Source organism: Mauremys reevesii, linkage group 1 (genome assembly GCF_016161935.1).
Source record: "Mauremys reevesii isolate NIE-2019 linkage group 1, ASM1616193v1, whole genome shotgun sequence".
NCBI classification, from domain to species: Eukaryota; Metazoa; Chordata; order Testudines; family Geoemydidae; genus Mauremys; species Mauremys reevesii.
In genome coordinates, this window is record NC_052623.1 from 51,530,638 (window position 1) to 51,592,029 (window position 61,392).

The 61,392-nt window shown below is 46.3% G+C and overlaps 2 long non-coding RNA genes across 3 annotated transcripts; both read right to left on the reverse strand.

Annotated features, from left to right (window-relative positions):
• Positions 1 to 1,225: 1,225 nt before the first annotated feature.
• On the reverse strand, positions 1,226 to 13,198 carry LOC120395529. Of its 2 annotated transcripts, none has more exons than XR_005592680.1 (3): positions 13,009 to 13,198; positions 3,349 to 3,544; positions 1,226 to 1,499 (listed from the first exon to the last, which is right to left on the reverse strand). It is a non-coding gene; the product is annotated as an uncharacterized LOC120395529 (long non-coding RNA). The 2 variants fall into 2 exon arrangements; XR_005592679.1 differs by lacking the exon at positions 13,009 to 13,198 and adding an exon at positions 8,826 to 8,980.
• Positions 13,199 to 26,491: 13,293 nt separating this feature from the next.
• LOC120395528 lies at positions 26,492 to 30,084 on the reverse strand. The gene is made up of 3 exons (XR_005592678.1): positions 30,012 to 30,084; positions 26,763 to 26,877; positions 26,492 to 26,624 (listed from the first exon to the last, which is right to left on the reverse strand). It is a non-coding gene; the product is annotated as an uncharacterized LOC120395528 (long non-coding RNA).
• Positions 30,085 to 61,392: the final 31,308 nt, after the last annotated feature.

Here is a 61,392-nt window from a genome sequence, read left to right on the forward strand (position 1 = left end):
ACATCTGAAGTAAGGTTCCCCTCCAAATCATGGGATTTACTTAAAAATCATGAGATGTATGAAATAATACAGTTGGATTCTTTTCACTTGCCTTTTGAACCTTTGGGGCTTCTGCTTTCAAGTTTTCTTCCACAACCATGAGGCCTACAACTTACATTAAAAAAATCGAATACCTGTAATTCTAGTATAGTCACATGACTCCAGGAGCTCGTGCTTAAAGACGAATACCAAATATTGCAACTTGAGTTGAGGTCACAAAAGTTGGCAACACTGGATCATATCTACAGATAAAAAGTGCTGGAATAGTGATAATCAACTACTTTAGTTTATTATCCTTGCATGGGACCATAGTGGTGAACACAAGACCTGTTTATCTTGATAGGGAAGATGGCTCTGGGGCCAGAGCCTGAATGGCAAATGTTTTTTTAAAAAACATGTTTTTTAAACTTGTGATCTCTCGTCAGCTCTCTCTCAGTTCCAGTCCATTCTGGAGCCAATAATGGTTCAGTGTCTCCTCCCTGTTGTCTCAAACTTCACCCTCACTTCAAAGTACAGAAAAAATAGAAAATCCATTATATATAAAAATAAAATGTGCTTTGTATGCCAAATGTCAGACTGAGAGGATTCCTACCCCGCAGGCTCATATGAGTTTGCTAAGCTGACTGAAAACTCATTTCCTGTTTATTACATTGATTTCATCTGCTAGCTAACTTGTGAGTTTTCCTGCTCTTAAAATGTTTCCTCTTTTCTATTTATACAGAGAATATTCCCTTTATGTCTCTCAAGGAAAAGTAATATCCTTACTGAAAGATAAGGCAATGCTCCTTCCAGCACTCACAAAGGCACTGAGTATAGATCCATGGAGATTCTGCACAATTGGTTTTAGGCACATGTGGGTTGCAAATTATCTCTGGCCAGTTTTAACCAAAGTGAGGCTCACATTAGCACACCCAGAGCCCGACCCAACAATTACCTCTCTTTCCTTGCTGTTTTGCAAATGAAGTCACTGTTTAGCCATAACAGCCAAAGCACAATAAAAATATGAGAAATTTACCCAAACATCCAAATTCATCAAGGCTCACCAGGGGTGGGATGTTGCCAGGTGCAATCTGCAATTGTTCTTGCTGCTTTCTCTGACCTGAAAACATTTTTCACATTAGACAGTTGCAGACAAAGGAATGAAAAACAGGTCTTTTTCCTTCTTCTCCTTTATTTTTGAACACGGAGCCAATATTTCCTGATTCAGATAACCCATACATGCCCTGAACGATTTTACTGGACGAGAGCAGGACAAATGCTTTCAAGAAAGGGCCCCTTCTGTACTGCTTATCAGCTGTTAGCACCGCAGGCATCACTGCATCCATGTCAAGGTGCTTCTCTTCCCACGTGGCATTCATAGCAACATATTGGGAACAGACAGCTGGGGAGCAAAGCCCCCTCCTCTTAGTGTGCATCTTCAACAGCCAAAATACGCCACAGTCCTGCTTGCCCAACTTTTCCTCAAAAAGAAAGAAAAGGGTTAATTTGCAATGGAAAGTTTTCTTCACCATAACAGCTTTCCAACTTCCAGCTAATACTAGCTGATACCAGGTGATTAAGGCCTCTATGGTGGCTTTGCAGGCACAGCCACAGTAAAAAGAATGAGCCTGGGTCCCCTCTCGCTGACACCATTGACCTCAGCTGAGTTAATCCTGATAAACACTGGGGTAAAAAGCAACAAAAGCTGCGTCTGACGAAGTGGGTATTCACCCACGAAAGCTCATGCTCCAATACGTCTGCTAGTCTATAAGGTGCTACAAGACTCTGTCACTTTTTACAGATCCAGACTAACATGGCTACCCCTCTGATACAATGTGCACCAGTGGCAGGAGGTTATCTGTGTGTGGAGTACGTCAAGGGGAACTGGGGTCAAGCATATGCACAGGGAACTCTTCCTTCTCCTTTTGGGGGGTTGAACCTGTATCCTGCCCGCATCTACCTCCAGACTGCTAACAGGTATGGAAAGAAGTGGGGTCACTACCACTCTCCTTGCATGCCACAGCCTTATCCCAATATCACAGGTGGAAATCCAGAGTAAAGCTACTGATTTCACTGTTGTAACCCCAGAATTTACACCAGAATCACTGAGGGTGCACAGGCATGTGAAATGTGGCTCACCCTGTGCTGGTGCACAAGGACAGGGTAAGCCTTCGAGTTCCCTCAGCCCCAGACAGAGACAGCCAGAATCAGGCTTCTCACAAGGGAAATCAAAAGGCGGGGCTGGCAGCTGACAGTGCAGGCCCCATGCTGCTCTGAAGGGAGGCACCAATATACTCTCTCTCTCTCTGGGACTCCACAGTCTAGATTCAACATGAGAAATTCTCTGCTATTCTGACACACAGCATTTTTGCTACACCTGATTAAAAGTCTGAATAGTTTATATATATATGGCCACATTTTCAAAAGCAGCCTCCTTTTGGGGTACGGCAAATGTAATTCAGTGTCAATTAGTGGGTCTAATTCCCTTTGGGTCCTTTGAAAAGTACAGCCTGCATGTTTTGCCTCAAACATTAAGCATTTTAGATAAAGCTCACCAAGCTTATTCCATGTTGTTCCGAATTAACGTGCCTCAAAGCAGGGCCTCTGCCATACCCCCGGGGAGGCTTGTTTTAAAAAAATTGTTTTTCTCCCAATCTCTCTCTCTCTATATATATATATCTTCAGCCCCCTCAAATGCACCTTTTATCAGGTCTAGCTAAAAATGATGTGCCTTAGAACAGCAAAGAATTCACTGTGTTGAATCTAGACAGGAAAGGTATCAGTGGGAGGTGGGTGCTAACATCCACTGACTCCTTTGAAAATACCAAAAAGTCAAGAGAGGCTTGGTGTGGGACCACTCCTGGCAGTGCTTAATTTGTAATGAAAGAGGTGCTGGGGCGCAAGCAATTTTTTTTACATTCATAACTGACACAGTAAGCTCAGAGGTGCTCGAGCTCAGTCCCAGCACAAATTAAGCAATGACCCCTCGCATGGACCAACTCACGAGAGAGGTCCGGAGGCTACCAGTTGTTCTATCAGAGGAGGGGATAGGGCTTCTCCCCTGGCCTCAGGGTCCTGTCAAGGGGGTTAGCCTTAGGAGCCTGGAGATCTCTGGGGATCTTCTGGAGGCACAGGGCCATCTATGTGCAGACCGTGAGCTCTTCACAGCTCTGGGCCCATCTCGCCTCTACTGACACCCAGGCAGCGAGTTTCCCTGAGATGCACTGCTGAGGTGTACCTCACAGGTAGCTCCCCCCTGGAGATTTTTCCCAATGCAGAGAGAGCTTCACAAAAAAATTAGGACCAGCTTCACCTGCCTGTTGGCCCTACCTCATCTCTGTCTTCTCCTCCTCTCTTTCCATGCACAGATTCCAGGACTTTCAGAGGCAGATCTGCAGATTCTGGGATGGAAGGATGGTGGTCTGGAAGTTGCTAACCAACCCTCACCTTTCTATTCAGCAGAAAGGAAATCACAGTGCAGAGAATTCACTCTGTTGATGGGTCCTGGAGGAAATGATCCTCAAAGCTAATAGCAGAAATCAATAACAGCGGAAAAATGAGTAACAAACATTAATCTATGATACATGTAACTAAGAGGCATTACTTAGAAAAACTTAACAGAACTGATTGATAAATGTGTGATTACATTGCTTACACTACTGGAAGGTGCTCAGATACTATGTTGATGAATGTGGTACAAAAACCTATACAGAATAGGTTAGAATAGAAACAATCACTCATATTAAACATTCCTGGCCCATGAATAGCCAAGGAAGAATTTGTACATTTCTATCAGCGTCTGTTCCATCAGCCATCAATGCTAAACAGGTGGATATTAAGGATAAACATAGACATGGCTAAATTACACTAGCTGATGTGGCTGCAGTAGAGGCAAGGAGAACAGAAGAAGGAAATGACCCACATTAGAACCTGCCAGTGAACAAAGTAATCAAACTGGATGATTTTCTGGCTGACTTTTTAAGTCATTGCGTAGGAAGGAGGTGATGGTATAATTCTGACAAAAGTATGTATGAGGTTTCAATGCAGGTGTTTCCCCCCCCCCCCCCCCCCGAATATAAGTTAATATAAAATGTTGGAGATAGGCCAGGATCAACTTCTGGATCCAAATACTACTACATTTTGGCAGTTTGTCTCCGGATTTGGACTCTCAGCCAAACATCCCAGATGATCCTAGAATGAGCCAAACCTTACTCTTTAATCCAAATACCAATAATAGGTACTGAAGGATAAAGGTGAGAAGGGAGGAGTTTAAATACCTTCCTTCATTCTTCACCTTTGAGCTGACAACACACAGACGTCAATATAGAAAATGTCATCCCTCCCCCTCAAAAATTACAGAAGATTTTGAGGAAAGGTCCATCTCACTGGCTAGCTGAATGCAGGGCCGCCCGGGGGGGTGGGGGTGGCGCAAGTGGGGCAATTTGCCCCGGGTCCCACAGGGGCCCCCACGAGAGTTTTTGGGGCCCCTGGAGCAGGGTCCTTCACTCGCTCTGGGGGTCCCAGAAAACTCTTGTGGGGCCCAGGTCCCCGGAGCTTCTTCCACTCTGGGTCTTCAGTGGCAATTTGGCAGCGGGGGGCCCCAGAACCCCTGAATCGTCTGGGCGGCCCTGGCGGAATGGGTAGAATAAATGCAGAAGGAACGATTGAGGAATGCTGAGATTCTTGGTCTGGCTCTTTTCTCTTAGGTCAACAGGTTTTTCAACAGTTTAAATACAAATTTGAAAAAGGATATGGGGCAAAAAGTGAGATGAGAAACTAGGTGAGAGCTGCCATTCGAGGGTATGTTTTGTTGGAAGGCTATTGCACAGCATTGCTGAGAGTATTCCCATACTGATATACACTCCCAAAGGATACCCATTGGGTGGGTTACACAAGCATGTATAATAGAGGTGTTAAACTGGCCAGTTTGTTGATGTACTTCCCTACAGCCGGCTGTCCAGATCTAAGGAAATATCCCTTTGCTGGCATGGAAGAATAAATCTGGAATGTGAGATTCAAGAATGCTTCTTGAAAGAGTAACAGCTAGCAAAAGACAAAAAGAAATAAGAAGTTCTTTAAATACATTAGGAGCAAAAGCAGGGGTGGCTCTAGCTTTTTTGCTGCCCCAAGCATGGCAGTCAGGCAGCCTTCGGTGGCTTGCCTGTGGGAGGTCCCCGGTCCCGCGGATTCCGCATACCCACCACCGAACTGCCGCCGAATTCGTGGGACCGGCGGACCTCCCACAGGTGCGCCACTGAAGGCTGCCTGACTGCCACCCTCACAGTGACCGGCAGGGCGCCCCCCCGCGGCTTGCCGCCCCAGGCACGTGCTGGTGCCTGGAGCTGCCCCTGAGCAAAAGAAAGACAAAGGAAAGTGTAGATCCTGTACTTTCAGGGGAAAGGAGAGCTAATGGCATCAAGATGGCCGAGGTGTTTAATGCCTATTTTGCTTCAACCTTCACTTAAATGGTTAATAGTGACCAGATACTCAACACAATATTAACAAGAGGGAAGGAACAAAAGCCAAAATAGAGAAAGAACAAGTTAAAGACTATTTAGCTAAGTTAGATGCATTCAAGTTGGCAGGGCTTGATGAAATTCATCCTAGGTTACTTAAGGAACTAGCTGAAGCAATCGTGGAACTGTTAGCATTATCTTTGAGAACTCATGGAGGATGGGTAAGGTCCCAGAGGAACAGAGATGGGCAAAAGGACACAGAGAATTATAGATCAAGGAGACTAATTTTGAACCTGGACAGACATTGGAACAAATAATTAAACTATCAATTTGTATTCACTTAGAGGATTATAGTGTTATAAAGAATAGCCAGCATGGATTTGTCAAAGACAAATAATACCAAACTAACCTAATTTATTTCTTTGACAGGGTTACTAGCCTTAGTAGATAGGGGAGAAGCAGTAGACATGATATATCTTGATTTTAGTAAGGTTTTTGACACCGTTCCACATGACATTCTCAAAGGAAACTAGGGAACTGTTGTCTAGCTGAAATTACTGTAATGTGGGTACACAACTGGTTGAAAGACCATACACAAAGAGTAGTTATCAAAGATTTCCTGTCAAAATGGGTGGGACATATCAAGGGCAGAGGGTCCCTCAGGGGTCAGTCCTGGGTTCAGGACTAGTCAATATTTTCATTAATAACTTGGACAATGGAGTGGAGAGTATGTTTATAAAATTTGCAGATGATACCATGCTGGGAAGTGTTGCAAGCACTTTGGAAGACAGGATTAGAATTCAAAATGACCTTGTTAAATTGGAGAATTGATCTGAAATCAATAAGATGAAATTCAATAAAGATAAGCACAGAGTTCTACACTTCTGAAGGAAAAATCAAATACACAACTACAAAATGGGGAATAACTGGCTGGGTGGTAGCACTGCTGCAAAGGATCACAAGTTGAATATGTTAACAATCTGATGCAGTTGCAAAAAGGGCTAATATCTTTCTGGGGTGCATTAGCAGAAGTGTTGAATGTACAATACAGGAGGTAATTGTCCTGCTCTACTCGCCACTTAGCTGGACTACAGTGTTCAGTTCTGGGTTCCACTTTTTAGAAAATATGTGGATAAATTGGAGTAAGTCCAGAGGAGAGCAACAAAAATGATAAAAGATTTAGAAAAGCTGAACTATGAGGAAAGGTTAAAAAAAACTGAGCATGACAACAGAAGACTGAGGGGGTACCTGACAAGCGCCTTCAAACATGCTAAGGGCTGTTATAAAGAGAACTGTGATCAATTGTTCTCCATGTCCATTGAAGGTAGGACAAGAAGTAATGGGCTGAATCTGCAGCAAGGGAGATTTAGTTCCGATATTAGGAAAACCTTTCTAATTATAATGGTAGTTAAGTTCTGGAATATGCTTCCAAGGGAAGTTGTGGAATCCCCACCATTGGAGCTTTTTACAAACAGGTTGGACAAACACCTTTCAGGGATGGTCTAGATTTACTTGGTGTTGTCTCTGTGCAGGGGGCTGGCCTTGATTATCTATGGAGGTCCCTTCTAGCCTTCCATTTCTACGATACTATGATTCTTACCCTCATACAGCATTATAGTGCTTTGAGTCCTGGACTGATTTATCTGTGCAAGAAAATCAGTCCAGAACTCAGCAGGCATTGCTAAAATGACTCCACTATTTGATAAGGATGAATTGAAGACAATGCAACTTCAATATATAGCAAGGATTCTTTTTACCAATGCTTATAATTACATCATTTTGCACATTAAAAAAAATATAATGCTCATTTGAGCAGTCTTCCTTTAGGATTATTATAGGAAATATTACTCCCAGAAGGCTCCAGTAAGTGGCTTATCTCCCATATTTATAAAACTTGAGAAAGCGTTGCCTAGTAAAGAGCCTACGCTATTTCACGCAGTCAGGGAAGGGATTTATTGGGTAAAGATACAGGACTGTCTGAGAAAGAAAATGGCAGTATATGCACGTGTTTTTCATTTTTTATATGGTCAAAGAAGCTCAGCTAAAATTGTCACTAAGAATATATGCAATACCTGAGTATTTTTAGCGTATCTCAGGTCACATTTCCTGTATGCATTAATCTGCGGTTGGACTATCTGCTCATACAAACACTCTCGTCAATGGTTCAGATCAATATACAAGAGGGATCACATTTGGGCATCTCAGATTGAAATAGAAGTGTTGCCTTTGTAGTTAAATATTCTACTTATGGCTCATGATAAGGCTCTAGTGGCAACATAAGTCTCGGCAAAACACCACTGAAATGAATAGAGTTATATCAGGGATGAATTTGGTCCTAAGTAAACATTTCATATTTGTAAGGGGAAATGTAAAGGCTCACTGGTGGGAGAGAGGCTTCCCTTACTTCCAAGGTACTGTGGATTGATTGAGTTTAGTACGTTATGTAGAGATGGGCCACATTTTTTGGTCAAACAGCAAGTTGCCAAAATATGCACTTCAGGGCAATTGAAACTATTTGCAAATTCAGGTCATATTCAAACAATAGTTTTGGCTAAATAAAAAAAAATCAGGAAAAAAATGTCAAAAACGTTGAAACAGTTCATTATGACGTTTTCAAAATGAGGTGTTTCAATATTTCATTTTGAAATGAACTGTGTCATTTCAAATCGACATTTCTAAAACAAAATGTAGATTCAAAACAATGTTCAAAATTTTTAGTTCAACCCAAATGAAATGTTTTTCACGTTGTCATCCATTCAGTTTGAAACTAAGCAATTTCCCCCCCAGATTTTTTGGTTCAGCTAATTAATCAAAAACATCATTTATTTACTCAGCTCTAATATTTTTGATGGATTAGCTAACATTTTCATTAAAAGGCAAGTGCCAGAATTATGTTACACTTAGATTCTGTGTCATATCTCATTACAGAAACTGTGCATCATTACATCGAACCTCAACTCTAAGGGACATCAAATGCTGAAGTGACTTAGAATAAAGACTGATGGAATTTTTACAATGTGGTCCATACAATGGCTTTGTATATGTTATGAGGGTTACTGTTGATTATAAAATTATAGTAATATTTGGACACCATGCATGGCAGAGACACAGACATTGTTTGGAATGGTAAGAATAGATATGCCAGTATAGATACAATTCAGATGTATTTGCTGCTGGCAATGACAATTCCTACCTCCTAGAAAGGTTTGAGTGGAAGAAGATTTTTTTTTTTTTTAAATAGCAGAAATGTGTTACCTTGGTGTTATGGCAGAGTTAGTATATGTCATAGGTCACAGGAAGAATAAGATAGAAAAGGAGACTCTCTGGCTGATAATTTTCAAGAACAGGCACCTGAGTTGTTCATACAGATGCAGAGCTAATTCTTATTCTTGCCAGTTCCCTGTTCATGGATAGCAACTTTTATAGCCTTCTTCCAAAACTCATGACCGTATGCCTGGCTGTCATGCAGATCGGTCTTTCTGAGTCTAAGGTCTGCAGATATCTAGTCCAAGTACCGAGTCTTTGGCTTCCCCTTGGTTGTCTTTCTCCGCAATCTCTAGGAAAAGGGAAACTCCAATTTCAAACCAAAGGCATCAGGCTTGGACATCCGACCTTCAAAGCTCATGCAATAGACACACTCATGTGAACTGATGTCCATGTCAAGTGTAACTCACAGGGCTAAAATGTTCCCGAGACACAACGTACCACAGCTTTGCATGACTGTTGTAACTTGGCATGGGCTACTAAAGTTAATTGTTAGCGGAAAATATGCAATTTCCAGTAGTTTGCATGTGCACCATAGGTACTATTTTGAAAAATTAGCTCTATATTATGGGACACCTAATCACATTGGTGAGCAGTTACTAATCATGTCAATAGTCCCACTAGCCTGAATGAATCCATTCTTCTTCTATGCTTTGGCCCCAAATCATTACATGTGCAAATAAACCAAAAGAAAACTTTCAAGCAGAAGACCCTGCAAGAACCAGAGTCACTCCACTGTCCCAGTGTGAACTATGTGAATGGTATATAGCTTTTTATGAAGGGTGATGAACTAAAGCACCATCTGGCTAGGTTTCTGAGACAGTACTGAGCAAAACATTCAGAAATCACAGGTGACTTGTGTATTGTGGTCCTGGTTACTCTTAAAAATCAGGGCATTTATTATTCTTGACTTTACAGTAGACCCAAAGGCCCCACTCACCACTGGCCCCCATTGCGCTGTGCAAATATGTTTTGCACTGAACATCAGTAGTCAGATACATGACTTTACTTTATTAATCATACCTACACCGCATGAACATTCACACAGCAATGACTGAGGCACCAGCATGGTACTTATGCAACGTGCTTAACTTTTAACATGTAGTCCACTGACTTCAGGTTAGACATGTGCTTAAGTACCTTGCTAAATCAAGCCTAAATTCCAAAAATCTCGTTCCAGGCTTAGTGTGGAAAAGATTCCCTGGGAATTGTCTCTTCTATGCTTGTTACAAACTCCTAGGCCATGTCCATACTACAGCTTATGTTGGCATAACTTATGTTGCGCAGGGGTGTGAATAAATCACACACAGACTCCGAGTGACATAAGTTACACCTAAAATGCTGGCATGGACAGCGTTATATCAGGTTCTCCCACCAGCATAGCTACTGCCCCTCGCAGGGGTTGGCGTAGTTGGCTTAGAGTGGCTACATTAGAGAACTTACAGTAATGCATCTGCACTGGTGCAGCTGCACAGGTATAAGCTCTCTAGTGCAGCAGTGCCCTTAGACAGGAATATGGGCAGAATATCAGCTTGGATAACAAAGAGGAACTATCAGATACCTTGTAATAGGAGCAGATCTAAACAAGTTAACCATTTTTGTAGTGCACACCCTCATATATACTCAGGCATGTCTGCTTAGAATAATCAAGGCATAAGGACATACAAGATACATTTATGCAGGTAAAAACAAGATGAGGCTACAAGAGACATTGAAAATGTTTAGTATTTGAAGCACAGAAATCAAGTGAGGCACTAATAAAAAGTAAACTTTAGTTTCACCTGGTTAAAAGGCCTCCAGGAGGATGGCTGAGATGAACTGCCAAAGAGAAACACATTGGGAAGTACAATGACAGCCAGAAACAATTATTGAGATAGGGTCAACAGATAAAGGGAAAGGTGCTAACAACTTTTAAATGTTACAGCCACATAAATCTCAACGTGCAGGTCAATAAAAAAGACAAAGAGAAAAGAAAAACAGGGAAGAAAAAGCTGTTCTCCAATAGAATATTTCCCGAAGCCCCAACTAAGATATTCAGCCCACTCAGTATCTTTGACTAATTGCATTGTTATTATATCTTATTTATATTACAGTAGTGCCTGGAGGCCTCTGCTGAGATTGTAGCCATGTTATGCTAAGTGCTGTACAAAGTCCCTGCCCAAAAATCTTACAACCTAAATAAATGAGGTGCACAAAAGGATTATTATTCCCATTTTATTGATAGGAACTGTGGCCCAAGTCACACAGAAAGTCTGTAATAGTGCCAGGAACCAACCTATATCTCCTGAGCTCTAGTCTAATGTCCTAATCATAAGACTATCCTTGTGCATCTTCTGTTTCACTACTGATATGAGCCTTGTTGCCCTCTCTGTTCTCGTCTCTTCTCTCACCTCAGTATCTGTATCTTCTCCTATGCAGCCTCATACATGGAAAGCTCTTTTTTTAAAGCTATTTTCAAGCATCCACTTTCACCATGTTCAAATCCTCCTTAAACCTGTGCTTCCTTGTTTGCGAGGAGGGAGGGGGAGGAAAGGTAAACATAAAAATGTATTTTTAAGAGCTCCCCCTAAGTTAAAAGTCCCACCAAGATGTGTGCACACCTTCCTGGGTAACTGCATCAAATCACTACTGACACTCTTGTCCAATCTCTTCCCTTCTTCCTTGTCCATTTGTGACCCTCACCTAGGACCTGATCCCAAACCAAATGTAGCTAACGGAAAGTCTCTCTGAAGGCCTCCATGAGCTTTGGATCAGGCCCCTGTTTTATGTCCCATTTGGACTGTGCACTCATTAGAGCAGAGACTGCATCTTTGCTCCATTTTCAGAGGCACTTGCACATTGTTGGGTGTTTGAAAAAAATACTAATAATGGTATCATAAAACTGGATGGTCAAAGCAACCGAAATGATGGCCCTGGGCAAGGGAGATTATTGGGTGACCTCTGTACTTCCAGCGTTAACCAGATAAAGCAGAAAAGGAGAGGCTGGCTGGTTATCAGCAGTACAAAGGAGCTTAGTCACGTCCATAATTTCACTAGCCCTAGGACCTCTCTCCTGTTGCATTGACCATCCATTTTTCTGACACCAGAAATGCAAGGGGATGGAACAGCCATCAATAATGAATTGGAAGAAAATAAAGGCAGTGTAATCACTCAGTAGTGCAAAGAAACAGACAAGCATCCGATTAAAAAAAAGCAAAGAGCCGGACAATTAATCAGAGTAACTGCAGTTGCAAATAGTTTGTCAGGCCCAGAAATCAGCTGGAATTCAATAAATAGTCAAGAGAAACACTGCAGCCTTTAAATGTAGTTATCGTCAGAAAAGTGACCTTCGTATTCGACACTTCTGCTCCCTGTGGCTTTGCTTCATCTCTGCTGCCCCAGTGCACTGTAGTAGGGGAAAGCCTCATGTATCACCAACAAAATTATCAGCTAAATTCTAGTAGCACAATCATTATCAACAGTAATGATACGAGAGAGAAAGAAAACTACTTGATGTGGAGATCTCATTTTGAGTTTACAATTATGGCCATTAGAAAAAAACCCATCGTTTGTTTTGAAACATGGACACTAAGCACATTTCATATATCGTATTATTATTTGTTGTGTTATCTTAGCACCTAGTTGTCCCAACCAAATTCATGGTCCTGGTTTTCCTAATCAGAGACAGACCCTGCCCAAATAGCTTACAGTCTAAATGTATAGACAGTTAATAGAAAAGAATGAATATGGGACTTTATTAATTATTATTATCTACTTGTATTCTGGTAGTGTTGGAAATCCTGCAGTGTCATTTCTAAAGTACCATAAACCTTTCTGATTATAATCGTACTTCAAGCAATGAGAAGCATTTTGTTTTGAAATCATTTTATACAACATTGACATATAACATAGCACCCTTAGCACAGCAATGGCCTGGTTTCCAGAAATGCTGAGCACCCGCAGGTCACATTGACTTTAACTGGAGTTGTGGGTGCTCAGTGCCCCTGAAAGTCAGGTCATAAAGGCTCATGATCAGTATAATTCAGATGTTTTACATCTGGCTAAATAACATTTTAAAAGCAAGTCTAGCACTGAGGTAGTGCCAAAGCACCATTGAACGATCAGAATGATCTGAGTACTACACCCAGAGCACTTTTGATACGTATGGATCCTGACATTTTGACTCCTGCCTTTATATTTCCCCAATTGAGATTATACTAATTCCTGATTTGTCAAGGGTGACCTTTCTTTGTCTGGACCTTTCTAAAACACCCCACAGCAAAAATCTTACCTTGAAAAAATCATCTGACCACTTGACCTGAGTCTCAAAGTCTTTACATGAGATGCCTCTAGGGTTTCAGATGTATATTTCAAAGCTGTGACATTGGCTTAGATAGTAAATCCACTCAGGTATACGCCATAATTCCTGAACCCCTTCAGTGCTGATTGGCTGTTTACTCTGACTTTCTCTTACCCTTCTCCAGCTGTTGCAGAGGGTGACTTTGAACAACACCAAAGTGACTTAGGAACATAAGTCCCAGTGGAAGTCATCATTTTAGCTTTAAAAAAAGAAAAGAAGATGAGTCCAGACGTACCATATTTAAGTCTGAGGAAGGATATCCTTTATTTTACAATAAATATCTATTCAAACCATTTCATAATACTTAACTAATAGTTTTAAGCTATTGAAAGCCCCATACTCCATTGCACTGGCTGTATACAGAACCAAATTTGTAAAAATACATAGTGGAGCTGAACAGGGTAAAAATGATGAGACTGCAGTGAACCCCACATCCCACTCCACAAAAATCATGGGTTTTGTTGCTGAAGATATGGTCTTAATGGTTAGGGGGCCAAGTATGTTTACATAACTTTTGTTTCTAGGTCTTCCAGATATGGAAGGAATATATATCTTGATATGCCAGTCATTTGACTGGATGTTCCTTAGAAAACTTGCGGGAACAAGAGCATTCTCTGGAAACAGCGAGGGAATTAACAATCAGTTAACACTGCATTGGCCAGCTCACTTTCCCTTCAGTTCTTGTCTCTTAGAAGTTTGTACAATTTTTTCAGTGATTGCATTTGGCTAGTCCTGCATAACAGTAAATTATTAATGTGCATCTCACCCAGTGCTATTGTTTGGTCTGAAGCCTTTTCCTTTTTTCTTCATTACCTTTGAAACTTGACCACAATTTATATGAAAGACGTGCTCTTTCTACTTTACAACACCACTTTGGGGCTGATCCTGCACCCACTGAACTCACTGGCCAAATTCCCATTCTCTTAAACGTGAGCAGGATAAGGCCCTCAAAGATGAAGGCAAAGATATTCCAAAATGGGTGTCTAACATTAGTTAGATTCCTAAATAATTTGCCTAATTTTGGGAGGTGCTGAGTATCTGTAATTCTCAGGTCACCATGCAGTGACTCCTGAGGAAAGTGCACGTGCTAAGCAACTCTGAAAATCAGGCCCATTTCTTAGGCACCTACGTTTTTAGGTGACTAGCTATAGGCACCCAGCTTTTAAAAGTTTGGCCTAATGGTTCAATCTCACCAGGTGCTGGGCACCTCTTAGAGTCACTGGCAGCAGAGAGCACTCACCCCTTGCCCGGAGGCAGGCAGCATCTCACAGGATTAGGCCCTGTTTCACGAGTTTAACGTTCTGTTTTTACAACATCGTGGAAGGTGGTTCAGGACCCATAATTGCAGATACATAAGAATAGACCCTGTGGTGATGATGGCTTTTAAACTCAGACTGACATTTGGCAGGATGTTTTTTATCTGACTAATCTTCAAAATCTGTGACGTACACAAACTAGCTGATGTCAAGGAACAAAACATGGGAACAGTAAAGCATCAGTATTGTCACTTCGACAAACAAAATGTATTGGGTGACTACCTTCCTACGAGCAATGTAATTTAGGAGCAATTATAATATTCTAGGTTAGTCTTGCTGGAGTTACATACCTATGCGCATTTTGGCAGTCACTCACATCACACCCACAGCATGCATGGCATATATGATGCTATAATTGCACACTCTGTTGCATATCACTGCTTGCATACATTATCCATCTTCCAGAAATGAATGTGACACAAAACACAGGTGCAATGATGCGTCTGAATGTTATTAAAGAGGGAATACAAGTCTGGCTGTACAATTTGTTAGAAAAAGGGCATTCATTCCTTGCAGTCCAAGCTCATTTCCCACACTGTTTCTCAGAATCGGCAAAACAAAAATGAATCACAAATACCTTGTGTCACCTTTTTGGTTTAGAAAATTTACTTTTAGTTGTAAAGAACTATCAGATAATGCAGTACTTGATTTGGACAGAATCCAAGATCTTATACTTGCTATGAATATATGCTAGGATTGGGGAGGGATAGCCCAGTGCTTTGTGCATTGGCCTGCTAAACTCAGGGTTATAAGTTCAATCCTTCAGGGGGCCACTTAGGGATCTGGGGCAAAATCAGTACTTGGCCCTGCTAGTGAAGGCAGAAGGCTGGACTCAATGACCTTTTGGGGTCCCTTCCAGTTCTATGAGATAGGTATATCTCCATATATTATATTATGCTACTAGACTTGGGTTTGTACCGGCTGCCATTGCAGTCAAATGAGAGTTTTCCCATTGACTTTATTGGGAGCTGGATTGGGCCCTGAACCTATAGCAATTATACTTGCTCTGGGCTTTATCTACAGTATCTTGACTATATTTAGGCCCCTGTTGTGCAACCCATTCTCGTGATGCTGAGCACATACTCACACTTCGAGGCTGACGTGGGTATTCACAAGAGTAAGTACTCACCAGAGTGGGCGGGGGTTGCATTTCCTTTTGATATGTCAGTTCATTGAGACAAAGACGATCTGGAGAAGGTGGAAAGGTTCCCACTTTGGACATATATATTGATTCTTAATTATGTTGTATTGCAGGGGTAGCCAGAGATCAGCCAGAGAAGGCCCCGTTGTGCTGGGATTACCAGAAGAGTAGGTTCCTTTTTCTGGTCTACTGAACTACTATTTCCAGCTCATTTTATTCATGCCCTGATCACTGTGAAGGAGTAAGGAATGGGCATGTTATAAACACCATTACTTGCACTGTTATAATCTATTCATCAATAGCAGCAGACCAGAACAGGGTTGTGATCACTTCACTCCCACCTGCCCTTAGCATGCTGAAGCCTTGTCTGTGCCTGCCAGGGTCAGCTCCCCGACACTCCCCACCCCAGTCAGCACAAACACTCCCCTCCCAGCCCAGTGAGCTCTGCTGTCCCTGGTGTAGGCTAGCGGTAGGCACACTGCAGCCCCTGAGTTTGGTAGACCACAGCTTACTGGTTACATCTTAGAGGATGTCTACACAGCAAAGAAAAACCTGTGGCTGGCCATGCCAGCTGACTTGGGCTTGCAGGGCTCAGGCTGAGGGACTGTTTCATTGCTGTGCAGACTTCCGGGCTTGAGCTGGAGCTGGGCTCCAGGACCCTGCAAGGTGGGAGGATCCCAGAACAGCTCCACAGCCTGAGCCCCACGAGCCCGACTTGGCTGGGCCTGGGCCAGCTGCAGGTGTCTAGTTGCTGTGTAGACATACCCTTGGACCCCAGCTTTGCTTGACACACAGCACTTAATGTGACGCTGGCAGACCAGTTGCCAACTCAAGCCAAGATCCCCTTGTCTCCAATAAACACTGACAGATACGTAGCTGGAACCAGTCTGGGTCATGTGTGTGTCAGCATTGTTAAAATAGGTATTAGAGATATAAAATGTGCTTAGCTTTTAGACTTTATGAAATACTTGTGAGGTGCTGCGTGAGTTAAACTCACTCATAACATCTGTATCCCACATCCTAAGGTAATATTTGTAAATTTGCATTGTAAGCCTCTGTGACTGTGTAAATCACACAGTATGTAACTCCTGTGAAATGCTCCCACAGAAGGTGTTATGTCTAACAAGGAAGGCCTATCAAGGACTGATGGACTAGAGTGGAACATTAAAAGGGACCAAAGACTTCGGTGTTTACTCTTCCACCCAGGAAGATGAGACTTGCAAGTGAAGACTTTGTTGTTTACTAGAGTGAAACATTAAAAGGGACAAAAGACTTTGTTGTTTACTCTCCTGAATTCATCCTATCAGCTGAGTTTGCAACTCCAAGCAGAAGGGAGGAAGCAAATAAAAACCTCTACCAAGGAGGAATTGGATCTTTATGCTGCTTGGATTCTGCAGAGCAAGGATTACTAGGCATAAGTAAAAGATCCCCAGTGCTTAGTCTGGGTAAGCCCTAAATGCCAATATAGAGTTTGCTTATTATTGACACATTTACTGTTTTTTGAAACTTAAGATTGGAATTCATTTGTGCATATATGTATATGTTTTCCTGCTTTAACCTTGTAAACAACTCTCATTTCCTTTTCTTATATAATAAATCTTTAGATAGTTTACTATAGGATTGGCTAGAAGCGTTGTCTTTGGTGTGAGATCTAAAGTGAAATTGACCTGTGGTAATTGACTGGACCTTCAGGACTGGGAGCAACTGGAATAGTGCTGTGATCTTTGGTGTAAGGGACCATCTATCACAAAGAGAGGCTTACTTGGGTCACAAGACAGATCAGAGCAGTGGTGAGCTCCAGCTGGTTCGCAAGAACCGGTTGTTAAATTTAGAAGCCTTTTTAGAACCAGTTGTTCCAGGACAACCGGTTCTAAAGAAGCTTTTAAATTTAACAAAGGCTCAGGCAGCTGTCCACCCGGCCCCCGGCCCCAGCTCACCTCCCCCTCTCCCCTGAACGCTCCGCCCTCCTTCTCCTCCCCCTCCCCTGCTTCCCGCGAATCAAATGTTCGCGGGAAGCCTGAAACAAGCAGCAGGCAGGCAGGTAAGCCGGGCAGGGGGCTCCAGGGAGGTATGGCGCACGCGGCCCAGTCTGGCTCCCCCGGCCCCGGCCGAGCGCCCCTGGCTTGGGCTGGTCCCAGCCGAGCGGCACCGGCCCGGCCCGGCTTGGAAAGTCGGGCCCCGCAGCACCGGTTGCCGCGGCACTGGCCGAGCGGCTCCGGCCCGGCTCAGCTCGGGGAGTCGGCACCGCCCGCCCGGCCCGCCCGGGAGTCAGGCCCTGTGGCACTGGTCCTGGTGCCGGCCGAGTGGCTCCGGCCCGGCCCGGCTCGGGGAGTCGGGCCCTGGGGCGCCGGTCGCGGTCCCGGCCGAGTGGACCGGTCCAGCCCCAGGCAGTGTGGTAAGGGGGCAAGGAGCAGGGAGGGAGTGTTTGGTGGGTTGTCGGGGGGTGGATAGGGGTCGGGGCGGTCAGAGGGCAGGGAACAGGGGGATTGAATGGGGGCAAGGGTCCCGGGGGCAGTCAGGAAGGAGCAGGGGTTGGATGAGGTGGTGGTGGACAGTCAGGGACAGAGAGAAGGGGTGGTTGGATGGGGCAGGGTTCCTGGGGGGCCATCAAGAATGAGAGGAGGAGTTGGATGGGGCAGCAGGGGGCAGTCAGGGGACAGGGAAGGGGAGGGGATGGGTCAGGGGTCCTCGGGCGGGGTGTCAAGGAACATGAGGGGTTGGATGGAGCACGACCCCCGGGGGGGGCACGACCCCGTGAGGTGAGGAGGAGGAAACCTGTTGTTAATATTTTGGCAGCTCATCACTGGATCAGAGTAGCCAAGGGGACTGCCTGTGACTCCATGTTAAGGCTGTTACAGTGCCTGAGGAGTTCACACATGATGCTGCTGGTGAAATCTAAGTATAGAACTGACAACCAGTTTGGGGTTTGGGCCCTGCTTCTTCACAGTCTGCCCTGAGGTTGATACTCACACTCTCGAGTCACTAAAAAGCAGCTTGACACTTAGATTTGTTTCCAGAGAAAGCAAATAGAAGTGTGTCTAATAAAGAACAGAGAGTTAAATAACAGCAAGCAGCAGCATTGGAAACAAAGGCTTCCATAGAAAATAAAACACTAATGCACATTCTAGGGCGGGGGTCTCAAACACGCGGCCCACAGGCCACGAGGTTATTTTCTGCGGCCCGCGAGCTCCTCGCGGCCCCCCCGCCTTCCTCCAGCATTTACCTAGAGCGGCTCTGGCCCAATGCACACCGGGGGCAGGGTAGGCTCCCTGCCTGCATGGAAGAGGTGGGGCGGGGCGGGGCTTCATGGAAGGGGTGGAGTGGGGGCGGGGCCGAGGGCGGCGGGGGCGGAGGTGTCAGTAATGCGGCCCTCGGGCCAATGTACTAGTCCTCATATGGCCCACGTGGTCATTTGAGTTTGAGACTCCTGTTCTAGGGCCTAACAAGATGTTCTCTTATCTAATAAGAGATTCCTTACTCCTTACCCCAAAGTCCTGCTCACGGTGTTTTTCAACCAGGATGGCTGAAACTCTCTTTCATGAGACCAAACCCACTGGCAACTTCTCTCCTGAGATGGAGGATGCCCAGGCATCTTTCTGCACGCCCAGATATATCAGACCAGTCCTTTGGTCTTCACCTGTAAAACAAGGTTCGTTTTCTTCTCCCCTTCGCATCCCCCCACCCTCTGTTTATCTCTTGTTAATTTTTCCTTCTGAAGTCCCTGCAATTGCTTCACTAGCATTTTACTCAGCATGCTAATAGACTTCTGTTGTAAGACACACAATACACAATGGTCAGCTAGGCAGATAAGCGGCTGGTGGAGGCATGCTCAAGGCATGCTACCTCTGGGGGACCTGCCTTTAACTACAAGGCCTTAAGAACATAATTTCCAACACATATACCAATCTCCTTATGTATTATCCACAGATACATTTCACAATGGCTATGCTGACCTGTATGGCTCAGGCTTTCAACAGAAACCTTACATGATATTCTTTGGTGAACTAGTATATAAATACCAGACCCAGGGGATCCCTGTGCCCTCTGCCAGCCGCTATCCAATGGTCCTTGGGTCACAATCTTGTCAGCCAAGCTGTTCTAATTGGCAAAGGCAGGCAGTGACTAAGGCCATATGTTCTGTTGGGTCGGAAACTGGAGGATGGACAAAGTTTATGTTCTTTGGGATGAAATCAGAGTCACCTATAGCACATGAGCAGCATTACTTAATGCTTGCCTTTTGGGGGCAGACATATTAGAATGCTCTCGGGATGTAGAAAACTGATCGGTGATCAGAGACGTCTTGCATTACAAGATCATATATTTTAAAACAGGAAGGATGGTGTCTAGTTCCTGACTAACTAAGGATATGTTTCTACTGCAATCACAGGGTGTGATGTCTGCAACTCATGTATAAACAACCGAGCTTTGCTCAGGTTCCAGAGCAGTGAAGCTGCAGCAGTGCACAGTTCAGCATGGGGTGTACAAGATAATTATTCATGGGGCTAGCCTGCGCTGAAGCCCATGCTCCCACAGCTCCTCTGTGCCGGGACCCAAGTAGCTAGATGAAAGTTAGCTCAGGTGTGTCAACTCAAGCTGTAATCACACCTAGTGACTGCAGTGTAGACATATTTGAAGATCTAATCCTGCTCCCATTGAACTCAGTAGAGGCCAGATCAGGCCTCATTGGGCAAAACCCTCATACAGACCTGATTTTCTGCCACTCTTACTCTCTTTGAGTAGTACCTTATTCCGTGAGTAATCCCAATGAAATCAGCGTGTCTAGTTGTGGTGTAAGGCACTAATGGATATATCAGAATCAGGCCCTCTGAGGGCCAAGGATTTTAGTGCAGAATCAACAAAACTAGCTTGAACCCAGCAATCTGCCTTGCTTGATGGAAAAGATGACTGACAGTTACCAAAGTCGGATTTATGTATCACAGATTTCCATGGCAACTTGACACAGTAAAATAAGGACTTTTGTAAATATGCATCCCACAAGCCCTCATATCAGCTCTGAGTTCAAACTAACAACCTACAAGAAGGGTTCCCATTGCAAGCATTGCTCTGCAGCTAACAGATATTCAGACATACAGAGAACAAGGAGCCTGAATTTACCTTTCTTCCTTTTGTTGCAGGCTCATTAGGAGGCCACGGCACAAAATGCGCATGTTATGTTATTTTACTCCAGGCCAATCAGGCGTGAGTCATAGTATGGATTGCACACCGCCCTGCAGTAAGATAGTCATATCCACCAATTAAATAAATTAGCATACGTTGTCAAAAGGCTTTAAAGGTGATTAGCAAATAGCGCTGAGAAATCTGCACCAGCTTCAGAATTCTGTGCTGAATCCCCTGAGCAGCCAGGATGAGAAGTGGATTGCAAGAGTCTGCAAAGTCTGAAATAATAATGTTTTCAAAGTAACTTTGCAAAACCAAACAGTCGCTAAAACATGACATTTACCTAACCTTCCCTGCTCCCTTGTCAACCTGCTTTCCTGCCTTTTGACAACGTATGCTAATTTTGTGCTCCTGGATAACCACCAGCGGCTTGTCCTCTGGACTGTCATATGGAGTGGGCCTATATCATCTGCAACTTCAGAGAATCCGAGAGACAAAAGAAGCATGTTCGCTAACTCTGAAATGTCTAGTTACCTTTTTAGCCATAGTATTTGGCACATCCACCAAATAAGTCTAAAGACCAGGGGCCTGATTGCCTCTTGTTTATGCAAGCATAAATCTGGCACAATTCCAAGCACACTCAGTGGATTTACATCAGTAATGCACTGATGTAAATTAGAGGAGAATCAGGCCTTTTTCTGAGCTGATCACAGGACCACCTTGAACTCTACAGGTAGTGTTGCCAGGCGTCCCATTTTCGATTGGGCAAAGGGACCCTGGTGGGTCTGGTCAGCATTGCTGACCAGGCTGTTAAAAGTCCGGTTGGTGGTGCATCGGGGCTAAGGCAGGCTCCCCGCCTGCCCTGGCTCCACACTGCTCCTGGAAGTGGCCAGCACATCTGGCCCCTAGGTGCAGGGGTGATCAGGGAAGATCCACATGCTGCACCCAGCCCCAGCGCTGGCTCTGCAGCTCCCATTGGCCAGGAACTGGGACCAATGGAAGCTATGGGGGCTGCCCCTGCGCCTATCGGCTGGACATGCCATCTGCTTCCGGGAGCAGCATGGAGCCAGGGCGGGCAGGGAGCCTGCCTTAGCCCTACACCACCGACCAGGAGCTGCCTCAGGTAAGTGCCACCCAGCCAGAGCCCACACCCTAAATCCCCTGCCCCAGGTCAGAACCCCCTCCCACATCATAACCCCTCCCAGAGCCTGCACCGTGCACCCCCTCCTGCACCCCCACCCCCTACCCCAGCCCTGAGCCCCCTTTCAGAACCTGCACCCCACACCCCCTCCCACACCCAAACTCCCTTCTGGAGCACATACCCCCTCCCACACGCCAACCCCCTACCCCAGCCCTAAGCCCCCTCCTGCACCACAAACCTCTCATCCTGGCCCCATCCCAGAGCCCAACCCCCCAGCTAGAGCCTGCACCCCCTCCTGCACCCCAACCCCCGGCCCCAGCCCAGTGAAAGTGAGTGGGGATGGGAGAGAGCGAGCAACCGAGGGGGGAGGCTGGAGTGAGTGGGGGGCAGGGTCTCAGAGAGGGGGCAGGGCAGAGCAGGGGATGTTCTGTTTTGTGCAATTAGAAAGTTGGCCACCCTACTTACAGGCTGTACATAGAACTGAAGCATATTTTGTAAGCCAGGTTTAATTTTCTTGCTGAGAGTGAATAAATAAAAAGCAAAATGAAAATGCAACAGAGAGCAATTTCCTTCAGGGTATTAACTCAGGAAGCCTGATTCTGGCCAAGACGTTCTAACACAGATCTGTCTGTCCTATGCAAGCACTAACTGGAACTAAAGGCAAGTGCGGCTAGTGAAGCTGGAGATTTCATGAACATCTTGCATTATTTTTGTGGGTTTGAAGTGCTGCAAAAATAGGAGCTGCTCCTGCCTCCTATGGGTACCGCTGTGCCTCAAATGGGAAAGGCACTACGTGCATTCAAATTGTAGTCTAGAAATAAGGGTATGTTTTGCAAAATGTATATTCCAGACTCCTGGCGTTCTCTAGTATTTGAGGGCCAATTATCATAAGAATCCTAAGAGAGTTCAAGACAACATTTCAGTGGCAATAACCAAACAACCCTGTCTCTGAAAACAGCACAGAAGCCTGGATAAAGCAATGCACTTCAGCCAATGTCTTCAACGAGCATATTCATATGCTTAAAGTTAAGCATGTGCTTAAGTGCAATCCTGAGTCCCTCTCCCCACTGCAGAGAACACTGGCTGTTCATTTGTTGGCCAGGAATCACTTGCTGAAAGAGTTCCGTTAGGGCCCAAGCTTAGGAGGGACTGCTGGAGACCTTCCACTGCCGGCTGAATTCCCTGGGAACAGAGGGCACTCCTGGCTCGCCATCTCATCGATGGAGCCATTAGCTCTGCTGGAGGTATAGCATACTGGAAGTGTGGGCAAAATTATATGCAACAAAGACTACCCGAGGTAGAAAAAAGTAAGGGTCTGAGCACTTGATGTTGGGTGTGTGCTTTTCCCCACTTCAGTACTCAGGGCCTTTGACTTCAGTGGGAGTTAAGGATGCTCAACGCTTTACAAGACATGCTCAGCCACTCATAGCATTGGGTCTGTAAGGATGTAGATAATTATGGAGGTACTGGTCATAGCTCCATGGTTAAGGTATGGACAGTATTTGCTCATATTTTGCAAAACATGCTTTGTCCAATGAGTTTCACTCATGGTATTTTCCACTGCTTATTGACTTCTTGATTAATCCTTTTAGATTTCTACCTTGCAACTCCACCATTTTAGGGCATCCCAGGTTTGCTCAGGAGAAGTGTCAAATATTTCAAGCAGTCAGGATATTATTTTCCCCCTCAGATGGTTGCTTAGAACCTCTGTTATTCGTCACACAACAGTGTTTTAAAAGAAAAGTCAAATAAAGAGTAAGCATGTTGGTTCTGAAATAATTCTGATGGCAGTTTTAAAAAGAGAGTAGCAGTTCTGAGAGCACTGCTGAAATGAGTCACAGCTGGCCAAATGCTGTAGTCCACTGGGAGTTTTGCTTGGGAATGATACAAAGAAGAGCTGCAAAAATTTATCTGAATACTGTCTATCGTACACACAACCCTTGTTTTTCCCTTCATGAATTTTTGAGCTTCACTCCCTACAACTGAAATTGATGTTTCTAGTTTAATTCTTGTCCTACATGACATCTCCAATTTTAGTGTACAAGAGATGAAAGGCATGTTTAATTGATTTAGGATGATAATTCCTGTTTCATTATGTCAGGAAGGCCATTTTATTTGTTATTGCCATAGGATTTGAAATAACTGCTTTGGCTTTACTTTCAAGCTCTAACTTTTGACATCCCCCTGCCACCCACCCACCCACCCACATGATTTTTTCCCCATGCTACTTTTGCAATCCAGGCCAAGGCACTTTCACAAAAAACTGTTTTTTTCTTAATGCCTATTTTGAAATCTTACCCATTGCCAGTAGTCACATACAGTCGCACACTTGTTTCCATGCCAGTGAAACATATTAAAGAATGGGTTCCATCTTGCAAAGCAATGGGGAATAGTGAGTGTGATAAAACAATACACAACCAACATGATATAACAACTAGGGTGATTCACGCTCAAATACATCCCTTTCTCTGTTTTCAGAGCTTTTTTAAAGGTAAGACTCTCTGGCTCTGTTAATACCTATCTTGATCATTCTCCCTTTAGGAATCAATCTGCACTACAGGCTCAATAATTCTCACCAAAAAGAGGCGGGTCTCTGACAGGAAATACATCACAACACAGTGGTATGCTATAGTGAGGTCTCATGTTAGTAAGACTGCTTGACTCTCGCAATGTATAATACTATACATTGCCAACTGCAATGGAGTAACCTTATTCTGCAAATAGTCCCAATGAAGGCAACTCATGATTTAAAGTAGTGCTCTGTGTGAGGAAAGGGGAGTGGGTGTAGACTCTGGCCCTAAATGAATGAAATCCTTGTTGTGTGAAAGCATTTCTAATTTTTGTGCTTGTTCACTTATTCTAACTCAAGTTTCTAACTGTTTTACCTGAACTGAGGATTTTTATTTGTATTCACTATAACAATTATCGTCACATATTCTGCTGATTCTTGAACCACTGATCTCACTTATGCGGGTTACCTTAAACCAAAGACCTTGTTACACTTGACATAATAGGCTTCCTGAATCTTGAGCAATAACAAAGTCAACAGGAAGACTGGAAGTCTATTAAGAATAATGACACCTGAGAGTCCACAGGATGTGAAACAGCTGGTCCAAAGACAAGGGTGTTAACTTGGTCAGGAAGTTGACTACCTTGTTGTTGAACAAACCAATACACTAGCTCAGGATGTAGAAGGTGGATAACCTGGAATTGTAACAATGAATCTTCCATGGATATTTTGAAACTAATCTTCTAGGAATTGAATATCTGCAATATAGGAGAGGGTTCATTCTCTAGGGAGTGATCTTCAAGGGGGATAAGTGGTTGAAAACAAAGGAAGAGAACCACCATTTTGACAAGACAGAGACTAGCTGTGTTTATGATGCCTAACTATCCAGTCCTGATGGTGGCTACAGCCTCTCAGTGCTACTGTAATTCAAATAAAACATGAACAACAAGAAGCTTGTTTGGACTGGTCAGACTCTGATTTTGAATTCTAAGGGGTAATTTCTAGATATAGGCTAACATTTTCAAAAGAGCCTAAGTCCCACTGACATTCCCAGATACATACACATGACTCCCTACTCTAGTACTCTCAGGGGCTGGCCATAAAAATGCCCCCTCCCACTCCTGCTCACAAAGTAGTCAGATAATAGGCGATGATAGACTTTAAGAAAGGGAACCTACAGAACACTGCAATTGCCAAGAGAAAGACCTCCGCTGTGTCACCCATGGACACTTGTGAGCTCCTTAAAAAGAATACCCCCAAAATGGAGGAAAGGAAACCACAGATACGGCTGGTTGCCAGAAAAACACATGCCTGGAAAAACAAGTAAGACAACTTAGATTGCTGAAATATTTGTAACAGGAAGGTGCTGCTCAGAGGCTTTCTATGCTTAGGTAGGGCTGTGCCATTCAACAGCATGAGAGCACAGAATGAATCACAGCATAACCTGGCAGGCTTTAAAATAAAATGCCCAATTCCCATTTACACCACAATCCAATTGTCACTGCTCGGTCAGTGGATGTAAGTTGTATTAGAAGTAGAGCTGGTCAACATTTCTTAGACAAAAAACTCATTAAAAGAAGGCTTTTTTCAAAAATGAAAAATGTTGCGAAAAGCTGTTGCCGTTTAAAAATTGTGTGACATCTTTCACATTTCTCCGTAAAAATGTGATCAAAACTTGACTCAAATTGGGGGCAAAAGAAACAAGGTGTGTTCTCGCTGCCTGGGTTAAACACAGCAGTTCCCTTGGTACAGCTGAATTGACGCTGATTGTAAATGCCAGAGGGCATTTAGAATCCTGTCTTTTATACTTCCCAGCCTTTCTAAACCCAAGGAAACGATGGTGAATTATTTCCCCCATCACCACCACCTCAAAAAAATCTTCTTCTCTTACATTGAAAGGACGGCTCTCTCTCCACAGACTGTCTCTCCTAGTGAAGATGAACCAGAGCAGGTGAATAAAACAGCTGCAGTGCTATCGTAAAAAGTGTCATGGGCCGCATTCTCAGCTGGGGTAAACTGATATCACTACATTGACTTCCCACTCAGCTCAGAAAAATAGCCTCTCAGATACCGATGTCAATGAAGCTGCATAATTTGCACCAGCTGAGGAATTTGGCCCATTATCTTTAAAAATGTTGTTCTCCAAGAGGTTTATTTTCTTCTGAATTGAGCAGGAAGTTAAGGATCTTCCCAGGAATATGGGGAGAAATGAAGTTTTGGGGGAAACTGCTGGTGGAGTTTTAAGGAGGCTCTTCTCCAGCCTTTGGTGTTCTTCATCATTGCTCAGGGATACCCGGGCCCTTTCCAGCACTTCAAAATTTGCTAGAAGCAATAAGAGGAAAAGCATCTCTGTGTAAGTCCCAGCTGCATCTCATTACAAGGTTCAATATTTAATGCATGTAGGCCATGTGCCGCCATCCCACAAAAACCTGTTGTGATCTCACTGTTTAATTTCCATACCTTAATGTGAAATCATGAGATAATTGAAAACTTCCTGGGTTGGATCCTCAGCTGGTCCACATCAGCATAGCTCCGCAATGGCACTGTCCCAGTGAACACTGGCTAAGGATCTGACCTATGTATTGTAAAGAAAAAACCCATGTCATGGAAGCCTTCGTGGGCTGATTCTGCTCCTGTGGTGGTTTCTGGGAGCGAGATTAGGCCCACAATAGTTTTATTGTGCATGGATCTAATTCTTTATCATTGGTTAAAAAGCTGGGGCTGCAACACAGTTTTGTGGGGTTGACAGTTCTGCCTGTTCATGCCTGGGGCCCACTCTGCTCCCTTTCAGTCACGAGCACAGTGTCAGGGGAGCAAAAACTCCTGTAACTCTCCAACGGAGGACACCCCAGCACTGGGAAGTCCCAAGCAGGTGGAGAGCTGGCAGAGCTCTCTCCCAGTGCAGGGGATGTGACAGGGCAGAGGAGGAACAGGCAGGAGGAGCAGTTGCAGGGTGAAGCCGGAAATCCCCAGATTGCCTGTGGTCACGGCAGGCCAGAAGTCAATAAACAGTGCAGGACTGCAGCAGAGAATCAGGAAACAAGAACTTACAGCCCTGCTTTCTGATGTGCCCAGCCTAAGTCAGACTGAGCAAAGAGCCTGGAACACTTTCTTTAATAATCTCTCCACAGAGGGAGGGAGGGGTAGAGGTTTTCTTAATCTTTAAAATGAGGCAGAGGGGAGCCCATATCTGTTTCACTTTTAGTAGGGAACAGCTGCCAGAGCCACAGGGAGCTGCATCAGAGGAGCCATGTGTACAAGAGTGAATTGTGATCACAGGAAAATTCTCCACGTTTCAAAAGAAAAAGAAAAACCAAGCCCAGTACCCTTTGTACTTAGGGGAAGATGTGTTTAAAAAAAAAAAAAAGACAGTCCCACTCACACTCTTTTTACTATTTTTATCTCTGTCAAATTAAGAAAAAAAAAACCCCGAACAAAAGGAACACAACCCACAGCCATCTGAAGTGATCTGCCAGGGAAAAAGAGGTGTACGGGTCTATAGACAATACACAGTATATATATATAACCCAGGGGATTTGCAATATCGAAACTGCCTCAACAAACCGCAAGAACATTCCAGAAGCACCGGGGCATAGGGCTGCAGAGCTGTCACTTAAGGGCAAAGGGACGGCCGTGGGGAGTTGTGCTCCACAAGGGGAATGATGCTAAGATGCCAGAACCCATGTAAGGGATAAGCAGCTCTTGGGCTGAACATCTCAGCTCCATGAGGATCCTCCCACGCTAATGGGAGAATGCGCAGACACAGCGTTTCTCCCACTAAGCTGTCCTGTCGGAGTTTTCTCTTGTGGATGGCTGTTGCAACACTGAAAGCAGAGGAATGGTTATATAGCTGCTTTGCTGCTGCTCTCCAGTCTGGAGGAATGTTCTTTCCCTTCAACTTCCGTGGAGTTGTCCCTGCCACACCCCTATACCTGGGTTTGGCACAGGGGACAGGATTTGCCCTTTAGAGCAGAATTTGGTTCCTAGTAGTTGGGTCCCAGTATCAACAGCCTGGGGTTTGTTCCATGATTAAATCTGGCTCTGTAAGGGCCTGATCCAAAGCCTATTGAAGTCAGTGGAAAGACCTCAGTGGGCTTGGATCAGGCTGCAAGTGCACAGGAGATGACCAAGGTCACCATGGAAGGGGCAGTTTTCCTTCCTTCCACGGAGTAGGTGTTGACAGTCAAGTACTGGAGGTGTGGCCTTTCAGATCCTTATCTTCTCCTGGCAGTTTTTTGGAGAGAGTGATAGGCTCCTGGCAAGACACCTGCACACCTGGTCGTATGGCAAAGGATACTAAATTACAGAGCAGAGCTGGAATGCTATCGCCGCATGTGCTGGCATTTGTCCTGGGCCAGCTTGCAGCATGGTCACAGCATGAAATCTTCTCAGTCATGCTCCAAGAGTGGCTTGGGAACAGAGAGAGCACAAAGAAGTGGATGATGGAAAGAAAGTGTCTGCAATGAGGTCTAAGATTGTGCAGTCCAATTGTGCAGGTGTGCGGCTCCCCGGAAACTGAGCCCTGGCAGAGTAGAGTACAGAAACCTGCCTAGAGAGGCTACCTAACAAATGACCCTTGTACTCTGGGATGATGATGGGAGACTAATTTCCTCATTGCAACTGCGACATCAGGCACTGCCCAGTGGAGACTGGCACAGTGGGTTATCCTTGTGCAGAGCAGGTACAATCCATACAGTGGGGTGAATGTCTACACACTGTTGGTACCAATTTAGTAGAAACCAAGGGTGAGATTCTGGGCTGGGCCTCAATGTCTATATGTGCACTGGAGCTGGAGGGGTGATTTTGAGCTGAAGGAGACACACCTGTGCTAGCTCTGATTGAGCCAGCCCGCTAAAGATAAAAGTGTAGCCACCGCAGTGCAAGCGGCAGGACAGGCTCGCCACCCTGTCCAATGCCCTAGCTCTGTTCTTGGGCAGCTAGCCCCTCCCTCTGCTTGCACAGCCACAGCTACACTTCTATTTTCCCCATGCTGACTCAATCAGAGCTAGCACAGGGAGGTCTCCTCAAGCTGGAAATTACAGCTCCAGTGCAGACATACTGTAAGAGTGCAGCACACAACTCACAGCCCAGAGGCAGAGATGAGTCACGGAGGCTGCAAGTCACCTTTGCACCCTCCTGAATGTGGGCTGCTCCAGGGACCGGTGAGGTTCCCAGTGTAACTTACAGAGCTCTGGGAGCCTAACTTACAACAGCCTCATCTGACTGCCCTATGGGCAGAAGGGCTGCCTGGAGTCCCCCCAGTGCTGTGTGCTGTGGTTCTGCCCCCAACATGACTCTCCTACCTCCATGCTCATCCTGGGCATGGCCCCTCTGCCAGGGCTGGCAAGGGGTCCTTGGATGTCAGCCTTATGATTGTCTTAGTAGTAAGCTAGTAATTGGAGATATACCAATCTCCTAGAACTGGAAGGGACCTTGAAGGTCATTGAGTCCAGCCCCCTGCCTTCACTAGCTGGACCAATTTTTGCCCCAGATCCCTAAGTGGCCTCCTCAAGGATTGAACTCTCAACCCTGGGTTTAGCAGGCCAATGCTCAAACCACTGAGCTATCCCTCCCCCCCCAGTCTTCCTTGCTGCTCTGCCAGGGAAACCTTGCCTTCAGAAAGAGTAGAGACCCTTTGCCAGTGTGAACAGGCCAGCACATTGGGGATATCAAAGGAGCACTAGAGAGTCCACAAAGTGACTAGCTTACCAACATTCTCTGGTGTAGAAAAGTCCCTTGAATCATCTGTTTGGTAAATACATTTTAACATTTCCTAGGCATAGTTGGTCATTAGGCAGTTTAATGAAGAGCGAAACCAGGGGTGAAAATAACTTAAAGGACTTGCTGGTACTCCAGAGTCCTGCAGAGGGGGAGGGGCCTCAACCAGAAGAGGTGTGGCCTCTATCGGAAGAGGTGGGGCCTTTAAATCCCAGGGCTTTTAAATCAGGATTTAAAGGGCTCAGGGATTCAGCTGAAGCTAGGGGCTGGGCCCTTTAAATCACCCCCAGAGCTACCAGCTGCAGAGGCGGCTGGGAGCCATGGGGTTTGGGCAGGGGTGAAAGTAATTTACATTTCTTACCCAGATGGTCCAATCACAAGCAACCCACCTCTCCTACGTACTTCATGGATCCCTCCCATTGCATGACATAGATAGAGAAAATAAAGCTACTATTACTACTACCAGTACTGTCTGTAATAAAACTTTACTATTGGAATAAGCCTGAAAAAGTGAAAACTCACTGCCACATTTTTCTCCGTGTCTTCCCTCCTCCTCCAGCCAGGCTGCGGACGCTAGGCTCCGTGCTTTCTCCTTGCCTGGCACTCAGCAGCAGCTGCAGGGGCTTCCCTCTAGCTTGCAGCAGGGAGCAGGGAGACTGGCTGAGGGAGGGAGAAGCCTGCTTCCTGCATAAGAACAGTTTAAACTCAGCTGTTCCCTACGCGGTTCAGTAACATTTCAAAGAGGATCTGCAAGCAGTTTGGACATCACAACCATGATCCTCTGCTGGGGAGGGAATGGGATAGATTTGAACTTAGAAATGGTTCCTGATTTTGATTGTGATTGTGTTTTTTGTGTATAGGAGATCCCCTCATCCTGGGGGCAGAAAAGAACTGGCTCTGCCATGGTCACACACACCCTCCTCCCCTCAACAACAACTGGGAGTGAAATTAACAAGGATGCCAGAAACGGCTTCTAACCTTGGGGGCTGAACTGCACAGGGAACAGCTCAGTTTAAACTGTTCTTATGCAGGCAGCAGCAGCAGGCATCTCAGCCAGTGTCCCTACTGCAAGCTAGAGCCTAGAGGAGAACCCCTGCTGGGGGGTGGGGTGAGGAGGAATGCAGAGCCTTGTGTGCAGCCTGGCTGGAGGAGGGGGAGGGAGGAGACGAGAAACCAATGTGACAGTGAGTTTTCCCCTTCCACCTGCTTTTATTAGCTCTGGATTTAAGCTGTGCAGCCAAATGCTTGTATTTGTTGTGTATATTAGTATTGGAGACAAGATCCCCTCATCCAGGGGGCAGACAAGGACTGCCCCTGCCATGGTCAAACACACCCTCCCCACTCCCCCCAGCTACAGTGAGTGAAATTAACAAGGATGCCAGAAACCACTCCTAACCCCGAGGGCTGAACCACTCAGGGAACAGCTGAGTTTAAATTATTCTTATACAGTGGGCAGGCTTCTCCCTCCCTCAGGCAGTCTCCTTTTCTTACCGGTCCTCCGTACCGGCCTGTACCGGCTTACTTTCACCTCTGAGTGAAACTATGAACATTATGTCCCGTCCCGTCTCCCTCGGCCTTTTACACAACATGCTCTTATTGTACTATGCTTAGAGATGCCAATGTATTTCCATTGTCTAGCTCAGCGGTAGGCAACCTATGGCACAGGTGCTGAAAGCGGCACGCGAGCTGATTTTCAGTGGCACTCACACTGCCCGGGTCCTGGCCACCGGTCCGGGGGGCTCTGGATTTTAATTTAATTTTAAATAAAGCTTCCTAAACATTTTAAAAACCTTATTTACTTTACATACAATGACATTTTAGTTATATATTATAGACTTATAGAAAGAGACCTTCTAAAAACATTAAAATGTATTACTAGCATGCAAAACCTTAAATCAGAGTGAATAAATGAAGACTTGGCACACCACTTCTGAAAGCTGGCTGACCCCTGGTCTAGCCACATACTAGGCTAGGGCGTAGTACTGGAGTAATTACAGGTCTGTCGCATCTTACGCGCATTTAACATGCGCGATTTCAGCTTTACGCGGTCGGCAAAAACAAAAACAAAACAAAAAAGAGAAAAATAATAATTTCAACACTATACCTGTAGTGCAGGCAATTCCGCCAGCCATTACACTCAACGTAATTTTGACTATACGCGATTTTCGCTTTACGTGCTGACTGCAGAACATAATCCCAGCGTAAGATGCGACAGACCTGTATTTCATGTAAGAGAACAGCAGGAATAACACTACCTGGCATCTCTCTGTAGAAAACAGTGCAAAGGAAGCTTGCAATCTGTTTTTAAGTTCAAAGTTTCTTTAAAGCTGGGATATTAAAAGGCTTACTCGGGGCATTTATTTTAAAATGTAAAGAAAATGGACTAACGGGAATGATTCATCTCTCAGATCAATGGAAAATGGAAGCATTTCAGCCTCCTAGACCAGGGGTTCCCAAACTTTTTTCCCTGATACCCACCTGTGCCGCTGCAATAGGCACTATTAACATGCATCTGTCAGGGAGAGGGGCCCCACGGAGCGTGTGTGGCCCATTGCCTCAGCAGAGAGCAGGACCAGCGAGAAGGAGAAGGGACCAGGCAGGTGCCACAGCCAGCCCGCTGCCGACACCCCCCACCTCAGAAGCCCGCTGAGTGCCTTAAGCAGATCACCTGGCAGCTCTGCCCCAATCACCCACCCAGCACCCTGGCACGCCTCACAGGCACTTCCTGCCTGGGAACAAGGGAAAGGTTTGGGGACTGCGAGTGCAGGGCAGAGGCAAATGCTTAGGCTAGGCCAGGGATCATGATGGTCCCGATTACCCACCACCGAGCCCCAATCCCTGGGGACTGGCACAAAGAGGTTAAGTAACTTGCCCAAGATCACACAGGAAGTCTGTGGCAGAGCAAGGAATTTAATCCAAATTTCACAGGCCCAATTTCAGAGCCTTACCCACGAGACCATGCTTCATCCACCAGCATTTCCCATAGAGATCAATGGGCAATCCACTAAATATACTTTATTAGACCAATGCTTCTTCAAAGGGGACCTTTAATCCCGAACCTTTCACCTCGTTGATACCATGCCAGCAGCTAGCAGGAACAAGAAGGCAGTTCTCTCTCTAAGGTAGTTTTTACAACACAACATTCCTCTTGGTCACAGAGCTAAGGGAAATACAAGGAACAAATGATAACATCAGCTGAGATAAGAGGAAAGAGAAAAACTATATCTGGAACAGCCTTCAAGTGAAGCGTGTATATGACCTGGCAAAGTCCACATTCAAATGCCCTGAGGGCTTCGATCAAACTATATTTTGGTTTTTGGATGCAAATAAAACCTGGGTACCTTTAAATATCCTTTTGCCACCAGGTGACAAGCAAGCATTCGAGAATGACCTGACTGTTTACATTTGCGTCCCTTTAATTTCACATGAGTGGTTTAAATTTCCTATCACTAGTGCAGCTGCACTGGAGGGGACCCCGCTTATCACCACTTGGCTTTTATGGCATGTTTCCTCAGGGTACATTTTGGTGCTGGGTGCTGGAGCAATGTTCTAATAGCTTGGCATTCTGCAGTTGCCCATAGCAACTAAGCTGTACTGGAGAGTTGTGTTTTGTAAATATGCATGGGTCTGAAATTATTACTATTTCCACTGAGAAGAGCACAATCTGATTTGTACAAAGCCCTGACCAGGTTCCCTGTAAACCTCCACAGCCATCTAGAGCAAGAGTCATTTTATCCTCAGCCCTCCCCCAGACCAGTACGAGTAAATATTACCCAAAACAACCGGGGTTTAAGAGACTGAGGGCATGTCTACATGTCAGCCGCTGCAGCAGCACAGTTATGGCACTGCAGCAGTGCCCGGCATAGTGCCGTGGTGTAGACGCATCTTACATTGATGGAAGGGATTTTTTCCAGCAATGTAGTTAATCTACCTCTCCGAGAAGTGGTAGGTAGCTAGGTTTCCACAATTCTTTCATCGGCCTAGCTGCGTCTACACCAGGGGTTAGGTGGACCTAGCTACAGCACTCAGAGTATGAAGTTTTTCACAGTGTAGACTAGGCCCAAAAAGACTCTGGCACCCTGATAACTAGGCCAGGAGCCAGGGAGTTACTGAATAGCTGAGGTGATAGAGAAAGGGAGTTAAATGTAATTAGTTAGTTAGTTAGTTAGTTAGTTAGTTAGTTAGTTAGTTAGTTAGTTAGTTAGGTGAACCTACTACTTTTCTCCTAAAGGTTTATAACCGTGCCTGGTAGCAGTGCCCACAAGATGTCAGAGAGAAATGATATGCTATCACCAGAAAGATGACTGTCAACATTAAAAATAATGGGGCCACTTCAACCTTTCTGGCCATTCAGGCTTTGCCTGAGGAATCATTCAGAGAAAATCTAGGCTGCTGTCAGATCCATTGGCCGAGTTCATTTTTAATCACCTTAGTCAATTGTACATGCACAGTCCTAGTTGCAAAGTGTATGATCAAATCCTCGCCTGGTTTATTTAATGTCCACTGTGGCAGGGTTTCTGCTAACCTTGTGCCCCTGCCATCAGGAATGGGCAACAGAGGATGACTCACTTGATGATAACCTGTTCTCTTCATTCCCTCTGGGACACCTGGCATTGGCCACTTTCGGAAGACAGGATACTGGGCTAGATGGACCTTTGGTCTGACCCAGTATGGCTGTTCTTATGTTCTTATGCTGAGCCAAGCAGTGTCACATCTGTATAAAATATACTCAGGGTATTTCACTTACTGGGCTGTATTTTCCCCATCATTGCCTAGCCATAGACACAAATCCTGGTGTGTCTTCATCAACAGCCAGGTAGGGAAAGGTGGGACCACAGTTTAGTCTGGTCATTTACTGCTCTGTTTAAAGTTAGCCTCCCATGAATCCACTCTGCTGCAGAAGGCCAATGTAAGTCATACGCAACAGTTAAATCCCTCTTAAGACAGACTTAAAAGGTACGTGGCCCTCGAGCTCTGGCCCTCTGTAAACTGAGCAGAACTCAATTGCTTGCATGTCCAAGGGAGAGTAAACACCAAAGGGGTGTGAAGATGGATGAGGCATGAGGCTGTTCATTTTTAAATCCAGCCATATATATTTGCAAGAATCGCCCTCTTTTATTTCTATACCTTTGGGATTTAATCTAGTCTTTTATTGCATTTGTTCTCACAGGCCTGTGGGGGACTCTCCGATCAGCAGATTTTTCATTATATTGCTCAAGATATGAAGGGACACAGGACGTCTGGGTCTTGCTCAGCCTTAAGGAGGCAAAGCAAAATTGGGTTCCAATTAGAGACGGGTGGAATTTTTTGGCTGAAGCTTTTTTGGTAATAAAGGCAGATTTGGTAACACTGAAATGTTTCACAAATTTGTATCAGTTCCACTGAATTGTTTGTCAAAAAAAAAAAAAAGACAGGAGGTGGGAGGAAAAAGTCTGAAAAAGTCAAATGTCTTCACAAAATCAAAATAAAACATTTCATTTGGCCCCAAGCCATTTCCCCCCCAGAACCGCCAGCAACGTGAACAATCAGTAATTCACACAGCTCGCACACCAAACTGAGTTCTAGCCCTCCCAGACAGAATTCAGACATTTGGGGGTTTCCTTCTCTAGGGCTTACAGGGTAGATATTCTGCCCCATTCTCAGGGTATGCCTGCACTGGAGCTGAAGGTGTCATTTCCAGCTTCAGTAGACATACCTATGCTAGCTCCGATCGAGCTGGCATGCTAAAGATAGAAGTGTAGCCATGGTGGCATGAGCAGAGGGACGGGCTAGCTGCCCAGTACAATTGGGTCCAAGACCCTAAGTACATACTTGGGTGGCAAGCCCCTCCCCCTGCTCCATCTACATTTCTATTTTTAGTGCACGTCCAGCTCCAGTGTAGACGAACCCTCAGTCCTTTGCACTGCCCAGGAAGCACAAAGGGAGTAGAGACTAGTTGCAAGTCCCCTGCTAAAGATTCTCCTCGTGGCTGTAGCAGGTGAAGCATGGAGGATAGCTTTTTTGCACACATATACCGCCTTGAACCTGCATAAGCGGCAATCAGAACTGTGACCTATTTGCCATTCACCATTCATCATTGCCCTCTTTAAAAAGTTGTAAGCATCCAATCAGGGAGCAGAAACAAATACCCTGAGGTGAGTGACCACTCACCTGTCACAAATATGGAGCTTGCAAACAACCCATGGGTTGAAATACGCTCATGCAAACTATTCAGTGAATGCATGTGAATGACAAAATACACTGATAGGGAAAAAAGGGGCTACATTCTTCTGATCATCTATTCATAATTAATCTCTCCACTCGCTGCCCTCACCGCCCGTTTTAGGGCCAAGAATCAGTCAGTTTGCAGCCAAATCCATGCTGCTGCAAGGGAAGCTGTCAACTGAGTAAATGATTTAACAAAACAATAACACCCCAAAGGAAGTCAGATTTGGGCTTTACTGGTTTGGCTGCTCTCACTAGCATGCCAGACTCCCCAGTTTTAGTTAACTCAGGACAAATGGAAGCCAGTGCAGAGCCATATGTCTTACTAGTGGCAGCAGATTCACCGTCTGCCACCTTGCTGTACAAGTTGTCAGGGATTTGGAGGCTTAACTCTAGAAAATGAATTTTTATTTCCCAGCTTCAGGTTCCTGGGGAGATTAGCCCTCCGTTCTGGTGCGGTCAGTCGTTCCCTGACATCACTGTAAAGAACAGACGATAACCCCTATCTTTCCATTTTACCTGTTGATAAGGCTTTGGCCAACTAGATACAATCTGACAGGGCCACCCAGAGGATTCAGGAGGCCTGGGGCAAAGCGGGGGAGCAGCAGCGCTTGTACTCACCCGGCCGTCCAGGTCTTGGCCGGCATTTCGGCGGCGGGGGGCACTTCAGTTGCTCCGCGTCTTCGGCAGCACCAAAGAGCCCCCCGCCGTCAAAGACCCGGACCACCTCCGGGCCAGGGCTCACGGGACCCCTGCGTGGCCCTGGGCCTGGGGCAAATTTTGCCCCCCCCCCTCCCCGGGGCAGCCCTGCAATCCAAATACTGACAAAATAATGGGTTGTGTAGCACTGAGCCCTGACTGAGTTAGCATGGTTTGCTTAATTAGCTCTTTAAAAGGGGGGCTTTTTTCTCTCTTGCCCCTCCCTTTTCATTCTGCAATAGTTCCATTTATAGTAGATATGACTCAGGTGAACAAGCAATACGCTACAATGCCTTTCATATACCAGCCATCTTGGCAAGTCAACCTTTCATCTTTGAATTTTCCAGAAATCCATCTAGCACTAGAAGTTGCTTATAAAAAGTTACTGATGCTGACCACGGAATGACGCGATAGCTCTATTGAAAAACCTAAGCCTCCATGCAAGGACTTCAGTGAAACAGAAAGGACAATCCTGTATCTTCCACAGCTCTGAGACTGCAGTTGGATGGAGAGGCAGCCTTGGTAATGCTAGCTGATCAGAGAAAGAATTGCAACTGAACTCAACCAAATTAAAGATTGTAATTTCCTTTCCAATCAATCTGGGGAGGAGGCAATGATAGATAGCCCTATGAAATACTAAGTACTGTACGGTGTCTCAGGGAAGTATTCCTTGTCTAGGGATTGCAGCATGAATCATTATTAATCCAACATCCTGTACAAATGTATGGGGACTGCATCTCTTATAAAGAGAGGAATACTAGAATGGGGAGTTCTTATATTAAACATATAACTAAGACATTCTGGTAAAATATTACATAAAGTGCAAAGGGTATACAAACACGGTTACATGTTTCATGCACGATTAGCTGTGAGGCAATGGAAAACGGAGTGAGGGGTTCAAAGTCATTGACATATGGGACTTTGTCCACACCCTACCTGTACATTCAAGAAATACACATGCTTTATGCTGGATAGGTGGTTGTTTAGTAACAGGTTGTTAAATAAATATAATATTGGCACCAGTTGTATATTATTATTTACAGTAACATAGTCCCTGGGAAACCTACGTCTGGGCCAGGCACTGCACAAAGCCAGAACAAAGCCAGCTTGCACTTGTCAAGGCTAGAGAGAAGTATGTTGTGGTAACTGGACATGAGATGAAGACAGCCAAGATGGGAGTTTTAGCTGAGTGGATGGATAAGAAAGGATGTAACTTAGAGATGTTATGCAGAAAGAATGAGTGACATTTAGGGCTTGTCTTCGCATACAGTGCTACAGCAGCCCAGCTGCACCAGTGCTGCCATGATGCTGTAGAACTTTAGTGAAGAGCTTCTCCTGTTGGCGTAGTTAATCCAGCTCCATGAGAGGTGATAGCTATGTTGACAGGACAGCTTCTCTTGTCAACATAGCCCGGTCTACACAGGGGGTTAAGTCGGTATAATTACATCGCTCGCGGGTATGGATTTTTTACATCCCAAGCGACATAAATTATAGCGATATAGGGCTGTAGTGTAAACGTGGCCTTAGATACAGCAAGGACCTAGAGGGAGGTCCTAGTTGAAGATGATGCCCAGGTTATGGGCTTGAGTGACAAGCAGGATGATGGTGCTGTCCTTATTGATCGAGAAAGGAGGTAGTGAAGAGGATTATTTGGGGAGGAGAAAGATTAGGAGCTCTGTTTTAGCCATGATGAGCTTGAGCTGATGACCAGACATCCACGAGGAGATGTCCAAAAGACAGGCTGAGATTTTAGTTTGGAATGAAGAAGACAGGTCTGAAGTAGAGAGGTAAATCTGTGAGTGGTCAGCATAGAGATGGTAGTTGAAGTTGTGTCTGTGGATGAGATTACCTAGCAATAAGGTGTAGAGAGAGAAGAGAAGGGGATCAAAAACAGAGCCCTGTGGAACCCCCACAGAAAGTTGGAGGGTGGATGAGGAGGATCCCCCAAAGGACACAGTGAAGGACTGCATAAAGAGGTAGGAGGAGAACCAGGAGAGGACAGAGTCACAAAAGCCAAGAGAGGACAAGTAGATACAGAAGGTGCCATGGTCTGAAATACCTTTTTATGAAAAACTTACAACATATTTCTCTTGCTTTGTGTATCTAAAAATACAATGCATCAGATAATCTACTATTTCATTGTTCTGCTGTCTTCATGCAGACGGTATGTTGTCTGACCTCTAGTGGCAGCAGAAATGAATTTTATTGCTATTTCTAACGTATTAAACATGCTTATAAAGCAGTGGTCACCAACCGGTCAATTGCGATCTCCGGCGGCACAGCAGGGCTGCCACTAAGACAGGCTTCCTGCCCGGAAGCTTCCGGAAATGGCCAGTGTGGCCCCAGGGCATGGGGCCAGGGTAGGCAGGGAGCCTGCCTTAGCGGCAGCCACGCTACACTACCAACCTGGAACCGCCGGAGATAAGTGCTGCCCAGTGGGAGGCTGCACCCCAACCCCCAGCCTTGAGCCTCTTCCTGGAGCCAGCACCCCAAACTCCCTCCTGCACCCCAACACTCTGACCCCCCTCCCAGAGCCAGCCCCCCATACCCTCTCCTGCATCCCAACCTCCTGCCCCAGCCCTGACCTCCCTTCCCAGAGCCAGCACCCTGCACCCCCTCCTGCACCCCAACATTCTGCCACAGCCCAGATCCCCCTCCTGCACCCAAACTCCCTTCCAGAGCTTGCACCCTTCACCTCCTCCTGTACTTCAACCCCCTGCCCCAGGCTCAGCCCAGCGCCCCCTCCCACACTGCGAACCCCTCGGCCCCAGCCCAGAGACTGCATCCCCTCCCAAACACCAAACCCTACTCCAGCCCGGCGAAATTGAGTGAGGGTGGGGGAGAGCGAGTGACAGAGAGATGGGGGGATGGAGTAAGTGGGATGGGCTTTGCAGAAGGGGCAGGATAGATCCTGGGTTTCCCTTAACTTCAGAAAGTGATCCTGGGCATACAAAGGTTGGATACCACTGTTCTAGAGGGTAAGGTCACCGTGTCACACACTGCCGGTTCAGTCAGTGGCAGAGGAAAGGGGTGTAAATAAATAGCGTAAGTGAGAATCAGGCCCCTGATATTTAAAGAATGCAGAATGTAGCTTTACATTTGACTATAGTTGTAAGAAAAACAGAACTCCACTCCCAGAATGACATTAACCGTGGCAGGAAAGATTTGTAAGAACAGCATTTCTACACCGGAATATCACAAATCAGTTTCTGGAATACCTGGCCTTTGATATTCTCTAGGACTTGTTGGAACAAAGTATCACCCCAGAGCCAAGAAGGCAGACCCCCGCACACAGATGGTGTCCCAGTGACACCAGCTTAGCCTCTGCTTGTTGGTTTCCAGGTCTAGACTGAAGTGCTGATTTTGACCTATGAATGCTGTGGGATCTGCCTACCCAGAGACTGCCTTCCCCTCCCCCTATCCCCATGCCAAGCTGCCACCCTTGTGATCAGCAAAAGCACTCAACTTGGAGCTCTCTCTCAAAGAGAGGGGGCTGCTGTCAGAATGTTCTTGGTGAAGGAGCCTTGACTCTCGGATACAAAATCTACCTTGATCTTCTAGGACCTGGCGCCATGAACCTTTGGGACACCCTGCAAAGCACATCCTTCCTCTTGGGTATGTCTATGCTGCAATCAGAGGTGTAGTTGCAGCATGTGTGGAGCTAGCTTTAAACTAGCCAATGCGGGTACCAATGGCAATGAAACTGCAGCCTCACAGGTTTCAGCGTAGGCTGTACAAGTTCATCCGGGACCTTGGCTACTTCCTTGTATGGCGAGCCCATGGTTAAATCACTGCTATTTGTACCCACACTAGCTAGATTAAAGCTTGCTCGGGTATGTCTACGCAAGCTGCAATCACACCTCCAACTGCACCGTAGACCTATCCTTAGAGTGGGAGGTGGATTGGAGGGGTTGCTAGGAGATATTATTAGATGCCTTTTGCTGGAAGAAGGGGAGATTTTTCAGATGCTGTCTGTAGGTGGTATTAACCATTACACGTATGCTAAGTGTAACATTCACCACATTAGTAGGCATTATGTCCATGGTATAAATGTACATTATATATATATGGTGTTGGAAAGTTATGTTAACTAAATATATTATGCTCTTCCCACAATTCTGTCCACCCATGTCAAGCATCCCACAGCACTTTGCAAAGCTGAAACCAGCTTTGGCATAAAAAAATAGACACTTGTCAAAGCAAAGCTGCATGAATACTTTGTACCAAGCACAGCGAGGGAATCACTGTCATGGCTCATCAACCCTTGAACGTAGGTTCCAAATGAGATATAGGAAAGTATAGGGAAGTACCAAGGACAAAGTTGGCACAAACTAGTGTGTTAAACTTAATCTTCGGGTGGCATATAGGGGCATATCTTTGTAGCACATCTTCTGTGTAAGGGGAGCATAGAATCACAGCATTATAGAAATGTAGGGCTGGCAGGGACCTCCAGAAATCACTGAGTCCAGGCCCTTGTGCTGAAGCAGGACCCAGTCAACCTAGACTACCACTGAGAAGGTGGTTTTCTAATCAGTTCTGATGGGGATTCCACAACCTCCCTTGGAAGCCTATTGCAGAGCTTAACTACCCTTATAATTAGAAAGATTTCCCTAATATCTTACCTAAATCTCCTTTTCTGCAGATTAAGCCAATTATTTCTTGCCCTACCTTCAGTGGACATGGAGAACAATTGATCACCATCCTCTTTATAACAGCCCTGAACATATTTGAAGACTCTCATCAGGTCCTCTTCCCCTATCTTCTTTTCTCAAGACTAAACATGCCAGTTTTTTTTAACCTTCCCTTGTAGATCAGGTTTTCTAACCCTTTTATCGTTTTGGTTGCTCTCCTCTAGACACTCTCCAATTTGTTCACCTCTTTCCTATAGTAGGATGCCCAGCATTGGACACAATACTCCAGCTGAGACCTCACCAGTGTCAAGAGGAGCAGGACAATTACTTCCCATGTCTTACATCCGACACTCCTGTTAACACACCCCAGAATGATATTAGCCCTTTCCGCAGCTGTATCACAGTGTTGACTTATATTCAGTTTCCGATCCAGTATAACCCTCTGATCCTTTGCAGCAATGCTACCATCTAAGCAGTTATTCCCCACTTTGTAGCTGTACATTTGATTGTCCCTTCCTAAGTGTAGTACTTTGCACTTGTCTTTATTGAATTTCATCTGCATGATAAGATTGCCCTCCGGGAGGAGGGTATGTATATCTCCTTTTCATATGGTATTGTTTTTTCTTTGAGCAACAAATTTGGCTAAGCATAATTAGTTCTAAATAACAAACCGGATGTGTAGTCAACAATTGGCTGCACCTTTTAAAGAATGGTGTATATTTATATTTACAGGGAAAGAGCAGTCCCTTATGTGGATTGGTTAGTTGTTAAGTAGGTCATGGGAGGAGCAAGGCCAGGAAACAGCCACCTTTTATTCTGTTAGCAAACACCCGCCATCTAAAAATACTTATTTAAATTGCATTTATACAGCGAGCTGAGTTCAAAGGAGTGTTGTTCTCTAAAAAAGTTGCTCACATTTATCATCTGTTAGGGAGGCGGTGACACTCTGGTTGAGACTGACGTGGTTGCGGGCCACTGGGATTCTTGGGGTTTGTTTTCCAGCTCCGCTACTGCCTCCCTGTGTGTTCTTAGGTAAGTCACATAACTTCCATCTATACACTTAAGACACAGGGGAGGAAGTGACTCACCAGTGCACGAACTAGGAGAGTCCCTCTGGCCTGCACAGGAAGGAATTAAAACACAGCCTCCAACAGCAGCAATAACCGCATGCTGGCTCTCAGAACAACTTGGTGAACCACAGTCTGATCTCACGCCCTGTGAGTAAATCCAGAGTAACTCCACTGAGTTCTGCTGAGGAACTGTGGATTTACACCAGCATCTGACAACAGAATCCAAGGCAGAGACTCGAGGGTCTTGCTTTGAGTACGGAATCTCATCTTGTTGCCATTGTGCCTCCTGCTGCAGAGAGTTGTCTACAATTTTTAAAATAGAGAACCCATAGGTCTCTCGGGACCTAAGCTAGGCTATGATTAATAATAGTCCTTGCTGACCCAGAGTCAGAGCTGGCTCCAGCGTTTTTGCTGCCCCAAGCGGTGAAAAAAAAAAAAGCCGTGATTGGTGGCACTTCAGCAGCAGCTCTACTGCCGCTGCTTCATTCTTCAGCAGCAAGTCCTAAGGGACCCGCCGCCGAATTGCCAAGAGCCGGACGTGCTGCCCCTTTCCGTTGGCTGCCCCAAGCACCTGCCTGCTGCGCTGGTGCCTGGAGCCGGCCCTGCCCAGACTGTACCATTCTGTAGCCCTGGGCAAGCAGAAGCAGTAACAGCTGTAGCTTCCATCACTACATTAGCGACAAGCCACAGAGACTGGAGGGGTCCTGAGCCTAGTTTAAGTGGCCCTGTGTTCTTTGTCACTGGGCTTGCTGCTGCGCTGAGATGCCTGAAGTCTGTAGGAAATACATACATTTCTCTGACCCTAAACGACGGTATGATCATAAACTGTCCCACTAGCCCCGTGTGTCACTACAAAAGCAAACTGTAGCCCAGGCTGGCAGCAGGGAGCTGAACTCTGTGTCTGTCAGCAAGCTCTGGGTGGTGCGGGAACCTTGCTGCTGTTTGCCAGCTGTCCCTGTCAGCCCCAGGCTGCTGAGTAACTGCAGGAAGGGTTATTTTTAAACTATGAATGTTTAAAAAAGACGACAACGACAGATTTGGTCTCTCTCAGACCCTAAACTATCATCATCACAGTCCTGCTCTGACTGGAGAGTCCATCCGATGTCAGGACCTGGAGTGTTAATTCAAAATTAAGTCAGCCCCAGCTGCTAACATTGTGCAGCAGCAAGCAGCTTTGCTTGGAGCTCGAGCTGCCAGCAATCACCACCACACGGACTGCAGTGCAGAGTACACGGGAGAATAGAGCCCTACTGGGTCCTGCTGTTTGCAGCTTGTGTTCCTTCCTAAACCTCGCTAATATTACACTCCTGCCATAACACCAGCACTGCAGACAGCTGCAGAGCCAGGGAACTGCTGGCTCCCCACTCCTGATGCTCTTCTCCCCTCCCTTCCCCTTCCTCCCATGGACAGGATTGCAAAACCAGGGAGTTTCAGGTTGTTATTAAATTTAAAAGGGGTGGGGTTAGAAGCATTTGACTGTGGTGAGCTATCACAGCTGCTTCTAAGGGACATAAGCGCAGCAGCAAACTGCTTCCACTCTCAACCAGTACTCAGACTGCAGGAAGGGAATGCCCCCCAAATCCTCCCCCCCCCCTTTTTTTTTTGTTGGTCAAAATTTTGTTTGCATCGAAATTTTCGAGCCTGCTCTGCTCAGAATAGAATAAGCAGAAGTGACAATGGAGTGATTGATTCCCATAGGTCACATGACTGGGAGTCTACATCTAGTCCCTGATTGGCTCGAATGCTCTCATGGGACCTCCCACTTATGCATGTGCAGGCTCCCAAATGAGACCCAATTTTTTCCATTTGACATTCATGTTTCTGAGTAAGGGCTGCTAGTCAGCCCAGATAGCACTCCGCAGTGGGTCTTCCTTCCACCCACCACACTCATGCAGACCTTAGAAAGCTTTGCTTACACACAACCTAATTTGACTAGTCAAAACAAAGTTTTAAGGAGGCAAAAGTATGAACCACTTTATCATGAGAGCACTGGACAGTACATTTAGGACATGTTGTTACACCTCAGTCTTATGAACATTTAGGGCTGATTCCTGAATCCTTCCTCACTCCTAGATTTACAGTGGGAGTTTTGCCTGAATAAGGATGTCAGTACTTGGCCCTTACAAAAAAACCGGATGTCCTACCTCCTGCTTCTTGTAGCTGTGATATCACCATGACTAAGTTGTTGTGCATGGGGACTCCTGCCACTAAAGTGGAAGGTATAATTATGCAGTATGTAATTCTCTTACTAAATTGTTTAATTACTAACGTGTGTCATGAAATCACAGCTCTGGTAGAGATGAAGACACGAGCCGGTCTGGGATGAAGGCAGCTGTTCACTGCATCAGCTTATTGACCCCTACTTTGGACTGTCTGTTGACACTCAACTTCCCAAGTCACGTGGTGCTGATTCATCTGGATTCTATTTTCCATCTTAGCAAAGTTTTGATAATACATCCTACCTCAAAGATTTCATCTAAGTGTTGGGTTCCCCCATAAAAGGGCCCAGCCATGATATAAGATTTGATGTTAAACTGGATTTAGATGATGCTATATAAACAAGAACAAAAAATAGCCACAGGACTAAATGAAGTTGCTGTTCAGCACTGTAAACTGCTAATGTCATCTTTCAGAATGTATTCTCTCTCCATATGTAATCAAAACATCTAGCCTACATATATGCACACAGTCTTAATTCGGACCCCTTGTGCATATGCATTATGATACAGTCTTTAATTACATGACCACACATTAGTTTGAGACAGGATTCATGCCTCATTCAGTGCACAGAATGGACCATGCTCTGGGGATGAATTAGGGTTGTGTAGTGAAGGAGGCTGTTGTCTGTAAGATGCCTGAAGAATTTGGAAACGTGTTCAGTGAATGAGGCAGGGGCTTGATAGTGAGAGGAGAAAGGATCCTCTCATGGCTAAGGTAGTTGAATGCTGTCTGAAAGAACTGCCAGCAACGACAGAGTCCCTATGTAATGCTGGGCAAGTCACAACTCAAAATGTTCACGCTAATTATGTGTACCTCATTTTCTGGGAGCCCAGCACTCGCAACTGAACTGAAGTCAATGGGAGCTGGGCTTTGAACAGATAACGAGCTATGTAATACCAAAGTACTCTGAAAAATCAGGCCTCATGTGTCTCAAATTAGGCACCCCAAATTAATGGTCACTGTGCCTCAATTCCCCATCCATAAGAGGGGGATAATAATATCACCTAGCCTTAGAGGAAGTTTGTGAAGACAAATTCAAAAGGATTTGTGAAGCACTCAGTTATTATGGGGAAAACACCACAGGAATGCCCATAAGCAAATTAATAATTATGTACTCAGCTCAGGGGCTGGTTGCTATGCATTCAGCAAGGCCTGGAGGCAACACATTGAAGGTGGAGAATAAAAGGAAATATTGAATAACTACTTATTCACTGACTAAGGCAGGGGTTCTGTGGATGTGATATGATCACACAGTTAAAAACTGTATCATACATAATGCATTGAGGCAAGTGGACTGAACAAAGACTGCACAGGCAACCTTAATTCTGGTGTTTCCTAATTTTGGACTGTTTGACTTTGCCACTTTAATGGTATCTTGGTTCAGGGTTTTGTGGGGTTGTTGTTGGTGGGTTTTTTGGTTTTTTTTTGTCTTTTTTATATTTGTTGGAATACCAAATAGTCACTATCCACATTCAATGAACAAAAAATAATGAAAAATATAGATTTTCTGCGGTAATTCCCCCAGACCAGACCAAGGGGAACAGGATTCCTAGACCTTCCCTGTACAGTAGTTGATGAAACCTGGAAACAGATAGTTCTATGGTTTTGAGCCCAGCATTGCTAAAATTGCATCTCTCCGTGGTTACTTAGCTCGCTGGGGCTACTGAGGTATGTCTTGGCTCTTATCTTGTCCTCCTACTCCTCTTCCCCTCACTTGTCTCTTTATTCATGCACTGCATATTGCCTAATTCAGTGGCTCTGAGCTCTGGCATCGGGGCGGCTGGCCCACCCCATGTGCTGGAGTTTGGGGTTGCCAGACGGTCTCATGAGCTCTGGGGTCCGGGGCAGCTGCACAGTGGGGGTCTGGAGTCGGGGCAGCCACACGGTCGGGGCCTGGGGTCAGGGCAGTCACATGGCAGGGGTCCAGGGCTCCCGGCCGGCCCCACAGGGTTTGGGCTCCGGGGCAGCTGCCCAGCCCCACAAGCTCTGGTGTTGGGGCAGCTGGCCCACCCCGTGTGGTGGGGTCTGGGGTTGCCAACCAGCCTTGTGAGCTCTAGGAGATGGAGCAGCCTCCCAACCCTGGGGCAGCCACGTGGTGGGGGTCCAGGGCAGGCAGTCGGCTGGCCCCGCAGAGCAGAGGTCTGGGGTTGGGGTCCGGGCTGTCGCTGCCCTGCCACCCAGCCCCTGTGGCCCAGGTAACACATTGTAGGCCACACTGTGTAATAAGTTGAGAACCACAGGCCTAATTCATAGACTGCAGGCTCTCTGGGGCAGAAGGACTCTGTGCCCACTATTTGTATTACTCCAAGTTTAACAGGGTCCCAATCCTTCTCTGGGACCCTTAGGTACAAAAATAATAACTGAGAACAGAGACCTGCAACAATCCTCCCTGCTTTTAAAACATCAGTTGTCTAGATTTTTCTTTCTGGTCACTGAAAATGCCCTGTCATGGAACTGGATCCAGTGTAAAAAATGGTTGAAGCATGGAAATGGGAGGAAGATGTAAGGGGAGGGAAGTTAGAAAGACTCATTCTCCAGCATATGAACTGTTGGTGGCGTAGCGAGCTGAAGGCTGAGTGACCAGCTGAGTGAAGGCCCAATGCTAGGCTACAGAAAGTCAGCGAGGCCATGTGCGATCACCAAAGACCAACAGGAATCACAGAGCAGGAAACAGACTGTGAAAGCTAGAGACATTGAGAGCTGGCTCCATTGACCATTATTAGTTAATACTATGGTTCAACATGTATTTAGACCCTTCTGTTTGCATAGTGCTTTACATTGCCAGTGGAGATAGTCACTGCCCTAAGAATCTCATAATCTAGGTTAAATATATCTATGATATGGTGCAGGGACTAATAACAAGCGGGGAGAGAGGAGGAAGGGAGCAATTAAAAACAACAACAAAGGATGAGGTGGCTTGTTTTGAATGGTGCACAGGATGAGCCAGTCCTGTGAAGCCATACACAGAAGAATAATTTTACTGCCATGAGTCATATCTTGCTCTTTGCAGGATCAGGCTCTATGTTAACACCTTTGTTTGTTTGTTGGGCTTTTGTCTTTTCAGTTGTGAGGCTGGCATAAGGGGGGGGGGTCATTGTCAGAGAGAGAGATTGAAGAAAGAGGTGGGTTTTGAGGAGGGATTGGCTGGTGAGAGGGAGCTAAGGAAAGGCATGAGGACATCCCAGTACGAATTCATCCGCCAAAGAATCTCTTGATGAGCTATTTCATTTAGAACCTGTTGTGTCTGTTTTGTCTTACAGAGCTATTGGGCATTCCCTGAGGGCCTGATCCAGCAAAGGTAAACATATGCTTGACATCAAGCATGTGAGTAGTCCCATTGAGGTCAATGGGACAACTCATTTGCTGATGTACTTGGCTGGCTTGGGGCCTGTTTGCATATGGTAAGAGAGACATACTCTGATGACTGTAGCAACAAGTGCATCATTTTGCATCAGTACTAATTGTGGTGTTAATTTGCTGTATACTTAGAATGGAACTTCTCCTTTTAGCCAAAAGTATCTTGTAACTCACAGTTTCATCCCACGGCAAAGGTAGAGGAACCTGTTCCAAAAACCGCAGCATTGGACTGGGAATGCTATTTAACCGTGCTAATGGGGAACATTCGTTAAAACTGAGAGAAATGTCTAAGGTGGCAAAATATAAGAAAAGGTGCATATAAGAAAGTTAAACCCATGGTATTTAGTCACTCTGGCCAGACCATTTACTGTCCGAATAACCAGAGGTGGAGCCTATATTTATTGTGCTCTGTACAAATCAGAGAGATACCACAAAGGGAACCAATCTACCCCAATTGCCCCAGGGAGAAATTCTTTTTTACCAAGCACATCAGATAATGTCAATTGTGGAGCTAGTAAACTGAGTTGTTAAAGTGTGTGTGTGGAAGGGGGGGCGGTAGTGTAGATAAATCTCTGCATTAAGCATCTTCACATAACTTTCATATGACTTTGTATTATGCCTCTACTTTCATACAACTTTGTATCAAATCCTTATATAGAAGACTTTGTATTGAGCCTTGGTATACTCTTAAAAATGTCTTTTTGCTAGGAGTAGAATAAGATTTCCCGCCCCTACCTTTTAGTCAATTGCACTGTTGAATGAACAAGGTGTGAATGAGTAAAGGCGTGGAAGGCAGGCACCTCCAGACAGCTGCAACAGTTGGAGCAGGGATGGAAGCCAGACCCAAGGACAACAAAACTTGTCAAGTGGGCTCACTAAAGAAGAGCAGACATATTGACGGCCTTGAGGGTTAGAAACAAGCACCTTCTTTTGAAAACACCCTCTTTGAACAGCATTGGGACAACACCCAGAAAGAAGCAGCACAAAGGACCAACGGATACAGGTACAGATTCTGAATCTGGTATAGATTTGCATGAGAGGAAAGCTGCTATAAATGTGAGGTGTCTTGCAGAGGACCCTGGGTCTCGTCTTGTCAACATGGGAGCATCAGATCGGCAGAAGCCCAGCTCCACCCTTCCCCCATCTAACTCACCTGGCCAGTGAAGTTAAGGGGAGCAGTTAATTGGTAACAACGACGAGACGGAGTATGCTTGTGTGTATGTGAGTGCATGAGTGTAATATATATCATATGCATATGATACAGTGTTGATTGATACATGTATTACCAATAAATGTGGCACTTGGCCTTATGCCCCCTGAAAAGATCCTGTGCAGTACTTTAAGTACAATGGGGAAGTGGGGGGCATTTTCAGAAACAGACCTCCCAACAGTCCCAGGTTTCCCAGGACTGTCCCACTTTGATCCCCCAACCCCACTGTCCTGGTTGAAGTGAACATTTCCCACATTCAAGGCTGCTCTCAGGGATGGCGGTGAGGGAGAGGGGTGACATAAGGGGCAGTTTGTTCCAGGCTCCCTGAGGGTCCCTACACTGAGTGGTGTTGTGACCTGGCACATGGGCTTGCAGTACCACTCAGGTCTGGCCTGACTGACCCTCCCTCTCTGACTATGGAGAGGCTGACCCTCCATCTACAGAGGAGCAACCAGGCCAAACCTGAGTGGTGATGCATCCCATTTTAGCCACTTGAAATGCTGGTAGATATGCAGAAGTGATAAACATTATGGGAAGAGGCTAACATTTAGGAAGGAAACATACAGGTAAAAGCAAATCTGAATCTGTACAGGACACTGTCCTCTAGAGTACACATTTCACTTCAAAGAAACGTGCTCTGTGGTTTATCTGTGGGCCTGAAGTTCAAGTTGAGGTGGACTCCATTTTGAGCAGGCTGGGGAGAGGGGGAGAGAGAGTCAGAGGAGGAGAAGGATTTCTCCTGCATAGTGATACCGTGCCAATTATTATTTCTTTTCTCTTATGGAACAAGTACAGCTGCTAGTACACCACTGCTGAGCAAAGCCAGGGCTCAATCGGGCCACTCCTCCATGCACTGCACTCCCTGAGATCCGCTGTGGAATGGCCAGAGGACTGGGCCCCCAGTTCAAGATACAGCTACCACTGAGGGTATGTCTACACTAGAAAGGTAAGTTGACCTACATTAGCTCGATTTACAGCAGCATGTCCACACTACCCTCCTTGGGTCGGTGGTGCGCGTCCTCACCAAGAGCGCTTCCACCGACCTAAGAGGGCAGTGTGGGGAGCTGAGAGCCCGGTCTCTCAGCTCTGCTACCAGCTCCTTGCTGGGAGCCCAGCTCCCCCACAGGCTCCCAGAGGACTGCCTCCCCTCTCCTCTCCCCATTCTATGCTGGGAGTGAAGGGAAGCTGCCAGGGGCTTCTCTTCCCCACCAGGAGCTGGGGCCAGAAGCCTGGGCTTCTCCTCCCCATTCCTTGGCGGGAGCGGGGGTAAGCCGTCTGGGGCGTCTCAGCCTCCTCTCCCCGCCTGCCTACTCCCTGCAGGGAGCCCCAGATCCCAGCTGGGAGGGGGGTCCAAAGCTGCCCTGGCTTTGGCTCCCGGCTAGGAGTGGGGGCAAGCCCCTGGGCTTCTCACCCCAGCACCCAGCTGCAAGCAGGGTCCAGCTGCCCAGCTCTCCAGGGGAGTAAGGGCTTTCTCGTCAATTTTACAGCTCCTGCCATGAAATGGACAAGACAGCCCATGTAAGAGACCTGGTGTCTGCATCGACATTGTGTTGCTCTAACTATACCAGTATAAGCCTTATACCACTGGTGGAGGTGGAGTTATTATGCTGGCGTAGTATTGCACTTACATCGGTGGGAGGAAGGCTGTAGTGTAGACACTAACTAAGTCCCTTTGTGGCTTGTATGTTGTTGTGATGAATTTCCTATTGAAGGTCTGTGTTCAGAGTTTGGAAGCTAGAGTTAGTTTCATAGTCCACATTGCATATTCAACTAGTCCGCAAGGGGGCTAATTATTTTTTATTTTTGCTATTACCAAAGGAGCCCCAGTCATGGACCAGGACCCCATTGTGCTAGGTGCTGTACAAAACACAGAACAAAACGATGACCCCCTGCCCCAAGGAGCTTACAGTCCAAGTATGACTTGCTGATTCAAGTGGCTCCTGACAGCTGCCCAGGTGGTCAAAAATGAGTCTTGCAATGCTGTAAAGCACAATCAGGTCTATGGCTGGAAGTCTTTAAGATGTAAGAAGATTGCTCTAGCACACGGGTGGGGAACCTACAGCCTGCGGGCCAGATCCGGCCGATTGATTAATTTTATCCGGCCTGCAGTGAGTTTCGGCACCCCCCCCCCCATGGCACTAGAGGTGCAAGCACTGGCTTGCTCCATTGTGGGGGGAAGCCCCGAGCCTCTGCCCCCTCTGCAGGTGAGTGGCCCACGATTGATTTTTTCTGTGGGTCAATGGCCCATGACAGAAAATAGGTTCCCCACCCCAGTAGCAGATCCTAGGAGATGACAAAACATAAAATAAACCAACCTCATCTACTCTAGCCCCTGGCTTATCTTACAGATCTACCTACTAGCTGATTGCAAACATCTTAAATAACCAAAGAAAATGGAAGGGACAGACAGGATTTGTTCCAGCACAGGCCATTATCAGAGCAGCAAAATATTTGGAATGGGAATATGTTTAGTGTCAAGGCAGCTAGGATCCAGATCCTATAATTAAAGAGTCTATTCTGCTACTGCCATGCCATCTCTCTCTCTGGTAACCATCTCTCATCCACAGCTGTCTATTGTAGGATTTTACTAACCGTGGTGCTACTGTTATTTTATGAATCCTACCAAGCTGAGGTCACTGTGGACTTTTCCATAAGCCATCCCACTACTCTGAGGCCCTTATAGACAACACACAGAGAGAATAAAAGTATGGAAATGGATATAGAACCAGGAAAAGAAAGACAAATACTGAATAAGAAAATTAAGTAGGGAGCAGGAAGGGAGGGGAAATGAAAAGAAATGAAAAGAAAGCAGAGTAACAGGGAAAATTAGCTCAAAGGACCTAAACCAAAGTAATAAAATAAATCCCAGAAGAAAGAGAGCAGAATCTGAGTGAAAATAAGAGCAAGAACAAAGACACAAATGTTGCAAAAAGTGAGACAAATGTGAGAGAACCAGTGATGGAGGGATGGAGAAATTGTGAGCTGGGAAAGGCCTGCCTGTAATTTTCAATTTTCCTAGGACACAAAAAGCCCTCAAGCCAGCCCCAGGTAAAACAGCCAGATGCATATGGAGCTAATTGCTCCTGATTCAACAAAACTAAAAATAAAACCCCGGGAAAGACCTCAGCAAGCGATATGTCTCCGAAGGATGCTGACTCGGCCAGAAGTGGCACAAGACAGACAAATGAGAAGGCAAAACCATGCAGAGCAGAAATCTCATTACAGCCACTTAGCTATTCCTACCAACCTGGCTTCTGTTTATTGCCCTGTGGGCTTTGGTGAAGAACATTAAGAATGAAATTAAGAAAATAAAAATTTAGGCTGAATGTCAGCTAAAGCTTCCTGACACAGAGAGATGTTGCCCCCCGAAAGCCATGGAAGAACTGTTGGTTGGTTGGGATATTTAGCACTTGACCAGACAAAACACTGGCGGGAATAATCCTACATCGCCACCTGGAGGATGGCAAAAGAATTTCTGTCTCTAATTTCTATGGACCGAGTCCAGCACTGGCAAGTGCTACCAGGGAGAACAAAGATGGTGCTTGCCACATCCTCTGTTATAGGATCCCTACTAGCCAGGATAGGACCTGGCGAGGTCTCCATGCAGGGGATACGCTGCTTTTGCTCAGAGGTTAAGTGAAAAGTGTGTCTAGCTGCAACTTGCTGCTCAATGGTGGAGACATCTGCGCAGGCAGGCAGGGTGCGCAGCCATGCCTGCTGAGCAACAGATCATCCTGTTGGACACATGGGTCACAGGCTGGCACATCTTTAGGCTTGGTCTTCGCTGCCAAAAAGGGACGCTTTACAGCCGTTAGCAAGTGTACATTAGTTATCCCTTGCCAAACACATACCTATTTTGGCAATGAAGACAAAGCCTTAGGCTCTCCCTCCTCCCCAGGGCTCCCGAGTGACATGACGAAGGTCGTCTGCCTTGCTGGTTGTATGGGCGGAGGAGTCCCCCTATTGTCTCTCTCTCCCCTCACACCCATGCAGTAGTGGGCAGGATTTAGCCCCGGGAGTCTATGGGACACGTGATACAGTTTGATGTGCCTACAAATAGTTGAACAAACTCATTTGATTACCACTTTGAACTGGGCAAATCCTGGTTCCACAGCCCTGGAAACCAGGCTGTGGCACTGGGGATCTGCACAGGGGCCAGGGCATGGGGGAGGGAGAATCTGAACTCCAGAATGCGGAGTGACACCAGAGTGCTCCACATTCACTACTGCAGCCTCAAGGCCCTGTACCCAGCCCTGCCTACTGCAGTAGCCCCTTCCTCCTCCACCACCTGTCTGGATAAAGAGTCATGGATCTACATAGCCACAGATCCACTGGCTCTCCTCTATCAAGCCCCTACACACTGGGGCACAGAGAGTCCCCACAAAGCACGGCTCTGCATTGTGCATCAGGCACGGGGTCCCCTGCATCCTGTCTCCAGCATTACAGAGCTGCACCAGGGCCAAGGACTTGAGGCTCAGAGGCCTGGAGAACAGGCAGCAGTTGCCGTACTGTGGCTGTGTAGAGTTGCCACACTAAGGCCTGGTCTACACTAGGGGGCGGGGTCGATGTAAGATACGCAACTTCAGCTTCGTGAATAGCGTAGCTGAAGTCGAAGTATCTTATTTCGACTTACCTCCCGTCCTCACGACCCGGGATCGACGGTCGTGGCTCCCCCTGTTGGCTCCGCTACTGCCGCTCGCTCCGTGGAGTTCTGGAGTCGACAGGAGCGCATTCGGGGATCGATATATCGCGTCTAGATGAGACGCGATATATTGATCCCCGATAAACCGATCGCTACCCGTCGATCCGGGTAGCCTACCCTAACATGCATACCCTAACATGCATTTCCCAACAGGCAGTTTATCGTGTTCGCTCTGAATCCTCCGCTAGCCCTTGCGGTAAAAAAAAAAAAAAAGTCGGGGATCGAGGCTCGAAGGGGCAAATACAAACCCACATACATAGCTCTCTCTTCCCAGGGTGAAGTGCAGAGAAGCATTGAATACCAGCACTCAGACTAGCAGTGCAATTAGATGCTCTCCTGCACTATCCATCCTATAATTTACGACATTGGCATAGACACCTGTGCTGGTAATTATGCACCCAGTGGGCTCTGCAGTATTACACATATGCCGAAGGGCTCAGGGCTTCACATAGCACAGCTGGGTGAAACATTAGGCATGGTCAGAGAGTTTGACAATGCACTCTCGGGCTTCCCAGAGGAGGCTGCAATTACTGAAAATATCAAACTGTATACATGATAACAATCAGCTAGAACATCTCTCAGTAGTACCTCCTAGACTTTGCAACACCCGGAGTGATGACCAGGCAGAAATAGTGTGTGAGGCACAGGATTATAAAACAAATATATTTTTGATGGGGGTAGAGGGAAAGGTAGGATGGGAGGGTCTCCTGTCTTTTCTGAAATCCACTTCAGCAGATTGAGCAGTGACAGCTAGGACAGCTGCAGTTTCAGAGTCCTCCACAGCTCAGAGGAAGAGCAGTATATTCTGAGGCACCTCTGCCCTCAGGAAGGCTTTGAGCATTGTGATTCAAAGAGAGAAACCAGAGAGAATCCTGCAGAGCATAACTGACCTTAGACATCCTCCCTCCTCCCGCAACTCTCACTCAGCAAAGCACTCAAACACGTGTTTAATTTTAAGCACATGATTAAGGCCCAGCTTCAAATGGGACAGAACATAGAGGAAAAGGAATTGCCAGATTGAGTGAAAGCCAGGGTCCATCTAGTCCTTCAACCGTGGCCAGCACCAGATGCTTCAGAGGAAGGTGTAAGAAACCCCACAAGAGGCAGATGAGGGTAAATCTGTCCCCCATGAAGGTCTCATGGGAATCACTAATGGTTAGAGACTGGGTTACTCCCTGAAGCATGAAGTTTAATATCCCTTAGCATTTACATTAACTGTTGTAACTCTATCTATTCTTGTTATCCATATAAATGTCTGATCCACGTTTGAATCATGCTAAGTTCTCAACCTTGATGACATCCTGTGGCAATGAGTTCCACAGTCTAATTATGCATTGCATGAAAAAGTATTTCCTCTTACCAATTTTGAATTTGCCACCTTTTCACTTCATTGACTATCCCCTTGTCCTTGTGTTAGATCAGAAGCTTCTGTTCTCTCTGTCTTATATCTGCTCTATGCCATTCATTGTAGAAAAGCTAGAATGCACGTGTGTAAGTACTTTGCTGAACTGGGGCCTTTGAAGTCTCCTGGAAGATTCCAGTTGACTTCAGTGGGCTTTGTACCAAGCCCTTGTGGAATATCACTCACAGCAGGGTTTATGAAGACAAGAAATGGGGAAAAGGGGTGTGCAGCATTCAAGAAGCAAAGAAGAAACTGAATTGGCCAAGAGGAATAAAGGAAGAAGCTGGGAAGCAAAGGGAAGAAACTGAGACTCCAGACTTCAAAGAGTTTGCATAAACTGGGATAATCTTCAACTGTAGTAATGAGCTGACCGTTAGCACCTGAAGACACCTGCCAATCAGTCTGTGCTTCTCTCCTTGTTATTCCATACCCTGATTCACATCTAAGGAGGTAGGGGGCCTGATTCTCCACTGCCTGGTATCTCATATAGTCATTTACTCCTATGCAAAGCAACAGCAAAATGGAGGTAAAGCATAGACACTGGTGTGTGAGTGAATGGAAAATTTTGATTTTGTACCTTCTTTTTTTAAACACCTACTCTTCACAGGAATAGATTGTCACGGAGTGTGGGGGAGTCAGGGCCCTGCATCCCCCTCTTCCTGCGATTCACCATGACTCTCAGCCAGCCAGTAAAACGGAAGGTTTATTAGATGACAGGAGCGCAGTTCCAAACAGAGCCTGTAGGTACAAAAAGGAGCCTTCAGTCAGGTCCCTGTGGGGGACAGGGAGCTTAGACCCCAGCCTTGGGGTTCCTGCCGCTTCCCCAGATCTCTCCAAACTGAAACCCCCTCCAGCAGTCTCACCCAGCCTCCCCCCAGCTCCTCCTCCAGCCTTTGTCTAGTTTCCCAGGCAAAGGTGTCACCTGGCCCCAGGCCTCCTCCTGGCTCAGGTTACAGGCTCAGGTATCGTCCCTCAAGTAAAGTCACCCCCTGCTATCCCATCCCCAATGCAGACAGTCCCAGTAAAACTAGCAGACATTCCCAAGTCAATCTGCCCCGCTCCCTACTGCGTCACATAGATGACTCCACAAAGTGCAAGGCAGTGGAGACTTGGACCTAGCAGTCTAGTGCTTAGAGCAGGAACTGAGTTCTGTGGGCAGCTTTGACCTTAGTATCTGGTCTTGGACAAGTCATTTAGCTTACTTGTGCCCGAGTTTTGTCACTGTCAAACCGGGATAATACTACCCACCTCTGCTCTGTAGAGACCTGTGAGAGCCTCACATGAAGAGTATTATGCATGCCCAAAATATTACTGTCAATCAGTGTTTTTCTCTTGTTTGAATGGACTAAAATGAGCAACTTACTGTGAGCATTTTTAACTAAACACTCGTAAGTTACTAGTTATGTGTAAAATATTTCACGTTAAATTACTTCAGCTTCCACTTTCCCAAAATACTACAGTTATTGCTGTCTTTGCTGTTACGATTATGAATCATCCTAGAAGGGTTTTCTCGTTTGTTTACGTATTTCAGTGTCCACTAGTAATTCAGCAGATGTAGTCAATATAAAATTCCTACAGTTCCTAGCAATTGCGCCAAGCTATTTGCATCAATTGCTGTTGGCCAGCACATTTATCATCAGTCACATTGAAATTTAAAAAACAAAATGGAACCAAACCCCTGATGGTTACATTTCTGTTTGAAATGATCGCCGTCTGTTTCAAGCCGAGCAAGTGAAAGAAGTTGTTTTATCTTTCCACTTCATCTTGCACAGATTGTGTCCAGAGCTTTTTCAACTATGTTTTTGCTGTTTTGCTAATGGCCCCAAAGTGCTGGGACTTCCCTTGCCAATGATAATAAATAGTGCCTTTCATCAGGGGGAGCTCAATGCATTTCACAAACTATGGCCTCAGCCCTGCAATTGGATCTGTGCAGTTAGACCGGGGCGGGCAAATTTTTTGGCCTGAGGGCCACATTGAGTTTCGTTATTTGTATGGAGGGCTGGTTAGGGAAGGGGGTCGTGGCCCAGCCCCCACCTCCTATCTGCCCCATCCACTCTTGCCCCATCCAACCCCACCGTTCCCTGATGTCTTCTTTGGGACCCCTGCCTCATTCACACACCCTCACTCCCTGTCCCCTGACCGGCCCCCGGACTCCCGCCGCCCCATCTAACCCTCCTCTCATTCCTGATGCCTCCCCCCCCGGGACCCCTGCCCCATCCAACCACCCGTTCTCCCTGTCCCATGACTGCCCCTGGAATCCCTGCCACCCCATCCAACCCCCCTCCTTTCTGACTGCCTCCCCGGGACCCCTGCCCCCATTCAACCCCCTGTTTCTCCCCCGACCACCATCCACACTCCTGACCACCACCCCTCCCTCCCTGCCCTCTTACCACGCTGCCTGGAGCACCGGTGGCTGGCGGCGCTACAGCCGCACCGCCCAGCTGGAGCCAGGCCACGCTGCTGCCGCCACTGCTGCCACCACACAGCACAGAGCATTGGGTCAGGCCAGGCTCTGCAGCTGCGCTGCCCCAGGAGCTCACAGCCCCGCCGCCCAGAGCATTGCACCGGCGGCAGAGTGAGCGAGCTGAGGCTGCGGGCGAGGGGGAAACAGCAGGGGAGGGGCCGGGGACTAACCTCCTGGGCCAGGAGCTCGGGGGAGAAAAGGATCTCCTGACATGTGGGCTTCTGCCTCCATAGATCTAATTGCAGAACTGGGAACTATGTCATAGAGAAACATTTTGTCCACCACTGAAGTGCTCCAACTTTAGGGATGAACTGGGGCAACTGTCACTAGGCAGAGCAAGAATACGTAGTAGTGGTGGATTCAGTCTGGACTGAGGCCCGGACATGGAACTGAAACTGCTTTGGTGGTGCTGAGGGATGAACTCCCGCTGTCAATGGATAAGAGAGCGACATTCATTCTCATCCGCCTGGACTTCTGTTACGGATCCACAGGTCCAGTGCTCAAGACCAGCTCTGGAAGGACCCCCCTTCAGTGTGTTAACCCCCTTAGGGTCACACTCTTTCACTGAGGTAAGCCCCTTGCCTTCACTGCCTCCTGAGACCGAACCTCGGAGCCTTTAGCACCCCCACTTCACGCCGTGAGCTCCCTGCAGTGAGTCCACCTGCACTGGACACCTAGTGAAGACTTGCGCACCCAATGGGAGCAATGCAACCCCAACTTCCTGACTCTGGAGTGACTCTCAGCCTGCGTTGCAAAACCAGATGGGTTTATTAGATCTCTGGCACACAGCGTAGAGAGTCCTTGGTTAACACGGAGATTAGAAAGTTACAGCACTCTCCATCTGGGTCAGTCAAGAGCTCTCTCTGACCCCTCTGTAGTCTCAACCCAGAAGTGTCTCCTGCTTCCAGCAGCCCACACTTAACAACCCCAAAGGGCCCCTCTTTAGTCCTTTGTTCTTGTTCCTGGGAAGCATGGTCACCTGGCCTTGCCCTTAGCCCTTCGTTCTCCAGGTGGTCCCAGCCAGCTGGCTCCCTAGTCCTTAGTTGCTAGGTACCAGATGTCCAGGCAATTGGAGTAGCCATTGTTTTCTTAGGCCCTCCATGGACATTGGGCCCAGGCCCCAGACAGCTAGCACCAGTCACACCTGGATCTCTGCAAAACAACATTTTCCCCCCCACCTACTTAACCATGCAGTACATAGGGGAAACCGAGGCACACATAATATTCATCCAAATTATTACAAAAAATTCCCACTCTGTCACAACTTCTCTGCAGCATTTGACACCGTTGATCATGAAATACTGCCGTCTCAGCAGAGGGAGATGGCAGGGGTCCAAGGTAATGTGCTAAAATGGTTTGAGTCCTTCCTGGAGAGACACACCCAATGAGTAGTGATGGGAAACTGGACCTCCACCACTAGACCCTTCATCTGTGTCTGGTTCTTTTCAGCATCGACATGCCGCCGCTAGGGATATGTCTACACTGCAGCTGGGAGTGACCCTCCCAGAGTAGGTAAACAGAATTGGGCTAGCAGGACTCGCACTAACACACTAAAAATAGCAGTGTGACCACTGTGGCATGTACAGCAGCCGACCCCTTGGGTCTGAGCTCAGATGACTAGCTCAAGTCTCTACAGAGCCTAACGCCCACACTGCTATTTTCAGTGCACTAGCTTCCAGCTGCAGTGTAAACATAACCTAGGTGAACTGATCCAATGATATGGACTCCAGTGCCAGAAATACACAGATAACACACAGCTTTTCCTCTCTTTCACCCGATACAACCATCCCACTGCCATTAAGATGGCCTAGCTGCTTGGATGAGATCAGCTCATGAATGAACAGCTGGCTGAAGCTGAATTCAAGCAAGACAGAGCTGATGCTGGTGGTGTGAGGAAAGCATTTGGAAGAGCACGCAGACACAGTGCAGTCCCCTTAGGTCGAAGGTTCACACTCACAATTGGTCATTTCAGTCCAAGCTTAGGAGTTCCTCACTCACGCTAAGCTCTCACACAGCAGCGTCCATGAATAACACTTTCTACCTTTGCCAGCTGGCTAGGAGACCTTCCCATCCCAGTGGATGAAAGTCTGGCCTCAGTTATTCATGCCTTCGTCACCCCTCACCTGGAATACATCAATGTGATATACCTGGGCATGAAACCTTCAGCACATAGGAAACTCCATCTAGCACAGAATGCTGCAGTGCATCTCCCCAACAACACTGCTTAATGTGAGCACATCACACCTGCCCTCTGCTCTCTGGGCTGGCTTCCCAAGGAATTCCAAATCAGTTCCAGGTCTGGGTCCTTATCTTCAAGGCACTCATTGGCCTGGGCCCAGGATATCGAAAAGATCACCTAAGGCTCTGGGGAAAAGACCAATGTCAATAACTTCACTCCTCTGGCACAGCAGAACTCTTAACAAGAATGGTAAAACTTGCTTGTGCAGGACACAGAACTTTCTTGGGGCCAGTCCGAGACTGTGGACTGAACTCCCGCAGGACAAAGGACCATGACAAAACTTTACCACCTTCCGCTCTAAGTACAAGGTGTATTTCTTTGGCCTGCCTTTTCTAGCAAATACATAGCAACAGGTATATTACACACACACACACACACACACACACACACACACACAGAGTCTCAAAAATAAAACTAAAATACAAGAGACACCCTACAAAAACAAGTCACCCCCCTGCACAGACCTCTTCCCAGGGGGGACAATGAGAGAACAAACATGTGACAGATGTTAATCATGTTACTTAGTGCAGTACCGGAATGTGTTCAGATGCTACGGCGATGGGCAAGGTATTAGAACCTTAATAGAAAAATTAAGGGGGCCAGTCCAATGAACTGCTCAACACCTTTACTTACACGGGAGTTGCACGTGTTCAGCACCTCAGAGGACTGCCCTCAGTGGAAGTGTAGGGAGAATTTTAAGGTAGGTGGAATGTAGGGTGACCAGACAGCAAGTGTGAAAAATCGGGACTGTCCCTATAAAATCAGGATATCTGGTCACCCTAGTGGAATGTAATTCCCCAAATTGGAATTTGTCCAATACACCCAGGTTAACATACAAACTCATGTAAAGAGTGCCATTATAGACCATAGGTCTTGCTTTGGACAGGATCGTGGTTTTACATTTTATCCAAATACCTCTCCTTCCTGGAGCCCAACATCCCTTAACAGTATCCTGGGACATTGGTTCAGCATTAATTCAGAGAGAAGAGCACCACACACTGAAGCACCAGCACCACTTCCTGTAACAACCTAGGCTTTTTCTCCCTAGCAAGTCCTCAACTCAAGTACTGATTAGACAGACCCTGCTTAGCTAAGGAGATCTGACAGGATCACACTGGGAGGAAATACGGCTGCAGGCTCTCCTAGAGAATTAGCACACTTGTGTTCTCCCACT